This window comes from Phascolarctos cinereus, unplaced genomic scaffold (genome assembly GCF_003287225.1).
Source record: "Phascolarctos cinereus isolate Bilbo 61053 unplaced genomic scaffold, phaCin_HiC Scaffold_2;HRSCAF=192, whole genome shotgun sequence".
Taxonomy (NCBI): Eukaryota; Metazoa; Chordata; class Mammalia; order Diprotodontia; family Phascolarctidae; genus Phascolarctos; species Phascolarctos cinereus.
This window is the reverse complement of record NW_027555625.1, coordinates 3301856-3371718: the sequence shown is the minus strand read 5'-3', so window position 1 is coordinate 3371718 and position 69863 is coordinate 3301856. Positions and strand designations below refer to the sequence as shown.

General features: G+C 54.6%; 1 protein-coding gene across 3 annotated transcripts; it reads right to left on the bottom strand.

Moving 5' to 3' along the window:
• Positions 1 to 39317: 39317 nt before the first annotated feature.
• SDC1 (syndecan 1) lies at positions 39318 to 67373 on the bottom strand. 3 transcript variants are annotated; one of them, XM_020967462.2, is made up of 5 exons: positions 66936 to 67373; positions 44736 to 44814; positions 42952 to 43385; positions 41831 to 41969; positions 39318 to 41031 (listed from the first exon to the last, which is right to left on the bottom strand). In XM_020967462.2, exons 1-5 carry the CDS (start codon positions 67002 to 67004, stop codon positions 40865 to 40867), a joined length of 888 nt encoding a protein of 295 aa, XP_020823121.1. In that variant the 5' UTR covers positions 67005 to 67373; the 3' UTR covers positions 39318 to 40864. The 3 variants fall into 3 exon arrangements, with proteins under 3 accessions (XP_020823121.1, XP_020823120.1, XP_020823123.1); XM_020967461.2 differs by having other exon boundaries at positions 44736 to 44817; positions 66936 to 67372; XM_020967464.2 differs by lacking the exon at positions 66936 to 67373 and adding an exon at positions 50239 to 50347 and having other exon boundaries at positions 44736 to 44817.
• Between the last annotated feature and the right edge of the window lie 2490 nt (positions 67374 to 69863).

Genomic DNA, 69863 nt, shown 5'->3' with positions numbered 1-69863 from the left:
TATTGTTGTGGTTGGTAAAGAACTGGAAATTGAGAGGATGTCCATCAGCTGGGGATGAACAAGTTGTGGTATATGAATGTAATGGAATGGCATTGTGTTATAAGAAATGGTGGGAGCAGCTAGGTGGCACAGTGGATAAAGCACCAGCCATGGAATCAGGAGGACCTGAGTTCAAGTCTGGCCTCAGACACTTGATACTAGCTGTGTGACCCTGAGCAAGTCACTTAACCCCAATTGCCACACACACACACACACACATGAAATGATGAGCAAGCAGACTTCAGAAAAACCTGGAAAAACTTACATGAATTGATGCAGAGTGAAAGGAGCAGAACCAGGAGAACATTGTACACAGTAACAGCCACAATGTGTGATGACTAACTTTGATAGACTTAACTCTTCTTAGCAATGCAAGGATCCAAGACAACTCCAAGCGACTCATAATGGAAAGTGCTGTCCACATCCAGAAAAAGAACTATGGAATCTGAATGCAGATCAAAGCATATTGTTTGCTCTCTCTCTTTTTTTCTTTTTTTGGTTGTTTCTTCTTTCTTGTGATTTCTCCCATTGGTTCTAATTCTTTTATACAACATGACTAATGTGAAAATAGGGTCAGTATGAATGTATGCCTACAGCTTCTATCAGATTGCACACTGTCTTGGGATGGGGGGAGGGAAAAGATGGGGAGAAAATTTGGAACTCAAAAGCTTATGGAAGTGAATGTTGAAAACAAAACATAAATACATATTTTTTAAAAGAAAGAAAAGGCCACTGTTTGAGACAGATATAGATAAAGATAAGTAAAAGCTTCTCTGGAGGTGGCTCTTCTTTCCTAGGTCCTTTGTAGTTGATCTGAGTATTTATAATACTCAGAATTGCTCAGTCACTCACAGTTGTTCTTCAAAACATCTTGCTGTTACTGTGTGCAAGATTCTCTTGATCCTGCTTGTTTCATTCACTTATCTCACGCAAGTCTTTCCATGTTTTTTCTAAAATCAACCAGCTCATCATTTCTTACAGCACAGTAATATTCCATCACAACCGTACTCCACAACTTGTTCAGCCATTCCCCACTTGATGGGCATCCCCTCAATTTCCAGTTCTTGGCCATTATATACTTTTTCAAAAAAGTAATTGCTGTGAAACAGAGACGCACGGTTCTATTTAGAATCCCATTTAAGTTCTGCTATGTGTATAAAAATGTTATTTTTAATTTCTTAATTTAATTTTTTGTCATAATTTAAGTTTTTAAATTTTTAAATTTTTTAAATTTAAATTTTTGTTTGTGTTTAGAATTTTTAAAAAATTTCTAAAAAATAAAATGTACATAGCAAGGACACAAAAACAGGGAATGTATATATGAAGAAGCATGTGCCAGGAGGCTGTGAGTGGCCAGGATAACTCACACCTCTGATGCTACCTTCCTGTGATGATATCATTCTGTTCTCTGGCGGGCATCATTCTCTTCTGTAGGCTCACATTGTCTATCTTCTGGACATCTCTTCTGGTCTCAGGTGCTGAGCCGATCTCTGCTACCATTTCCTGGGCTTAAGGTCTTCAGGGCCTTGGTTGGACTTGGTTCCCATTAAGACACAGTGACTAGAAAGCCTCTTCCTGACAATAGTCATGCATGACCATGGTTATGAGCCATCATATTCAGCTGGAGTATTAATGAAAGGCAGCAGATTGCCCTTGGCTAAGGTGAAGTCCATTCTTTGACTGCCTTCGTTTGATGATAATTCAAGTTCCATGGCTCCAGACAACTACTGGACTTAGGGTTAAAAAAAAATCCCATCACTACTGTTTAATCCCTGTGTCCCCCAAACCCATTACAGAAACAGTACCATAGAAATATCTGCAAAAGCTATGTGGAGACGCCGGAAGTCCTCCAGGGTCTTGCCTTTAGGTATGGTCACCAGCAGCAAAATGCCTCATTCTTGTGTGACACTTTGGCCAGTGCGAAAACTTGTCAGCCTCCTTCCAGTGATACCTAACATTCCATTTTAGGGTGCAAGCAGAGAAAGGAGCAAGTTTACAGGCTCAGTTATGATGGAGCGAGACATCAGAGAGGACTTTCTGGAGGAGGTGGCACTTGGATAGGACTTTAAAAAATGGATAAGAATTCAATGTAGCAAAGACTAGAAACAAAAGGAAGCGATTGGGAGCGTTCACAATGCCTGCCGTTTTCTCAAACACTTCCCCGCACTCAGCGGCTCTCCAGCGCGGAAGGCCGGCCGCTCAACCCGGGGATGCTTCTAATTCTTAGGAAGTTTCCCCCACATCAAGTCTAGATTTACCGCTGTGCAGTTCTCTGTCTGTCTGTCTCTATCTGTCTCTCTGTCTCTCTCTCTGTGTCTCTGTCTGTGTCTCTCTCTCAGTCCCTCTCTGTTTCTCTCTCTCTGTCTCTCTGTGTCTGTTTCTCTCTCTCTGTCTCTCTGTGTCTCTCTCTCAGTCTCACTCTGTTTCTCTCTCTGTCTCTCTGTGTCTGTTTCTCTCTCTCTGTCTCTCTGTCTATCTCTGTCTCTGTTTCTCTCTCTGTGTGTCTCTGTCTATCTCTGTCTCTCTGTGTCTCTGTCTCTCAGTCTCTCTGTTTCTCTCTCTCTGTTTCTCTCTCTCTCTGTCTCTCTGTCTATATTTGTCTCTCTGTGTCTCTCTCTCAGTCTCTCTCTGTTTCTCTCTCTGTGTCTCTCTCTGTCTCTCTGTGTCTGTTTTTCTCTCTCTGTCTCTCTGTCTCTCTCTCTGTGTCTCTGTCTCTCAGTCTCTCTCTCTCTGTCTCTCTGTGTCTGTTTCTCGCTCTGTGTCTCTCTGTCGGTCTATCTCTGTCTGTCTCTCTGTGTCTCTGTGCCTGTCTGTCTCTCAGTCTCTCTCTATTTCTCTCTCTCTCTCTGTCTCTTCCCTTCTCCCTCCCTCTCCCCTCCCCCTTGCTCCCAGCTCTGTTCCCTGGGCCAAACCAAACAAACCTAGTCTCTCTTCCACAGGACACCCCTTCAGACACATAAGCCCACCTCTCCTATCCTTCCTGAGTCTTCTCTCCTCCAGATTAATTGTGGCCAGTTCCTTCGGCTGGTTCTCCTGTGGCAGGGTTCCCAGGCCATCACTCTGGTTGCCTCCTCTGCACAGCTCCAGATTGTGGATGGCCTCAGACCGTGATGCACAGATGAGACGTATTACTCCAGATGGACTCTGATAGGACTGAGGAGAGCAGCACCCTGTCCCAGAGCCGTAACTAGGGCAAGTCAGTCAGGCCTTTGCTCCAGGTGCCAACATCTGGGGGTAGGGCAGATTTCCTTCCCATCTCAACTGTGTTTTGGTCCTCACTGGCCTATGCCTCCCTCCATGCAGCACAACCAGCCTCCCTCCTGGTGTCTCTGCGCCCAGGTTCAAACTCTGTGTGACCCCGCAATCCCTGCCCACCCTAATTAGATTTGCCCCAGGCTCAGGAATTGCTAGCTACATCTCTGTGATTCCCTCCCTCCCTCTGTGCCCTCTCCCTCTTTCTGACCCCTGTCTGAAGGCTAGAACAGCAGCTCTTTTCAGATTGAAACCACCAACTAGCCAGGAATCCCCCCTCCTCTATCTACAACAGCTGAAAAGCAACACAGCCCCTCCCTCAATCAATGCCCTCCAAGGTAGTCATGGATGGTTTGAGCATCACAGGGCCAAAGACAGGACAGAAACGGGCAGCCTTCGAAAGCTTGTCCTCAGGATAGTTTGGCTTTCTTCGGATTGTGAGGCCCAAACCCAGAGACGTGGACTTACGGGGGTCCACTTCTGGGCCTTCTTCCTGTTCTGAGAGTAGGAGGAAATGTATGACTCCAAGGGCCAAAGGGAACAAGGTGAAGGAATGTGGGAGGGTTATCTCAGGGGAAAGGAAGTCTCTGTGAACTCAGGCACCAAAGGTCACCCCAAATGAAAGTGGGGAGCCTTCTGGGCTACAGAGAAATCAAAGCTGGAGACAGCTGCTCTTCCTGGACTTTCACCAGTCCAGATGTTACCTGTTAAAATTCCTTCAGAGCCAGGGAGTTGAAAAGTGAATAGACTGGAAATATTTACTGCTGCCCAGGGGCCTCTGCCCCCAGAACTGGGGGAAGGTGAAAAAGTTGGGGGAAGGGGCCAAGAGCTTCCCCGTGACAGGGAAGCTGGGTCCCAGCTCCGCTGATTCCTTCCCCACTCCATGGACCTGGACTGGGAGAGCCATGGGCTGAGCATCCCTAAATCCTCCTGCTTCAGGGTAGGGGGAAAATTCCTATTGGCCTAAAGAAGTCTTATTTTTCAGCTGAAACTGGAGCCCTGTGGCCAGGTTGGGGATACTGTGGAGGAAAGTCTTGGTCAGGTAGAGGATGGGCCAGGTGCCTCTGAGGTGCCTGGGCACCTCAGGTTGGTAGGAGGTTTTCCAACATCAAGTCTAAAAGCTTTCCTTGGTGGCTTCCACCAACTCTTCCTGGTTCCACCCTCCGGGGACGAGGAAAACAAGATTGATCCTCTTCCACAGGTCAGCCCTTCCAATGCTTCCAGCATAGACAGTCTGTTCCCCGGAGGTATCTTGCGTGCTTTGAACAATCCTCGAGTGGACAAGCCTGCGCTCAAGACCTTCTCCACCCTAGACACCTTCTGGTCTCTCCAGGCTAAACCATGGTACCCAGAACAGAACATGATACCCTAGGGACAGTCTGATGTGGGCAGAGAACAGCAGGATGGTCACCTCCCTGGCCCTGGAAGCCAAGCCCCTCAAGCTGCAGCCTGAGATCATGTCAGTTTTGTTAGATGCCAGTCTGGAAACACGTAATGCACAAGATCCCCCCTAACTAAGGAGAGCTTTTGGAAGAAGAGGAGGAGGAAAGGGAGGAGGGAGAGGAGGGGGAGGAGGAGGATATTGTCATAGTATGAATCAGGGGCTCTTTACTCCTTTTGTGTCATGGACCAGACTCTGGCAGGCTGGTGAAGCCTATGGACCCCTTCTCAGAGTAATGTGCTCAAATACACAAAATCAAACATAGAGGATTATAAAGGATTTCAAAATATTTTTAAAAACAAGTTCCCAGATCCTAGGTTAAGAACCTCTGCTCTATGGGCAGCTAGATGGCACAGTAGATGGAGTTCCAGCCTTGAAGTCAGAATGACCTGAGTTCAAATTTGGCCTCAGACACTTGACATTTACTAACTATGTGACCTTGGGCAAGTCACTTAACCCTGATTGCCTCACCAAAAAGGAAAAAAAAAAGAACCCCTACTCTAAATGATACTGTGAGAGATCAAGAAAGAACAGGTTAAGGAGAGATTGGTCCTTAAGACACCGATTCCAAGCCGGAAGGGACGTCAGAGACCATCTGGTCAAACACCCATATTTGACAAAGAAGGGAAAACTTGGGACCTAGCTTTGGGGCAAGTCCTTTATGGCTCTGGGTCTCAGTTTCCTCATCTGTAAAATGGGTATAAAATCCTCCCCACTGGTAAATGTAGGCTTGCTTTAGTTAACCCCTGATACATCCTCTCGATGCATTCCTGCTTAATGTCATGCATAGGTTCTGAAACACACACACACCCACACACCCCACACACACCAAGAGAAACAACATGGAGGGGGGCCACAGTTAATAGTCTATCAGTGCAGAAACTCTGCTTCTGAGCAATCAAAGGCATAGAACTGACTTTAAAGATGCTGAGGCTAGAAGGGGGCCGGGCTGGGCAACCTCAGCAGACTCACTGGGCACATTAGGTGACCAGAGGCATCTTGGAGCTGGGCTTTCAGGCTGGGCTGGCTGGCTGAATGGGTGTGAGCGTTGGAGGGAGCAGAAATGAGGGCTGCTTGAGTCAATCAGTCAGTCGATCAGCATTTATTAAGTATATACCATGTGCCGGGCACTGTGCTAGGAATACAAAGGCAAAAAGACAGACCCTGACCTCAAGGAGCTTATAATCTAATGAAAGAGAAAACACCCAAACAGCTTCCTACAAGACACTGGAATGAAGAGGGCTCAGGAGAGGCTGCCTGCAGGAGAGAGTGGGGGTGGGGTGTGAGAGGGGACTTGAAGGAAGCCACGGAAGCCAGAGGGAAGGGGTGGAGCATCCTGGGCAGGCGGCCAGTCCGAGAACGTGCTTGGAGCTGAGAAATGGAGGATTGGTCTGAGGAACCGCAAGGAGGCAGGTGGGGCAGGGCTATCTTGACCTCCCTCCATCAGCACATGCATAGGAGCAAAGGCTTCAGATGGTGGCAGTGATCCAAGGCTGAGGCGTCATTCACCCTGACCACTGCTGGCCACTCTCTCCTCCTGGATGGTTTCTTCTCTCCAGGTTTTAGTGACACCTCTGTCTCTCTCTCTCTCTCTCTCCTGGTTCTCCTCCCCCCCTCTCAGACTGCTCCTCCTCTATTTTCTTGGCTGGATTCTCCTCCAGACCACACCCTCTAACTCTAGCTGTCCCTCAGGGTTCTGTTTTGGGCCTTCTCCTCTTCTCCCTCTATCTTACTTCATTGGTGATCCCGTTGGTTCCCATGGATTCAGTTATCATCTTCATGCTGGTGATTCTCAAATCTACTTGACCCTGACCTACCCAGCCCTAACCTCAATGATGACTTCCAGTCTGGTATCTCCAACTGCTTATTAGACATCTCGACCTGGGTGCCCCATGAGCATCTTAAACTCCACATGTCCAAAGCCAAACTTGCTGTCTTTCCCCCTAAACCTCCTGCCCTCCTACATTCCCTTTCCCTGCAGAAGGCACCACCACCCTCCCAGACCTACAGGCTCCTGACCTGGCAGTCGTCTCACACACCGCCCCCCATATCTAAGCTGTTTCTAAGGCAAAACCAGAACCTGACCTAGGTTTTCTGCCTCCAGCGATGCTTCTAGGGCCTACCTTGGAGGCAATGGCTTTCCTCTCACTGAAGGGCTTCCAGTAAAAGTGGGATGGCCATTTGTCAGGTATGTTGTTGAACAGGGAAATCCTCTTTCAGGTGTAGGTTGGGGGAGCTCTGACCACATCCCTCCCATGCAAAAACACCTTCTCTGGTTCCTCATTACCAACAGGACAAAGTTCACATTATTTAGTACTCCCCTGCCCTTCCTTCCCCTCTCTTCCTTCCTCCCTCCCACACTGCCTTGCTTTGGGGTAGAGGGCACTGCTGGCTGACTTCTCAGCCTAGAGAAGTTTGGCCCTGCTGGGCCCAGGTGGGCCACTCTTGACCTCCTGCTCTCCTGTCTGCCTTTCTCTCATAGCCCACAGCTGCTGAGAGGGGCAAGTCTAGCATGTGGGGGGAGAATCCTGACTGAGAGTCCCAGGCCTGGTGAGGATCTGAGCTGCTAGCAGAAGACAGAGGGGGCCTCCCACACCTCCCAAGCTCACTGGCCCCTCCCCCACCCCCTTCTTTCCCCAGGCCTGGGTTCTGCCCGGTTGTGCTGCTAGAGTGGGCCCTCACCATGTGGTGCCCACTCTCAGCTAAGGAAAGGAGGCAAGGGGGGGACAATACAGGGGAGCTTTGAGCCTCAAGTGTCCCCCCTTCGTGGTTGAAAGCCAGTCCTGTGTCTTTCATGAAGACTATGGGGGCAAGGCTGCTCCTGATTAGTTCTCAGAGCCCTTTTAAGGCTTCAAAGACTCGGATGTTGGCGGCCACCATCTGCTGGGCTTCCATGTGCTCTCAGCAGCCACTGTTCACTCGGTTTTCATTCATCTCACTAAGTCACTTCCCTGTCGTGCCAACCTGGGAACCCAAAGGAAAATAAATAACCAGATATTTTACAAGGAAGGGGAAGGAAAAGGATAGGTCCCTTGAAGATAGGGCTCTTGCTAGAAGTAACCTCATTCCAACGGCAAGCTGACTCAGGCAGTATAATACTTACACATTGTCTACTTGTGGGATCAATATCACATGGGGGCTATACATGGATGCTTTGGGGAATGTTGTGGATTCTGGAATAGAATGAAAGTAGAATCTGCCTGGAATCCAGATCTTAGAGCCTACCAGTGTCTTCTCTGTGGTGATGCTAATGTTCAAATGTACCCAGAATCCATAGACTCCCAAAACATAACCAATGGGGCCAAGCAGCAGCAGACTTCAAACTACACTACAAAGCTGTAATCATCAAAACAATATGGTACTGGGTAAGAAAGAGAATGTTGGTCAATGGAACAGATTAGGTGCACAGAAGCAAATAAGCTCAGTCACCTAGTGTTTGATAAACCAAATGGTCCCAGTTATTGGGGAAGAACTCATTCTTTGACAAAAACTATTGGGAAAACTAGAAAGTGATCTAGCAAAAATTAAGCATAGACAAAAATCCCACATGGTCTACCAAGAGAAACTCAACATTGGCATGTGATTTAGATATAAAAGACATTAGAAGCAAATCAGTACAGCATGAAAGAAATTACCTGTCAAATCTATGGTTAGAGGAAGAGTTCATGACCAAATAAGAGATAGGGAGGTTCATAGGAAGTATAATGGATAATTCTGATTACACCAACTTTAAAAGGTTTTGCACAAATAAAACCTATGCAGCAAAAATTAAAAGAAAAACAAGAAACGGGCGGAAAATATCAGCGGCAGGCTTCTCTGATACAGGTCTCATTTCTTTTTGTTGTTGTTGTTGTTGTTTTCGTTAGGGTTTTTTTCCCTTTTTTTGGCTTTCCAGGGTCACACAGCTAGTGTTGTGTGTCTGAGGTGGGATTTAAACTCAGTTTCTCCTGAATTCAGGGCCCATGCTCTATCCACTGCACCACCTAGCTGCTCCTCGTTTCTAAGATATAAGGGGAACTGTCAGATTTTACAAGAAAAAAGAGCCATTTCCCCAACTGATAGTCAAAATGAACAGTCAGTTTTCAGAGGAAGAAATGCAAGCTATCAATAGCCACATGAAAAATGCTCTGAATCACTAATAATTAGAGAAATACAATTAAAACAGCTGTGAGGTACTACCTCACACCCACAAGATGATGAAAAAGAAAGATGACAAATGCCAGAAGGGATGTGTTTCCAGGGTCAACATAAGAATTTGATTTGTGCATAAAAAAAGAAAAGGACATCTAGCTCCTTTGCAAGCACTCAGGCTAACAAGACCTCAAATATGAGACCTTATAAGCAACAAAAAACCAAGAGACACGAATCACTCCCAAGCCCATAAACTGTCAAGATCATTATCTTCTCAGCTGTAGTGAGCTCCACCTCGTTTTTTAATTCCCTCTACAGCATATCTGATGCTCGATTGTCCAGGCTCTGATTGCAGTGAGGTAAGAGGAAGCGCATCTCTAGAAGCAGCAGTCCATCCCACTAACTCCTGGTTGGGAAGCCACTTCATACACCTGTTCGTTTTTCATATTTAAAAGTTTCTCTTAGTTTCATCGAGACTCTACTTGCTTCTTCGACAATTAAAACAACAATAATCCTGGGATGGTTGATACCTTCTTAAGTCCCTAACCCAAGGTGGAGGGAGGAAACCAATGCTCTTAGTTCTGTCCCAGGCTCCAGTGTTTGCTGGGCAACCTTCAGCAAATCACCCGATGGCTCCACCAGGGACAAGTCGTGCAGGACACACCTCACGTCCATTTTTGACTTTGCCAAACTGGGAGTGCAAAAGGCATTTTTATTTATGGAACATGATTGACTGTGGGCCCACTCTCACTGCCAGCCTTACCCCCCTCAGGCTTCTCTGGTACCTGGAGGGCTTGGCTCAGGCCCCCATCAGCTATATTCCCTCTACTGTGAGTGGCCCGATGACTAGTAGTCCAGTCAAAGCTAACCACTCACCATAGCTTAGTGCAGATGGGTTGGGGTGGAATCCTGGACTCTTGCTCCTCAGGGCAACCTTGCTGGGCTGACCAAACATTCAGCCTGAGAGCCCGATTCCTGGATCCTCATGGTTTGTGCTCCAGGGCCAGATCCGAAACTCTACTCCCTGCATCTAGAACAGGAAAAAGTGAGCAAAAGAACAAAGACCCAGGCCTGGTTTCTTGGGGCCAAATGACCTGGTTTGGGGGAGGAAGGAGACAGCCCCTAGGCCCTCACTTACCACATGAACAAAGACGTCTCCTTCCCCTTCAGACAGATGCGGCAAAAAGTCCCTGTAGGTGCTAAGACCGAAGATGTTGAAGATGCCAACCACAGCCAATGGGAAAAAGGTCTGCTCCCAACCACACCATAGGCCAATGCAGAGCGCCCATTCCTGCTCTGGTCTTCCAGTCTTCCAGAAGCAGATCTGCAGTGTCTTCCACAGAGATGATGCCATCTTAGGTGGTCTGGCCATGTACAAACTCTCATTCCACCTCTGGCAAAGTCAGTCTAAAGCGGAGTGGCTGCCTAGGGAGGTGGTAAGCTCCCCGTCACTGATGGTCTTCAAGCAGATGCTGGACAACCCCTTGTCGGGAATGTTGTTGAAGAGATTTTATTTCACATCCAGGTTGGGCTGGTGTCTGTCTCTGCGGTGCCTCTGAGCGCCAACATTCTGGGTGCCCATTACGTGAGGCCTGGTTCCTATTCCCAGGGAGCTCACCGTCTATTTGGATTGGTCCCAGAAATGGGGCGGGTGACAAGGTATTAAAATAATGTAGGAGGTGCAGTATGAATGATGGGATTTGGGGAAACATGGGAATGAGGCGGCATGGGGTCTGTCAAGCCTTGAATGTTGCAAAGGGAAGGCTGGACGGAATGCAGTAATTGTCTATTCTTCAGCCGGGGAAGAGTATGGAAAAAAACAAACTTTAAGTAGGTAAGGCAACCAGTGCAATGTGAAATGGAGACCCAGGCCAAGGAAAGGAGCATCTGGAAATTAATGGGGTCTGCCACCTGGCATTGCCACTTTCCAGGGAATAACAGTGGTGTTTACATGGCTCTTTAAGGTGTACAAAACACTTGACAAATATTATTCCATCTGATCCTCATAACAGCCTTGGAAGGCGGGTTATTATCCCCATTTTACAGTTGGGGTAACTGAGGAAGATGGAGGCTAAGTGAATTGCCCAGGGCCACTTAAGCAATTGTCTGAGGCTGGATTTGAACTCGGGCCTCCCGACTCCAGGCTCAGGCTCTATGCACTGCGGTGTCTAGGACTGAAGACGACCTTAGGGGTTCTCTAGAACTCATTCCACAGGGACAATAATGGTAACACCCCCTCTTTGTCTCATTGGTGATCCCCAAGGGGCTCCTCACAGCAGCCCTACGAGGTCACTACTGGCCCCATCTGCACAGAGTGCCAGCAGGATTTGCACCCACGACTCTGGGCTGTGGCTCTCCGCCTTTGTCTGCCAGGCTGCAGCTTACCCACACAGTGTCCTGACCTTGCACCTCGCAGTATCTCACGCTCTGCCCTCTTTGTTGGGGTAGCTTTCCATGCCACCACACCAAGGTGGATAACAGAAAAGGCTTTCTTCCTGTTAGGGAGAGAAGGTGCTGGGGGCAGGGGGGCAGGGGGCAGGGGACCCGCCTGCCTCTTACTCAGCGCGCTGCCTTCTTGCCCACCATGAACAAGAAATGCAGGTTGGGGATGGCCTCTGGGCGGGCACTGGCTCTGGGCACTGTCTGGCCTGGGGCAGTTTCCAGGCTGTCCTGGGGTTACTTTGGGGGTGAGGCACTCCTGAGGCATCTGTCCCTGCTGCGACTTGACTCCCTTGTTCTGGGACCAACCCAGGAGCCAGCTAATCTTTGACTTTCATCTCAAACACTTTGTCATTTGGGGGCCAGGTGGGATGGGGAGGAGGCCAGAGGAGAGGGGCCCAGCCTCCATTCCTTTATCCTTCTGAGTTGTGCTCTGCTCAGTTCAATTCGGTTTCACAAAATCGCGGCATCTCTGAGCCAGAAGGGGCATCAGAGGCCGTGGAGTTTGGCCCATGTCTGCACAAGCACCTCCCCCCACCCATACTAGGGATCGGGACCCCTGTGCCTCCCTGGGCAGCCCTCTCCCCTTCAGGATAACTGGGGGGCTTAGAGCATTCCTTACACTGAGCGAAGCTGGCTCGTGGGCTCTAGACTTCAGTGAAAGGCAGCCTGGTGTGGCTGGGGAAGAAGCAGGGCACGAGGAGGGTCCAGAAGAGCCGGGGTCAGGTTCGGCCACATAACCTAGGCAAATATCTTCCTGAGAGAGCCTGAGAGACTCAGAGAGAATCAAGGGACCGCCAAGTGAGTGCCTGCAGGGGCCGGGCCCTGTGCAGGCTCTGGGAACACAAGGGCCCTGGGAGAGGGACAAATCAGGAGCTGAGAGAGCTAGAGATGCTGTGGTGCCTGGGCTGGGCATCAAAGGAGGGCCAGAATCTGCACAGGAGGATGGAGAGGTCATTTCAGGGGAAGGAGGGCCCTAAGGTGAGTCCAGAAGAGTCTCCCTAGGAAGGAGCCCCTTGGTCCCTGGGAGAAGGATGAAAAGGCAAAGGGTAGACCTGGCAATATCAGCTTTGTGAGGCAGGGCAGCCTGCCTGATGACTGCAGAGGCTCCAGGACAAGACCCCAGCTGGTGTCCTGAGGAGATTTGGGACTGGGGGAAAGGGGAGCTCCCACTGAATTCCCAGCCCCCACAGATCTGCTCCTGGACCCTGGTGGGCAAAAGTCTCCGACTTCCAGAGACTTCTGTCCACTTAGGGCTTAGGGCATCCTGTCCCTGTCTCTTGTGGGTGCTGGCCTTTTCTGAGGAAACCCAGATGATCACCTTGTTCAGAAAAAGAGAAGAAAGGCAGTAGAGACCGGCAGAGGCAGGAAGAGACGATGCAGAGCCTCAAAGGCCAGCTCTGGACGTCCAGAGCTGGCAGTTGGCAAGCTGAGCAGAAAAATCTGAACTGGAGGGGATCCTTATGGGAGGCCTGCAGAGCAGGGAACTCAGAGGCATTGAAAAGCCTCCAGAAGACGGCTCACATTTCTAAAGCTCTTGTGGGCCCTTGGACGCTATGGACTAAGATCATGGGACCTTGTTGGCCACTGCAGTCAGACCACAGGTATGCTTGGGAAGTGGCTCATCTCAGGACCCCCTCAGTGCCCTTGGCAGTCATGCGTCTGGCTCCTGGCATGTAGATGTCTCAGCCAGAGAACCAGCGTGGGCCCACGTCCACGGCCCCATGCGGCCTTAGCCCAGCTGGGCTTCCCTCCCAGGGCAGAACCCCAGACCCTCAAGAGGCTGCTCAGAGGGGCCCTCACTCCTCTCTTCCATCCCGTCTTCCCCAACCTTTGCCCTCCCAACGTCAATGGCCATCGAGCCTGACTCTGAGTTACCTGGGACCCAGGGACTCTTCCCTTCATGGGGACACTAAAGAAACTAGTCCAGTGGAGAGAGAAGCTATCACCCAGCCCAATGCATCCTGGGGCAGGAAATCCTTCTGTAACCCAGCCAACAAACACCTGCCTCTGCTTGAGGCCCTCCAAGGGGAGGAGGCCAGGACCTCTTCAGTCAGTCCATCCCACTGTGGAAAAGACTCATCCAGAGTCACAAATCTTGTAACTGTCTAAAGCTGACCTTGAACTCAGGTCTTTCTGACCCCAGGTCTGGCGTGCTGTCCACCAAACCACCTAGTAGGCATGCTTTCCCACTTCTTGGGTCGGCCCGTTTGAGGCTGTGATTGTAAAACTAAGGGGCGATGGCTCTGCTGTCTTTGACAGAGAAAAGCATTCGTGTTGAAATCTTGCCAGGTCCTTTGCATTTCTCATCTGCTGGACGTTCTCCCCCGCCCCCGGCTTCATCCTTACATGCTCTGAGATGCTAGCTTCATCAGGTGTCTGTAAAACTGTGCCTGCCTCCGCTGATTCTCATGGCGTCATGAGTCAAGACTGCTCATCATTTTCCATCCGCCTCCTCCGGAAGACTCTGCGAACAAGCACGTATTATAAGCCACCGTTGCCTTTGGCTGGCGCATCTCTCTGCTTGGCAAAGAGATCAAGCACTTGCTGGCTGACTTGGTTTCTAGGTTCTTCTGGTCTTGCTGTGGCCATGGATTTACACCTGCTAAACTCCCTTGGGAAATGGAAGCAGTCTGTGTCCATGTCCATGCGTTTATCCATTTCCCATTTTTTACTTTATCAGCTCATTCAAATAAGTAGGTCAGGTTGGAGTTGTTTTTACTGGGTGCCTTTCCTCGTTTTTATTCTTTCTCCTAATTTGGTTCTGATCTTTGCTCCAACAAGTCAATGGTATGATGTATGCAGACAGCTGATTTGGAAATGACTCCCACGTTGGTAGCCAGTTTTTCCTGTCTGTAAACATAAAATGCTTTGGCTCTCACTGTGGCCAGCACCTCCCAATGCGCTACCTACGAGAACACTCACGGTGCGTGAGCGGGAAGCTTCTGTCTAGCCTTCCGGCTGTTGGCAGCTCCCATTTCTTTCTTCTGAACCACGTTTTCACATGGATTTTTCGCTGTTTCCCCTCCTCCTGTCTTTGCCTTGAAATTGCTGAGTATTCAAGAATATGTCGACTGACTTTGGAACTTCCCTGATTCCTCATCCTCTGCCACTGATGATGGAATAGAAACTGCCACCTCATCACGGTGGTCTTTTGACTCTGGCCCCTTCCTCAAGCTTCCAGAGGGTTATCTCCACTAAGAGTCCCATGTTGGGTGTGTGATAAAGCTCACTTGGGGCAGCCAGGTGGTACAGTGGATGCAGCACTGGCCCTGGAGTTCAAATCCAGCCTCAAACACTTACTAGCTGTGTGACCCTGGGCAAGTCACTTGACCTTGATTGCCTTAAAAAAAAAGGGCTCACTTATCTAGCTTCTCTATCTGACTCACCATGGAGGAGCTGGGAGCCTTCCTTTCACTCACTTCCATTGTAATCATTATACAAGCCTCTCTAGAGAGGCTCACTCACGGCTCTGTGTGAGGTCTGTGGAGAAAGGTTGTTAGCTCAGAGGTTGGAAGGTCAAAGAGAACTTCCTGAAGGAGGTGGCATTTGATCTGGGCTCTTAATGGGCAGGTAGGGGGCACCACAGTGCATAGAGCACCAGACCTGGAGTCGGGGAGGCTCATCTTCCTGAGTTCAAATCCAGCCTCAGACACATCTTAGCTGTGTGGCCCTGGGTAAGTCACTTCACCCTGTTTGCCTCAGTTTCCTCACCTGTAAGATGAGCCAGATTAGGACATGGCCAACCCCTCCAGTATCTCTGCCAAGAAAACCCCTAAAGGGGCCACAGAGACTCAGCCATGACTGCAGTGACTCCATAACTTAAAGATTAGGACAGATTCCCGAAGGAATACCCAGAAAGGCTAGCCCACCTCGAGGAGGATTCTCCGGCACAGCAGCTGTTGTGTGCTAGGTCTCCCTTGGCCTTGGTTGGACACTTTGCCCTTTCATTCTTGGCTCTTGCAGGCGAGTGAGTGGAGTCGGGCGCTAATAAGCCGGGATTTGTATAACTGATCCTCCCCAGTGCTGGCACTGAAGCAGGAAGCCAGAGCCACAGCTGGGGCCGGGGATGTGCAGGCGATGGAGAAAAGGACGTTATGGGGGGCCTCGGAGCAGGAGAAGAGAGGCTGTGTGCATGGGCACTCTGTTGTCTTTACTGGGTGGACTCAAACCTGAGCAGGGCTGAAAGCTTGTCTTCTCATCTGTAGAATGGGTCTAACGTTACCCGACCTCCCAGGCTGGCAAGCATAACCCTGTGAGGGCTCAGCACCATTCTGGGGAGCGGTCGTGACCTTCATTCTGCAGGGAAGGAAACTGAGGTCCAAAGCAGGGAGGGCCGGCCCGAGCTCACACAGCAGGCGAGCTGCAGAGGCAGTCCTCACACCCGGCTCCTCATTCAGCTTCATGCCACCTTCCAGGAAGCCAGTACATTGGCGAGCCAGCTGGGCACAAAAGGAGTTTCTGGGTGAAGACAGGGCTGATGCCAAGGCTTCCTTCCTCTCTGGGTCCCAGTAGGAGGGCTGGACTTTTCCTTCTCTGGAGGGGTTACCTGGAATGATCCCCTTCACCGCGCCTCCAGAGCTGGCCTGCCTTGGAGTCAGGGAGATCTCGGCAGGAAGTCGGGGCTCTGGGTGTGAGACCCTACCTGCTGTCTGGCTTTCAGCCCAACACCTGAGAAGGAGCTGACTCAACCATTCCCTGACCAGGAGACCACAGGCCTGAGCCCGCTCCTTGGCTGGCCCATGGGCAAGCAATGCTCATGTTCACCCCCCTCCCAAGCTCTGTGAGGCCCTGGCCGCCACCACCCCTTCAGCAGCGGGAGCCCCAGGATTAGGCCAGCAGCTGGACCAGGGAGCAGCAGAGCTTGCCAAGCTCCCTATCCATTCTCCCCCTCTTCCTGACTTATCCCTCGGCCTCTGTCCCCCCTTCCCTTCTCCTCCCCCTCCCCCCTAGCTCAGCAGTGTGTCCCACCACATGTGGGCTTCTTTGGCTGCCTGGCTCTCAGACCACCAGATCATCTTCCCTGTCAGGCCAGGCTGGAAGTTGGGCTGTGGTCCAGGGCAGCACAGACTCAGGTCAATGAGGAATGGACAAGGGAGCTCATTGCAGGCCGGGGGTCCCCTACCTGCCCCCATCTATCTGCCCCACAGGCTGCTCAGACCTCACCTCAGAGAATGCTGTGGAGCCCACCACCTTGCCCTAACAAGGGACTGGAGACACATGGTGGTGGTCATGAAGAATACAAAGGACTGGCTGACCTATGGAAGCAGATTCTGCTTGGCCCCAGGAAGCAGAGCAAAAAGCAACAGCTGCTGGTTGTGGAGAGGCCGGCTTAGCTTGAGTCAGAAAAACCTCAGAGCTCTGCTAGAGTGGAGGCTGCCTCCAGAGATGGGGAGGCCTTGGATCAGAGAATGGTGGGTGCTCCCTCATTGGAGGCCTTGGACCAGAGGCCACAGCAATCAATCCATCGATCCTTCATCAATCAACGAGTAACATTTATGAAGCAGACTCTCATCCAGGCACAGGATGGATTAGATTTGGAGCCAAAGCTTCATCCTCCTCTGTGATTCTCAGGTCAGAGGTGTGATATCTTGCCCCTAACCCCACCTCTACATTAGAAGGAGTTCAGAACTGCTGAGATCGACTGTGGTAAATCTGTGCAGAGAGTTGGACCCAGCACTGACACAGAGCTCAGGAGACTGGCCATTGGGGGAGCGTCTACCAGTCTTCACCTTGGACCCCCAAGCCCGTAGTTTATTCTACCCTCTCTAGACAGAGGCACAGACTTTTTTGGATCACAGACCTTTTTTTCTCACTTGGAAAACGAAGTCCCTGGGGCTTTGGGCAATGTAGGAATCCTTCCTGTTCTTTCATTTGTTTGGAAAAAAAAAAACATTTCTTTTCAACCAACAGGTGTTTTTTTAAATCTGTCTCTCCCCTATCCTCCCTCCCATTGAGCAATATTTTTTAAAAAGGGATCACAGGATCAATCAAAAGGCATTTATTTTATACTATGTGCCAGGCCCTGTGTGTGCTAGATGCTAGGAATACAGATACAAAAACAAAACTGTTCCTGCCCTCAAGGGGTTTGTGTTCCATGAAAAACATGTACATCTATGAATGAACAGGTAGATGGGATGGATGGATGGATGGATGGACGGACAGAGGGATGGATGGATGGATGGATGGATGGATGGATGGATGGATGAGTGGGTGGATGGATAGATGGATGGATGGATGGATGGATGGATGAGTGAGTGGGTGGAGGGATGGACGAAGAGTTGAATGGATGGATGAGTGAGTGGGTTGATCGATGGATGAAGGGATGGATGGATGGATGGATGGATGGGTGGGTGGAGGAATGGATGGATGGATGGATGGATGGATGGATGGATGGATAGAGGGATGCATGGGTGGGTGGGTGGATGGATGGATGGGTGGGTGGATGGATGGATGGATGGATGGATAGATGGACAGAGGGATGAATGGATGAATGAATGGATGGATGGATGGATGGATAGATAGAGGGATGGATGGATGCATGAATGGATAGATGGATGGATGGGTGGGTGGATGGATGGATGGATGGACAGAGGGATGAATGGATGAATGAATGGATGGATGGATGGATGGATAGATAGAGGGATGGATGGATGGATGAACTCAAAGAACTTAAGTACTTTGTCCCAGCTGATCCCCCAGGCCTTGGTCACCTCCTGACTCTGCTCCTGTGGGTTCCTTCTCCCATGGGTGAACTCTCTCTGGAAACTCCATTTTGGAGAAGGGCCCAAGACAAGCATGTGCCATGTCTAGAGAGGGTAGAATAGACTACGGGCCTGGGGGTCCAAGGTGAAGCCCGGCAGACGCTCCCACAAGGGCCAGTCTCCTGAGCTCTGTGTCCAGCCCAAGAAGGGCCCACAGTCTCTGGAAGCAGCCACCAGTGCCTGCCCTGCCATCTCCCTGTCTCACTTCCTCCACCTCAGCTTTTTGCTCCCCTTTTATGTATTGTTTCCCCTCCCCACAGACTGTAAGCTCCCTGAGGGCAGAGATCATCTTTCTTTTTGCTGTATTTGTTTCCTGGGTGCTTAGCAGAGTATCTGGCACATAGTACTTGTTGTTGAAGAGGACCAGTGACATCGTGGTGATGTCTTGACTTGCCGTGACTTGGATTTCCGTGAGGCAGAGCTGCATCAGCCTCACTCTCTCTTACAGTCACTGAAGCCCAGTGGCAGGACCAGGGTCAGGACTGGCCGGGGATGCAGTGGGTGACCGTGGTGTTTCCTATGTCTGAGCCAGTGCTAAGTGCGCCCACCGCCTGTTTCAGCTGCCTTCGTGGCTGTTGGGTAAAACACCATTCTCATCCACCCATTGTGCAGGGGGTCAGTCTTCCTAGGCTTGGTGTAGATACTCACCAACTCTGTGGTTACCCCAAGATGGCTTACTGGGATGTGGCCGCTGCACGTGCTACCGCTTCTTGGAGCCACAGGGGAGAGCTGGGTGGCAAGTGGGCACCAAAGGTGAGTGAGCAGGGCCTGATAGATCCTTGGTGATGGACTAAAGTCTGACCACGTGCCAAGCCCTGGGCTAAGCCCTGGGGTTACAGGCCCTGCCTTCCAGGAAAGGCCGTATAAAGAAGCTGAATGTGGAAGGCAGTGACGGCCAGGAAAAGGGCGTTTGGCCTGGGCAGCCACGGGGCTGGTGAAGAGGGGAGCCAAGGCGAGACAAGGCCAGAGTTGATTTGGTGACCGTTCCCAGAGCAGCAGAATATGGGACGGCAGAGATGCTCCGGCTGTAGGGCATGAAGTGTGACCTCTGGAAGAGACCCTCCCTCGCCCATGTGGATGGCCTGACCCCAGCGCCAGCGTCCCAAAGCTAGGAGGTACAGGAGCACAGGGCAGTTTTCTGAAGAGAGACCCAGAGATGTGGGGGGAAAAATCACTCACGGCTTTAAAGGGCTTTCAGTTTGACCAAGCACTTCACACGTCATCCTCGCAACAACCTAGTGAGGTCGATGCTGTTGCTGCTCCCATTGGACATATGGGAAAACTGAGGCAGGTTAAGGAAGTCACCTAGGACCACAGAACTGAGGCGGAATTCAAACTCAGGCCTTCCTGATTCTGAGTCCCAACACTGCCCCTCCTCCATCCCCCTCCCCAATTTTACAGATGCTCTCTGGTGCCAGACCCCTCCAGCTATGTGCCTCTGACCCAGGATCTGTGAACCAGGATGTTGAAGGGCTGGGCAGGGTATGGTCACCACTCTTTCCATTCCCCGCCCCTCCCTCCAGCTCCTGCTGACATTTAGTGGGTACTTAATAAATGCCTGCGTTGGATGGACTGAAATAGGGTCCTGAGTACAAGGCAGGGCAAACTCAGAGGAGGGAGGGGCCCTGACAGCTGGGTGCCAGCAGTGGAGACAGGTCAGTAGGGAAGCCCACGCTTCCTCTAGGCCTCCAGGGAAGACTGGAGGCAGATAGGAGAGGGGGCTCAGCCCCCTGGGGCAGGGAGCTGTCCAATGGGGCAGGGAGCTGTCCAATGGGGCAGGGAGCTATCCTATGGGCCAGAGAGCTGCCCACCCACATCTGAGGCAGTGGATGCGGCTTGCTGAGAGGAGGGGGGCGTGGCAGCTCCCCACCCCAGGTGTCATCCAGACCCCTGTCCCTTTGGCCTCTTCCTTCTTGGGGTTTCAGCTGCCAGCTTGTTCAGCTGTGGAGGCCTGAGCTAGATGGGAGAATGGCCAAGGCCAGCCCCTGACTTGGCCACAGGAAGCTTGGACTCTTGGATCCTGGGTCACTAGCCCGTACAGCCCAGCCTGAGCACCATCTGGTAGCGCCCAATTTGGCAGACCCAGAGGGCACTTAACCCAGCATCCGCATGTTACAGGAGAGGAACCCAGAGTCACAGGACCACAGAACTGGGGTGTTGTAAGGGCCCTGAGGAGCCGCCAGAGGCAGCTGGTGGCAAGATGGTTAGAGAGCACTGAGCCTGGAGCCAGGAAGCCTTGAGTTCAAATACAGCTTCAGATCGTTCCTAGCTGTGTGACCCTAGACAAGTCACTTAGCCTCTAAATGCCTTAGTTTCCTCCTCTGTAGAATGGGGATAATAGCATGTACCTCCCAGGGTTGTGGTGAGGATAAAATGAAACAATATTTGTAAAGCGTTTAGCACGGTGCCTGGGACACAACAGGTATTCCATAGTGCTTACTCCCTTCCACTTTCCTTCCCCTGCCCCTCCCCCAGTACAATCCACATCCGCGTAACATAAGTGGTCACCCAGCCTTTGCCCAAAGGCCTGGGTTTGAATTCTGACTCTGTTGTTACCTGGCTGTGACTCTGGGCAGGTCCTGGACGCTGAGGGCTTTGGCCTGGGTGATCTCCAAGGATCCTGCCTCCTCTCTCTCCAGGGCTGTGACTGAGTTTGTGGCTTGGCTTGGAAGTGAGGATTCCAGCCAGCCTGAGCAGAGAAAACAGTCAGAAACTCTTAAAAGGAGAGGCCACTTCCCAACAGCCACCTGGCTGAGGGAGCAAGCGTAGAACCATGGCTTCACGGTGCCAAAACGGTCAGCCTCCTGTTAGGAGAGAGTGAGCACGAGAGGGCCCTTTGCCCTTTCTTCGCCATCTCTGTGAATCAGGGAAGGCTGCACCAGTTTGAGTGTCAGCCTCCCCAGGATCCAGGGGTCCCCAGAGGGTGCCAGGCCCCCCACCTCCCCCCACCCCGGGGTCTCCTTGACCCAGAATATTACAGAGAAATGGCTTTATTTGTGGCTTCAAGCAGAAGATGTGTTTTGGGCCTTTTTATCTGGTGAATCCATAATCCAAAGACTGGAAAGGTTGAGGCGGTCAGTTCCAGGCTAAACAGGGGACTCCTGCCAACACTGTGCCAGTGACCCTTTCTTCCTCCTTCTTGCCCTTTCCCCCTCCTCTCCCAGCTCCTTTCTTCATTCTCTTCTTCACCCTCCCCTCCCCCCTTTCTTCTCCAGAAGACAAAGCAGGCAGAGCAGGAAGGCTCCTTACACATGGACCTATTAGGCCTTGTTCTGCAAGGGGGGAAAGGGAGGTCCAGGAATCAAAAGGGATGCAGCACACCCACCAGCACATGCCAAAGGCCCCTCTGGGGTTTCTGCCAGGCTCCCGACCCATCCTCAGAGGCTCTTCCCTCGACCTCTGGATCGGTCTGCATCTCCAGCACTCCCTCACAGCTGGCCAGCCCCCACTCCATCCCTCTGACCTCTCCCCTTCGTCCCTCACTTGCATCTACTTCATAAAGGTCACATACAAGGACAAGCGGCCCGCAGGGTCTTGGCCATTGCTAGCTGAGGCCCCTGCATCAAGCTCTCTGTGCGTCAGAAAGCTAAGAGGTTGTGCCTCATTCTCAGCCCACAGAGGACCTGGGAATCTCCTTCACGCTGATGCCACGGACTAGAGGGCTTACTAGAGGGTCTCTCCCAGAGGCTGGTGAGGAGGGGAGGATCAAGGAAGGCCAACACTCAGGTCTCCTTCTGGGCCTCTTCTTCCTGGACTCCAGCTTTCTTCCTCTTCTTGCCAGCAGCCGAGGCCGTTGACTCGCTCTGTCCTTTGGAGGCAGACACATTTAAGGTATTTTCCCACATGGGACAGAAGCTCCTTGGACACCCCCCCCCGGCAGAGGGTGAGGGGGTGCCCAAGTCCAGCGGGGCTCAGCCTCATGCCCTGCCCGGAGGGCACCAGAGCTCACATCCACACTTCTTCCCTGACATTCACAGCATCCCAGAACTGCAGAGATGAGAGGGACCTTGGTGAACCCTGGACCAACCTTCAGACCAAAGAGACTCTCCTTTGGTGACCTTTAACAAGGTGACCCCCACTTGTACCCCTGTGAGAGGATGTCCCTCGGGTACTCTTCAGCTCTCCAACCCATGCCCTGTGCTTTCTTTGCCTCCATCTCCTTGACAATCCCAGTCAGCCTGGGGGCTCCCATGCACCCACAATGCTGTTCCTCCTCTTCTGGTCATTTTTCCTTGTTTTCAGAATTCCACTTTCGGAATTTCCTCTCTCCAGACCTTTGCCTATAGGACTTTCCTCTTGAGTATCCTCCCACCTCTAATGTAAGGTCCAAGTCAGACTCAGCCTGGCTTTTTTTTTCTCTCATTGTAACAAGTTCTAGAATTGGGGGAGGGGGGGTCAGCCCCGGAGGCAGGCCGAGAGCTCTCCCTTCGTGGCTGGTGTCAGGCTAGATGGCCACGTGTCAGATATGGCCCGGTGGGGATTCCTTTGGGAAGGGTTGGGCCAGAGGGGCTGAAGTCCCTTCAGACTCGCACCTTTTGTCATTCTGTGATTCAGCCTCTCACAGGGACCCCCCTCCACAACAAAGCTGAGCAGTGGCCATCCAGCCTTAGCTCAATGACCCCTAGAGTGGGGAACTGCCCTCCCCCCCCAAGCTGGGATGTTTCTGCAAGGGGGAGAACCCCAGACCAAGGCAAATGTGAGGCCTCGGAGTGCTGGAGTATTGCTGTGGAGGGGAAGTGCAGAAGATTGCTCTCTGAGCTGATTTTGTTTTTCCCATACAGTGGTCTCCTGGAAAGAGGACAAGACAGGGAATAGAGAGCTCTGGGTTCCACTCCCGACTGCCACTAACTGGCTGTGTGACCCTGGATGGATTACTGCCTTTCCAAGGCTCCATTTCCTTGTTTCTATCTGTCAGACTGGGTCAGATTCCATCATGGCACCCCTGGTAGGAGGAGCCATTGTGGGACAAGTAGAGGCCCTGGCCCGGAGCTGGACGGGACCCCAGGGGCCAGCTAGTGCAGCCCAGACCTGAGGGAGTGTCCCCAAGGCTGGGGGACTCCCCTTGGGACCCCAAGCATCCCTGCTGAGTGGCACAGACCTCCTACAGCAGGGAGCGCCCCACGTACCCAGGCCACACGCCCTTCCACGTGGGGCAGCTTTCTTCGTTAGAGTCTGGTCTTGTCCTTGCCCTTCCCCATCGGTGCCCGGTTCTGGCCTCTGGGGCTGAGCAGAACAGGGCACAGACCTCTTCCATGTGGGACAGCCCTTCAGACGGTACAATGCAGAGCCCGTATCCCCTACCCTGCTCCAGGACAAGCTGGCCCTTTGGGTGATCCCAGGCCTTTCTGCATCTCGGATGACTGCCCCTGGACTCTGCAGGCTCCCTGAGCTGTGGAGCCTGGCACTGAGCAAGGTCCCCGAGGTGCAGCCTGACCAGGGCACCGGAGGCTGCTCCCACACCCCTCCCCTTTGAGATGTGCCTGGGCCAGGACAGCCCACAGCAAAGGCATCCCTTGGAGCTACTAAGGAAGCGTGGGAGGAGGAGAATGGAGACCCTCTCATTTTACACTTTGGGAAACCGAGGCCCAGAAAAAGTAAAGGCACTCCCCCAAGTCATGTGAGTAGTGAAGGGGCAGAGTTAAGGTTCAAACCCAGGTGTTCTAAATCCAGCTGTGGTCCAAGGGATTGCTCCCCTCACAGGCAGGCTTAGCTGGGCTCCAACAAAGTCTTTAAAAAACAAAACAAACCAAAGCCCTGAGGGCTCTTGGCGCCTGGGGGAGCTGGGACAGGCCCGGCCTGAGGCCGGAACTGAGACCTGGGTAGGCAGGCCTGAGGCCCCCAGCTGGGGCTGCCTCCTTCCTGGAGGGCCTGGCGTCCACAGCTGCTTCTGCTCTCCCCAGGCTCACAGCTCTCCCCACATGGTCCCAAAGTGAGTAGGGTGGGCACAGGGGAACGTCTCCTCCTGGAAGTAGTGACGGCTCCCCGACAGACACAGCTTAGTGACGCCAGCCTCCTGGAGCCCTGGAAGTCTCTTAAGATCCAGCCCTCGAACAGAAGTTCCCTGACCGTTCCCCTTTTGGTACACTTCCCTCCCCCCCCAGCTGTCTTTGAATAGGAGGGGGGAGGGGAAGGAGCAGTCCTAGCCAGGGATGCACAGGGAGCATCTTGGGGAAAGGACACAGGGAGCTGGAAGATGCTGGACAGATCCCAGCCCTGCCTCTTCCTAGCTGGGTGACCTTGGGCTGTTCTTGGGGCTCCCCTCTAAGGTTCCACCCAGCTCTGAAGGCACAGCCCCAGAGGCGTGGGGTCAAGCAGAAGAGGCTGGCGCCTGGGCCAGGTAACTCTGGTCAGTCAAGAAGGGACAGGCTGAAATATTCCTGGCTTGGGGCTGAGCTTCCCTGGCTTGCCTTGAGGCCCTCTTAACCTCCCCCAAAGTCTGCCGAGGGTCAGGGGATGGGGAGAGAAGAGAGCAGATGGGACATGGCCAATGCTGCCCCGCCCCAGGATCCCTTAGGGCCAAGCTCAGACCCTGGATGCCGCACAAGGAGGGCTCTGCTGGCTCCCATAGTAGCCCAGACCTCTGATTCTGGTCTGTGCCTGTCCCCACCTCATAGATTAGAGCCTCAGAGAGGGGAGGGGAAGAGAAAGGGGCCCAGACAAAATCTTGGGGGACGCCACAGCTAGGGAGCAGCAGACCAACCACGAACCAGCAGATTAGAGAGACGGCCTCCTGCTGTGGGAGCCAGAAGCCCCTGAGTCAGCCATGTCTGCTCCCTGGGCCTCAGTTTACCAATCTGTAAAATGAAGGGTCAGACTAGCAGGCCTCTAGGGGCCCTTCCAGCTCTAAGTATCTAATGCCAGGAAACTTGCCAATAAGTGCCTGCCCTGTGCCAGGCACTGGTGACACAAACAGCACCGTCTGACTGGATGAATGGGAAGGAAAAAACCCCATCGGATGTTGGGACCTGGAACAAAGCCTCAGTCGCCCCACCTTAGTTTCTTCTTTGGCCTTCCTCCTGCAGCTTTTCCCCACTGCATTTTGAGCTGTCTCTGAACAGACTGGAAGCATCCCAAGGACAGACCTGGGTCTTTGCCTGGATCTCCCACAGAGGGCTTTAGGAAAGGCTTGTTGAGTGAATACATGAAGGGGCCCAGCCCAGGACCTGCCCCTCAGATGAAGAGCAATCATCTGTACAGCACTGTACCCACTGCCCGAGAGAGAAACACGCCCCGCCCCCTGACCCTCGGACTGGCTTCCTTGTGAAGTCGTGGTTCCCTTTGAGAGTGAAGGACAAACCACCGCCAGAAAAGCTCCCCCTGCCTTCTTGTACCTCGTTCCCCCCACGGGCACTGCAGTCTAGGGACACCCGCCTCCTGACTGTTCCTCACACAAGACCCCCATTTGCTGATGCCAGGCCTTCTCCGTGGCTGTGCCCCACACCTGGAGTTCTCTCCCTTCTCACCTCCGCCTCCTGCCTTCCCTGGCTTCGTTCTCATCCCAGCTAATGAGGAAGTCCCTCTGAGATCACCCTAACACGTCCTGCATTTACTGCGTGGGTACGTGCTGCGGGCACATCGTCTCTGGCGATAGACCGTGCTCTTTGAAGGCAGGGCTGATCTGGGCTTATCACAAGAGGGAGCTCAGTGAGCAGTACGTAGTAGGTATTTTGTACGTGCTTCTTGACTGACTTACAAACCCACAAGTGTCTCCATTTTACAGATGGGAAAAATGAGGCTCAGAGAAAGGAGGGCATGTGCTTAAGGTCATCCTGTTAGGAAGCAGCAAAGCTAGCGCTTGAACTGCCTAAACCAGGGCTGCCCCCACTTGGCTCCAGCTCAGTCTAAGGAGCCTTGTGTCTGGAAAGAGGGAGGCCAGGGTCTCGCTGCAGAAGAGGAGGTCCAGGGGGGACCTCGTGGGAAAATGGCTCCAGTCAGTCAGTCAGTCAGTTAGTCAAAGAACATGTGTTAAGGACCTGCTATGTGCCAGGCACTGGGATTGTAAAGGGCACTTACAGAGAGCCCACCCCCTCAAAGACCTCATAGTCTGACTAGGGAGACAATGTGGAAACAGCTGTGTACAAACAAGATATGGACAGGAGAAGCTGTAGGTAATCAAAGTAGGATTAAGCAGGGTGAGGAAAGGCTTCCTACAGAGGGTGAGATTCTAGCTGGGACCAAAAGAAGCCAGGAGGGAGAGTGCTCCAGGCATGGGGTATAGCCAACGCAAAGGCCTGGACTCCAGAGATGGAGGGTGTCACTGGATGGCAGAGTGTGGGAAATGTCAGGTAGGAGAAGACTGGAAAGGCTCTGAATGCCAAACAGAGGATTTTCTGTTTGATCTCAGAGGTGACATCAGGGAGATGAAGCCATGACATGCAAGTGAACTGGGTTCCAGAGAGGCAGAGCTGTGCAGTCACCAGCCTCATTCCTCTGGAGCCCGGTGGGTCCCGTGGCCAGGTATCACACTCCCTAGCAGCCTTTAAAGGAAGGCTGAACGGACAGAGCCTGGCAGCGAGCAGGGCCCAGCAGTGTCTAATCCCCACTCAAACGTGGACTGCATGAGCTTCTGCCGGGAGACCTCTGGGGCTGAGCTCATTGCCTCTGGAGGCAGCCCATCCCCTCTTGCCTCTGGTTGGACCAGATGCCTCTGAGGGCCCTGGCAGCTGTGAGACGCGGCAGGTTTGGAACAGAGTACTGACGCACACTGCGGAGTCTTGGACTCCAATTCTGGGGACATCACCAGCTCCAGGCCGACCTTGGCCATGTTACTGCCCCGGAGTCTCTGAGCTCTGTGGGAGGGCAGGTGAAGTGGCTGGCAGGGCCAGGAGACCCTCCTGGGCTGCCGGGGATGCTCCAGGAGCAGTGTCCACCAGAGGACCCGGGGTACGCAGGAGGCGTAGCCCCGGCCTCAGGATGCTCCAGGAAGGCACTAGGTCGCCCCTGCCCCGGGAGGGGGTGGTGCGCCAGTGCCAGTCCTGCCTGGGGCAGGCCTGCACTTGCTCTGGCCCTGATTTCAGCTCCCTGCAAGGCCTGGGCCCCACCCAGCCCCTCCCCTCTGTATTTGTATACCCGGTGACCATGGCTCCCTGTGGGCTTTGCCAGGAAAAACATGGGTTTTATTGACTTTAGATCTGGTGTGTGTGTGTGTGTGTGTGTGTGTGTGAGTGTGTGTGTGTATGTGTGTGTGTGTGTGTGTTTGTGTGCGTGTGTGTGTGTGTGTGTGTGTGTGTGTGTGTGCACTTGGGGGGAGGGTGTGCATGGGTGGGGCCTTGGCAGACCCCCTCTCCCCCCAAGCCCCGGCCAGGCCTCGGGGCTGCTGGGGCCAGGTCCTCCGGGCCCAGGTCTGGAATCAGCCAGGGCAGGAGGCCTACCTGCCTGCCCCAGCCTGGCTCTCTGCCCGCCAGGGCCGGGATGCAGGCTTTTGTCAGCCTGTGTGTTTCCCCTGAGCCCTTTCACTCAAGGATAACCCCTCCCACTTCCAGAGCTGGCTGGAAGGCACTTTCACAGAAATCCTCAGGCTGAGCCTGGAGGGCTGGCTGGGCTGGGAGGGTTCGCTCCCTTTCACTGATGAGGAAGCAAAAGTTCCAGGCCAGGGAATCTCAGAGCTGGAAGGGACCTTGAGGGCCACACAGCCCAGCCCCCTCATTTGACAAATGGGGAAATGGAGGTCCAGAGAGGTGGGCGAACCGGTTTAGGGGCACTGAGCTTATAAGGAGCCGAGGCAAGATTCAAACCCAGGTCTCGCGGCTCTCAGGCCACTACAGGCATGAACTCCGTACCTGTTGAGGAAATATACACGATAGAAATAGAATCATCCGTGTGACCTGAGCCATCACGGTGCAACTCAAGGACTGCCACACATATGCTCAGATCTGAGACCAGAAAAGGTAGCTCACAATGCAGAAAGCTGACCATCCGGATCTAGAGCAGAACTGGGCAGGTGATGGAGGGACTTTCCCAAGGTCACCCAGCAGGTGTGAGCCAGAGCTGGGAAATCCGGTTCCCAGCCTCCCTCAGGCCAGGCCTCACCCAACATTCACTTTCTGGGAGCTAGGCCGGGCCCTGGATCTGGGTGCCTTGGGGCCTCCCTCTAGAAGCTTCTGGGGCCAGGTGGAGGCCAGGCCTTTGGGCACTCCCAGCCCCTTGGGGTTCTGCCATTCCACTCTGGGGAGAGGTTGGGGCAGGCGGCCCTGCAGGTAGCACTTTTGGCCGTCCTCAGACCAACAGCTAGCCTGGTTCGGGAGGGGGAACGCCCTCATACCACCCAGGGCTGGAGGACCGGGGAAGTGTCAGGAGGTCCCCAGGGTGGGTCTTCACTGCCCAGATACTAGGGAGGAATGGGCCAGGCCTGGGAATCAGGAGCTGTCAGTCCTGGGGCAGGTTGCTGCTTGCCCCACCAATAGGTAGGAGCCACAGGGAGGGGGATCCTGGTTCTACTACAAGGAAATGCTTCCTCACCACAATGACCTGCCCAAGGCGGCCTGTGTTGTCTCAGGAGGCCGAAGGCTCCATCGCTGGAGGGCTTCTAGCTTGGGCTGAGTGATGAAGCCCAGATGAGAAGGGAATTCTTGTTCAGATCAAGGTTGGACTCCATGATTTCCATGGGAGTCTGAAGACCTGAGTTCAAATCCTGCCTTGTGACACTTACTAGCTGTGTGACCTTGGGTAAGTCCTTTCCTCCTATGAGCCTGAGTCTTCTATGTAAAATGGAGGTGATCACACCTGCATTCCCTCCCCCCAGTGCCTACGGGGGAAGGCTTCGAAAGCCTGAAAGTCTTAGAGATGAGAGCCGCTGCTGGGGTGAGGCATTCTCCCTTGTTGAAATGAATTTAGTTGCACCAAAGCTGGAGGGAGCCACCAATGAGAGAGTGTTGGCAAGTATGCTGGGGTGGGGGGTGGCCCTCAGCCCGGGGGGAGGGACCCTGACCTAGGGAGGGGAGCCCTGCAGCTCCTGGATAGTCTGGCCCTTGTCGGGGCCCAGGAGCAGGGAGCAGGGCACCCAGAGGCTCCCTGGCTGGGGCAGACTCCTGTGCAGCCCACTCATGATTTTGTCCTGGAAATGTCACACTAGGATCTTAAATGCCCTTCTCTTTCCTCCTCTTTTCTCCACTTCTAGCCCTCAATTATCAAAGTAAGTGCCAGGATCACTCCAGGGTTGGGCTTTAGGGGAGACCCCTTGGAAAAGATTCAATTTAATTCAATTCAGTAAGGATTTGCTCTGGGTGCAGAGGATGCAAAAGTGAAAACTAAACTAGAGTCCCTGCCTGCCCTCAAGGAGCTTACCTTCTCTGTCCTATAACCCACATACAGGTGAATAAATAGGAAATAAAGTGATGGGAGTTGAGAGGAGGGAGGGCATCGGGGCAGGCCTGCAGGAAGGCTCCTGATGAGAACCTTGGAAGGAGCGAAGCAGAGATGAAGAAGGAGAGTGTTACAGGCATGGGGCAAAGCCCTGGATACAGGCAATGCCACCATAGAGTCGTCTTTAACCAGGAGGTTTAATTAACGTTATTCATTATCATCAGCCCTTTTTGTGTCTGGCCAAGCCTATGGACTCCTCCAAATCATGTTTTTTGATGCCTACAATGAAATACACAGGATTACAAAGGAAGCCAATTCGACTTGAAACACAATTATCAGAATGTTCTTCTAAAAACAAGTTCACAGACCAGGAAAGGCGCTCATGGCTACGTTCCATGACTTACGCTCACAACCGCAGAGGTTCTGCAGCCCCTGTGTGTCGACTTTGTGACCTTGGATAAGTCTTTCCCAGTCCCAGACTTCAGTTTCCCTTCTTTAAACAGGTTGATCTATTAAGTATCATAAGTATTGAAGACCAACGGGAACAACAGAGTCTGAATTCCTCAAGGGCCAAGGGAAAGAAGGTCCTTTGGAGTCGGACAGATTTGATAAATTCTACAGCCATGAAGCCTTGTGTCTTGTGTTGCCCTGACATTGGGAGATCTGGCCACCAGGTGGGGCTGCTAACCACATACCTGATCCAATTCAATAGGCCGTCTCCATTCCTGGAAGGGTCACATACTCATCCTGGTTGGGATGACACAGATCAAAATTGTTGGGAGCTGGAGAAAAACTGAAGAAATGCATCACCCTCTTTGCATTGGCTCTGGGTATGAAATACTATTTATACCGTCTGATGCAAGTAATACATTGTTTGGTTTGCTGAACTGTTTGTTTTTACTTCTTCCAAAGCCTGTTATAAACACAGGTTTGATGTATAGAAAAGATATTTCAAATGCATGTGATGTAGAAACAGAAGGCCTCAATAAAAAAAAAAAAACATGAAAGAAACAATTGAACTTTCATTTTTTAAAAAAATGCTAGAGGAGTCCCCAGAGTGGGTGACCTCCTATCCCTCAGCTCTGCCTGCCTCTCGGTAGCTATACCAAATCATCTGTCTAGAGAGCGTGATGAATGTGGATTTGCCAATTCAGAACTAGCTCCTGAGCCCCTATCCTACCGAGAGCCCCCTTCTCTTCTCCAAATTTGCTGTTTCCCTGTGCCCTAGTTATATGGCAGTAAGGAATCACCTCACCCCCACCTTGGCTTCCTTAGGAAAGTTGCTAATTATCGTTATTTTACTTTCATTCTATTCTAGGGTTTCCCCAGTGAAGAGCTGAAGGGAGTAAACAAAAAAAAAAACCCTTTGCAGACCTCACAGGACCTTTCATTGTTCACAAAATCAATGTCAGAGAAAGTAATCACAAAAAGAGAGACAGAGATAGTTGGGGCCTTTGGGACAAGCCTCGTCTTCTGGGTAGCTCCCTCTAAGAAGCCTTCTGTGGCTTCGGCTGTGGCTGCTTCTATACAGTGGGACACCCCTCGTGGGTAGCTTTTCCAACTTGGGGTCTGGGGGGACTCAATTCAGCCATGAGTGAGGGCAGCCAGAAGCAGGCAGAGGATAACTCCAAGCTCATTTCCACACCTCAGGCGCAGGCAGGTGGAAGGTTGGAGGAAGGGCAGGCTGGTGCATGTGCAAAATGACTTGAAAACCTTAAAGAAAAAAAAACTCATTCACTGATTTTCCGTCCCTCCCTTTTACATTCCTTGTATCTTCTACCAGAACTAGGAAGAATGGAGCGAGCTGGAAAATGGCTAATTTGGGCTGGATCTCGGAGGAAACTTCTTAACCACGAGAGTTGTTCCAAAGGAGAATGGGCTGCCTGGAGAGAGGGCGGCAGATCTCCCCTCCTTGGAGATCTTCAGGAAGAGGCCAGGTCACCTGTACGTCACGCCTACTCTGTGTAGAGAGAATTCTTGTCGCAGTAGGTAGGGGTTGGCTCTGAGGCTCTGTGTCACCCAACAGAGTGAGAACTGTCTACGGGTGTGTGTGTGTGTCTGTGTGTGTGTGTGTGATCTTTGCCACGCTGGACCATGCTCTTAAAGGGATGGTTCCTGAACATTTAGAAAGGGAAGCAGTGATGGCCCAAGCTCATCATGACTTCGTCCAGTACAGACTATACTGGACCAGCCTCATTTCCTTCTCTGGTGTGGGCACTAACGTAACAGGTGTTCAGAGATGGCTTGGACTAGCTGCCTTGTGAGGGGGTCCTAATCACTACAGACTGGGAAAGATGGGTTTTCCCTACCCAGGAAGAGACGAAGCTATTGTAGCCTGGGCGCTACGAGCACTGGAAGGGGGAGATTTTTCACTGCAGCGACAGTTTGAACATCTCTTTGGGAGAGGCAGGGCAGAGTCAGCCAGGGGGACAGAGAGCTGCAGCAGCAGCAGCAGCATGTAGGGGATGCTTTCAGGGAGCTGGCTCTTACCTGCTGGGAGCCTGAGTCCTTTCCTTTCCTTAACTCCGCTTAGCTGATTAAGAGAAAAAACCCAGCAGAGAGTGAGAGAGCCGTGCCTACACAGAGAAGCCGCCTCAATTGTGCTGAATCAGCTCTCTCACTAGGTCCCCTCTTTTTTCTTTATTGCCACATACAACTGGTTTGCCACTAAGTCATTTGATCTTTTAAATTTGCTTACTGGTTTTTTTTTTTGTAAATAATGGTTTTCTAGATAAAGATAAGATTATTTTTATTTGTCTTAAATTAGTACCTTTGACACAGAGAACATAGGTAAGGGGAAAGCCAGTGGATAATTGGATACAACAAATTTAACTGGCCAGAATGCCTCATTTCCAGCCTGTCCATCAAAGGATTGCCTGAGGGCTCAGAGCTTTTATGAATTGTATTAATAATCTGTACTTTTTAATCTTACTAGCTTTGCCAAGAAAAAATGTTGTGTGAGACCTGGACCCTTGCAGTAGACCAGAAATTCTTGGGGTCCACAGACACCTCCCCCCCCCCCATAGATGGATAGTAGGAGATCTGTGAATGGGGATTTTCTCTAATCTCTAACTAAAATTTAGTATTTCTTTCTATTGCGAATTTTTAAAAAATTATTCTGAGAAGGGGTCTATATACTGAAGCCAATTTTTATCAGACTGGCAAGGCTTCCCACCACATAAATAAGGTTAAGAATCCCTACTCCAGACTAAAACTGTCCTGAGCTAATCTTATTTCCTGGCCAACGAGCTGCTTTGAACAAGGGACCTTTGGGTTTTCTCTCCCCCCCCTCCACAGTAGAGAGAGGAGGGAGATGAAAGTGGGGACCTCAAAAAACCACTCACACCCTGAGCCAGCCCCAACGGGTGGAGGCAGGTGTGGTTGAGGAGAATCAGCGCTCCTCACTCCCCTGAAAGGAGTGGGGAAGGGCAGGGAGGAGAAGGGCTCTTCAAACTTCCATCCACAGCAAAACTGCTGGGTTTCATTAGATTAGTAAACAAGGGGGAACAGTGTAGACCAAGGCCCCTCAAGATCATGCCGTAGGAAGAAACTGGGATTATTAGAGTGTAAGCTCCGTTAGGCAGGGACCTTCCTTTAACTGTCTTCATAGCCCCAGCACTTAGCACAATGCCTGGTGGTAGTAGGCACTTACTAAGTGTTTATGGATTGACTGATAGAAGAGAAGGCCAATGGGGCAGAGCAGCTGTCCTCCTGGATCTGAGGTCTCTTACAGGGAATATAAGGCACTGGCCCCTTAGGGCAGAACCAGCAGCTATGGTGAAGGTGTAAAGAGGTAGATGTGACAAAGAAAGCCCGAATAGTGCTCACTCGCCACTATCCTAAAATGTGAGCCGTCCTCCAGCCACCTTCTCTCCAGCAAGGACTGTCCCCCCTCTCCCAGGGGCATCCCAGGGCTTCTTCTGCTGCCATTGACTCAAGCCCCCATGCCACATGTGTCCCACTGCCGTAAGGGGCCATTCCTTTGAACCACTTACTATCCATTAGCTTTTCCAAAGGGACACGCAATGGAACCAGTGCTCCCTCCCGGTCCCCTGGGGCGCACGCCACCGCGGCCTCTGGGGAGAGCAGGCCCAGGCTCAGTGCAGTGTCTCCAGAACATCGTTCCCAAGTTCACGTCCAGATGTGCAGGATTGCTGGGCGACTCTTTGACCCAAAAGTCACTTCTGAAGGCTCCTCCGTGCTCCTGCGTCTCCCACTCCCGGGCTCCAGGACTCTGACATTTCCAGCTCGCAGGGTCAGAGCCACCAGTTCAATCTTCTCCACCCAAGAAGAAAGAACAGCCAGTGAACCAAGGGCCCCAGGCCCCCTTTCCCAGGCCACAGGTTCCTTTTCTTCAGAGAGAAGAGGGTCCAAGGCCTCTTCCTGATAATGTGGTCTGTCCCCAAGAGGAGAAGGAGGGCTGACACCCCCATGTCCAGCTGTGCGGCCACCCCAGAGGCTTCTCCTGATGCCATGGTTACAGAATGTCTATACATGCTCCTTCGGAAGGCACTTCCATCTTGTCATCTCAGCTCTCCCAGAAGCAGGTTCCCCGCCTCTGCAGCATGTCCTGAACATGTACCAATGCCCCAACATGGGCTGCCTCGGGAGGGGAACCCTCTCCCATCTCCACTCACGTGGAGCATGTTTCCTTCTCTTCTTAGGCAGCTGAAAGCCTTCTCTTTCTTTATGTACTTCTTCCTCCATGAAGCCTTCCTTGATTCCCCCAGACTACAAGGACACCCAGTGTTCTGTTTCAATCTTTCCTTCACAGTACCTCTTATTTTACCCGTGCAGTCTCATCTACAAGCTGGTTATATCTCTCCAGTAGGTTGGAAGCCCTGGAGAGCACAAAGCTGTGTCTTTTTCATGTTGGATTGAACAGGGTACGTGCCTGCTTCTAGCCAACCACCTGTGCGTGCTCAGTGGGTGCTTTGGGGATTCTGAGGCTGCCCCTAAGGACCCACAGAGGCCTTGTCTCTTTCTGATCTGGGTCCAGAAAGGGGAAAGACGACTTCCTCATTCCCAAAGAGCCCACACCATGTATTAGGTAGGACTGGCCCATTCCACTCCAGTCACATTTGTCTCACCAGGGTTTGAGCCAAGGGACTGACACATAGTAGATACTTAACCCACAACCAACTCCAGAATTGGTTTGACTTGGTGAATCCCGATGAGGGAAGAGGCTCTCACAAATCTACAAACAGCACAAAATTCGGGAGGCTATGAAGCCTGACAAACCAGCTTTAATGAATGGATCAGGGTCATTAAAATTAGCTAGTCGTTGTGGGAACAAAAACTGTGCTGTTAAGATCAGGCAGCCTTTCACACACTAATATTTTCAGCTGGAAACAAGCCATTCACCCAACCCCTGGGTACTGCTGGGTAAAGTACAGCCCATTAAGGCCTTGAATTAATTACTGTTATGTGGTAAGAAGGAGAGGCTGTGCTGGGGAGAGAGAGCTAATCTCTGAGTCGGGGGATCCCAGTCATTGTCCTATGTCCGTCACAGACTGGCTGGGAGATAGTAACCCAAGCAAGTCCCTTCATCAATCAATCACCAAACCTCTCATTAGGTGTCTGTTGTGTGCTAGACAGGCTAAGTTCCAGCTGCGCCTCAGGCACTGTGTGGCCAGGAGCCTAAGTCACTGCCCCTCTTAGTCAATACCTTGGGCAATTCAATTTGTTGAGCTCACCACTGTATTGGAAGGAGTTTCCTCACAATGTGGAATGCCCTATGTGGAAAAAAATCACAGGTCTAGATTTTAAGAAAGGAAGGAAGGATGGAAGCAGGGAAGGAAGGAAGGAAAAAAGGAAGGGAGGAAGGAAGGGAGGGAGGAAGGAAGGGAGAGAGGGAGGGAGGGAGGAAGGAATGGAGGAAGGAAGGAAGGAAGGAAGGAAGGAAGGAAGGAAGGAAGGAAGGAAGGAGGGAAGGAGGGAAGGAGGGAAGGAAAGAGGGAAGGAAGGAAGGGAGGGAGGGAGGGAGGAAGGAGGGAAGGAAGGAGGGAAGGAAGGAAGGAAGGAAGGAAGGAAGGAGGGAAGGAAGGAGGGAAGGAGGGAGGGAGGAAGAGGGGGAGGGAGGGAGGGGGGAAGGAAGGAAGGAAGGAAAAAGAAGAAAGAAGGAGAGGAGGGAGAAAGAAGGAAAAGTCATAGAGGAGCTCAGATCTTCCACACACCCTCCAATAAAGATTTAGAAAGGTACCAGATTGAATAATGATCAAGAAATCCCAAGGGAAACCACAGGAAGTGACTACATCTGGGCCAGGACTGCACAAAGAACCAGCCAGAAACCTGCAGGCATTGGGAAGGATCCTGACAAGAAAGCCTATGTAAGTACAAGAACACAGGCCCTATGCCCACCAGCACCCTTGCGTATGGATGCTGTGTATATGAATGTCACTTAAATGTGTGGTTTCCCACATGTGTCCACTCTTCCTATTCAGAATGGGCTTAGTTGTGAAAAAAGACACCCCAGAATTAGGGAGGGGATGCTCTAACACCACTTTTCTTGCTATGTTATCTCATTAAATGCCTTTGCTATGAACTAATTATGACCTTGCACTGACTATTAGAAGCAAACCCACTGGTGGGGCTTGTAAGCTATTGTTTTGAATGCACACGTCACTTGAACCTGAGGTAGCTCTTCTGGGGCACGCCCTGTGCAATTTGGAGGGGTGGGGATCCCCACACTTGTACCACAGAACATGTAATGTCAGAGCTATAGGAGGCTGTAGTAGGGGGATGGGGGATGTCTTAGAAGAGAATGTCAAAATTCCAGGATACTCATGATGGAAAATGTTCTCCACATCCAGAGAATGAACTGATGGAGTCTGAATGCAGATCGAAGCAGATGCTTCTCACTTTTTAATTTTTTCATCTTTTTTTCTTTTGTTCTGTTTCTTCCTTCACAGCATGACTAATATGGAAATATGCTTTGTATGATTGCACATAAAGAACCTATTTCAAATTGCTTACCATCTTAGGGAGGGGGAGGGGAAGAAGAGAATTTGGAACTTAAAATCTTATAAAAATGAATGTGAAAGATTGTCTCTAAGTGTAATGGGAAAAAAATAAAATATTATTTCAAAATGAAAAATAAATAATTAAATGTCAGAGATGGGAGGGACCTAGAGATAATCTAGCCCACTCCATTCATTGGTCAGATAAGGAAAATGAGACGCATGGGAAGAAGGGATCTGCCCATTCACCCAGTGACTTGGTAGCAGAGCCGGGATCTGATCCCAGGGCTTCTGACTCCCTTCCCAGCGCTCTGAACCCCCGTGAGAAGCTATGCTCCTTGAGGACACCTCCCATGTCGTATGGATCTCCATGGCTCCAAGGCCAGCAGAGGGCCCCACACCCCCAAGGCTCCAATAAAGGTCGATAGATTTGAGGGCTCCCTGCCTGGTAGGGTGCTGACTCCAGTGAGGGGATGTTGGCTGCTCTGGTTCCGTCTCCCTGTTCCTCCGGCCCTCATGCCATGTCCCATCCATCCCCATGAAGCCTGAGGATAGCCGCACTTTGAACAACTTAGAAACAACTGAGCTTGGCATCTCCCTAGCTAACATTTGTGTCTGTCCAGACGATCATTGCAAACATGGTGACTCCTCCAAAACGGCTTTGGAGAGGGAGTTGCCAGGGTCACAAAGGCAGGATGCTTCAGAGGCAGGTCTCCTGGCCTCAGGGGGACTCTCCCCATCGCAGGAAGCTACCCCCAATGAGCTACCCCAGGAGGCAGCCCCCAGGAGCTAAGTTCTCCCCTCCCGGAGCTGGCCACGCCCCTCTACACTCTCCTGCATCCACTCCCCTTTGGGCCTTGGTGTACCAGGGTACCCTACCGGAGATAAAGGAGGAAGTTGTTTGTGCCCCGGCACCAGGCTAAACATTACTAGTGCAAGCTCAGCTCCCCAGGGGTTGTGTGAACCCTGGCCAAGGCTAGGAGAGGCAGAAGTACAGTCCTGGGGAAAGAGCACCACATTTGGGGTCAGGACACCTGAGCTAAGGTCCCAGCTCTCCTCTGCACCACCTGCATGACCTTGAACAATTTTCTCCCTCCCCTCTCTGGGCTTCAGTTTCTCCATCCCCAAAATGAAAGGTTTGGGTCCCTGAGACCCCTGCCAGCTCTGACAGCTTGGATTCCTGCTCTGGAAACAGACAAATCCAGGATGGTTTGAAGCCAGAACTATGAAGGGCTCTGAGGCTGCCTGCTGGCGAATGACTGGGTCTTAGCGAGGGCTGCATTCACCAGAAAACTTCAGAGCAGTTCGCCTCCCCAAGGGAAGGGCCCAAAAGCTTGCACCCTGGACATCGAGTGTACCAGCTCCCCAGAGGGAAGGGCAGTGGTCCATGGGTGAGGGGTGTCTAGCCATGGGGATCTTCCCCAAAGGGAGGATACTACTGTTCTTGTTATGCCATTTGATTAAATACATTTGCTAAGAGCTAATTAAGCCACTAGCTAACTGATAATAGGAAACACCAGCAGGGGTTCATGAGTGAAAGTGTTAGCTGTATGGATCCAGACTTATCCCTGGGACCACTGAGAGTGGGCACCTCCTGGGAACCCACCCCAGCAGTGCAAGTGAAAATGGGGAAATCCCCCAGAGAGGGGGATGTACCACGTTTGCCTTTCTCTCCTCCTCTCTTTTTCATGCTTTATTACAAAGGATGGCTGGAGGGAGAGATGCATTAGGAAACACAACTGATGTAAACCTAAAAGCCCGCAAAGCTGGACATAATTAAAAACAAAAAAACACTTAAATTCGTAAAGATGTGTCTACAGAGGAAACACTAAGTGAAAAAACAAAGAAAGGATGTGTCTCCCCAGCCTGTGGATGGTGGAAGTCGGGTGGGTCCCACAGCCCCTCCTGCCATCTCTCAGCTACTTTCCCTTCCTCCTCCCAGGTGCCAAGAAGCTGAACAAGTATTATTCCAGCCTTCCTGGAAGGGGCAGCCAGTGGAGTGGACTCGGTGCTGGGCCAGGAGGGAGCTGGGTGGGGTGTGGCTGGGGCAGCCTGCCGAGATGGGAGTCACCACAGCGGGGGCTGGGGTCTGCTGTAGGAGGTGGGTGGGTGGGTGCTACACACTGCCTAACCGCCCCTGCTGGAACCCTACCCCACCACCCTCCTCTATTCCTCCATCTTTCTGTAGCCATTTGTCTGCCCATCCAGCTCCCTGACCAGGATGGTCCTGCTCCCTGCAGACAGGGTCCCCCAGAACCGCCCCGGCAGGCATCTCAAAGGCTGCCCCAGGCCATGTCCCTCTACAGGAATATAAATGGGGGCCTGGGCATGGGGGACAGGTCTGGCTGATGGGAGATGGAGGCCCTGAACATCTCTACCCTAGCATCTTGAAAGGCTCCCTAGTGCCTCAGGAGGAAGGTTTCCGTGTCTGCCACAGCTGCTGCTCCTCCTTAACCTTCTCCTCTCTGCCCTCTCCTGCTCCATCCTTCATCCCTCTGCGGGCCAGGCTCTTCCAACCTGCCAAGGTGACAACTAGGCCAACCGAGGACCCTCCTCAGGGCTCTCCCTCCAGCGTAAAGGCCATGCACCTGTGTGACTTCAGGGCTCTGGGAAGAATTGGATGGCCTAGGACACTGTTTGTGCCTTTGAATTGGTGTCTTACTGGTAGAGAACGAGGTGGGGGAGCCCCAACTCTGAAGTCAGAGACCCAAGCTTCAGACCCCATCACTAATGCCTCCTGCACTGGGGGCCCAGACAAGAGGCTGCAGACCTCGTTTCCCATGTGAAATCTGTGGTCTCCAGTCCCATCAGCTCATCAGCTCAAGAAAGAGATCGCTCCTTAGGAAACCTTCCACGGTTCCCCATCATCTCCCCTCTCCGATGCAGCATGGAATGCTGGGAGCAAAGCGAGGCCAGCCGGGCCTGCTCAGACCCCAAAGCCCACCCGCCATCCCCAGCCAGAGTAGAGAGAGTCAGAGGCGGGAGCTCCCATTACTTTATATTAAAAGTTTATTACATTATGAAAATCTACTGTACACGGAAAAACCCATTGGATTCAGTACAGCTTTGCCGAAAGCCAGAGACGACCGCCACTCAGGGGAAGGAAGATTCCCGTCTCTGACCAGGCCTGAGGGATGGAGGCCAGCCAGAGGTCAGCCGCCACCACACCTGCCCAATTCCAAAGGAGAAGTGTACCGCCCGTGTGGCCTCCAGCGAAGGGGGCTGGAGGCCCAGGGATGGGTGAGCCCCGATCCCCCAGCCCAAGCACAGGCAGCGTGCGAGGCTCTCGAGACAGGCTAAGTGCCCTTGTTTTGGTACCGTAGGTCGGGGGAGGGGGTGGGAGAAGGTGGCAGAGCTCGGACCAGGGCTGAGCTATTGTCACTCCCTGGAACGAGTCCCAGATCATTCATACCCTGTTGTTAACGAAGCAAAGGGGCAGACACCACCAACGGAAACTGCGCTTTGGCTTCAAATGTCGGTACCTTTTAGGGAAAACGAATCAAGCCTCGTCCCCTTGACCCCTGGGGCCCTGCGGACTTCAGACGGGATCGGTGGGGGAGAAGTTAACTTATGTCCAAAGTAACAAAGCCCAGTCAATTATACGTGGGCCAAGAGGTGAGAGGAATGTGCAAAAGAGTCACTAGGCTTCTGGGGGAGACCAGCCCACGGCACAAAGGGAAAATTGGGCTGTTCGAACCTCTTCCCTCCTCGGAGCTGGCAGGGGCTGCTGAGGCCGCTCATTCACAGGGGCACCCGCTGGTGCCAACCAGAAGGTGGAACACCACCAGCTGCTGACCACAGCCTTAGCCAACTGAGGACCCTCTGAGAGAGGGGTGTGCTGGGTGGGGGGAAAAGCAAGGGGAGGGGCCAGAGGGAGGTGGGCCAGAGGAAGGGGAGGGGCGTTGGATGGAAGGGAGAGGGGCTGGAGAGAGGGGAGGGGGCCGGAGTGAGGGGTATGCTGAGGGGGGCAGAGCAAGGGGAGGGGGCTGGAAGGAGGAGAGGGGGTCCAGAGCAAGGGGTATGCTGGGGGGGGAAGAGTGAGGGGAGGGGGCCGGAGGAAGGGGAAGGGGGCTGGAGGAAGGGGAGGGGCACTGGATGGAGGGGAGAGGGACTGGAGGAAGGGGAGGGGGGCCAGAGCGAGGGGTATGCTGAGGGGGGCAGAGCAAGGGAAAGGGGCTGGAGGGAGGGGAGGGGGGCCAACTGGCAAGGCCAAGGTTGGAAGGACCAGGGAGTAAAGTCTCATTCTTTTTGAAAGGTCACATGTAAGTCTTCCCTCCTGCCCCCCACCCCACCCCAGCCCAAGGTGGCAATCAGAGACCCAGCCAGAAGCAACTGAGGCTGTACTCCAGCCTCTGAAGAGCTCGGGGCCAGAGTGGACCAGGCCAGAGCCAAAGCTGGAGAGAGAGCCAGGTGTGGGGAGAGACTCCAGGCTCCAAGTCCTGAGTGGAAGAGATGGTTTGGGGTCTGTGTGCGAGGGGGCAAGGCAGCCAGGGAAGGGGAGAAACACCCGCCACTCTCCAGGACCGGTGGCTGGGCCTTCAGGCGTAGAACTCTTCCTGCCGCTGAGGCTTCTGGTAGGCACCGTTGGCCTGCTTTGGCTCCTCCAGGGAGTAGCTGCCTTCATCCTTCTTCTTCATCCGGTAGAGCATGAATCCAACCAGGAAGACGGCAAAGAGCAGGCCCACGAGGCCTCCAGCAATGACCCCTGGGGGAGCAGGAAGAGGCACCCGTGAGCGCAAGCGAGCGCACACACACACACACACACACACACGCACGGTTAGCCCTTTGAGAAAGAACAAAACAGAACACTAGAAATCACCACCAGATTCTGGCTGGCCCTCACCAGAGGACAAGCCCTCCCGAACAGTTCAGAAACCCAAGCAGGCTGAACGCTGGGGCCGATAGCCGGCTCTGGGGCTTCCCACTTACTCTATTCCCACCGCTCCCAATCTGTAAAATGGGCTGACCCTTCTCACCCAGCTCTCATCCCCTGCGGCCCCCACCCCACTTCCAGCTGTCTGGTTGATGTCAGGAGCAAGCCGGCATCTTGCCGCCATTGGCACCAGGGCTTAGGACTTCCCTGTGCCCAACGGAAGTCTGAACGGCCCTGGAGCAGGTCTCGGGAAGTCACTCCCCTTCCCCCACCATGGCCAGACCCCTAGAAGTGTTCCAGGGGATGCTACAAACTGAGCAAGTCTACCAATCTTCATCCCAAACAAGACGGAGATTTGGAGGACAACCCTACTGAAAGCTTTCTTTGGCTTTGAAGGGGAGAAGGACCCCCAGGCAGGAGAAACAGCATGAACAAAGACTTGGAGGTGGGAAACTCAAGCCCCGCCCAAACAGATGATGCCTCAGATCTGCCCCCTGCTTCATTCAGGGCTGTCTTGTGATTGGGCCTCCACAGGCCACCCCCAGGGAGCTCGACTCCCAGCCTCCCCTGCTCCATCCGCACCCCCACCCCAGTGCACACAGTAGGCACTTCATAAAAGACTGAAAGGCACCTCCTAAAACCTCCTTCCGGTCCAGGATGCCCTGGGAGGCTCCTGTGGCTTCACCCTCGATCACTTCCTGGTCAGGTTTGTTCCTCTCCAGGGGGGAGGCAGGCTTCTCTCCAGAGGGGGCGAAGGTGAAGTCATCGCTCTGAGGGAAGGGACACAAAGCAGGGTCAGCTCTTGTGTGAGCCTCTGCCAGGACTGTGGCAGCCTCCGACGGGGGGGGGGGTTTCTACTCTGACTGCGCACCCTGGTCCCATTACTGGGAAACCCTCATCACTTCGCAGGATGCCACTCCCCTGGGCTCCCCACCTCATCAGCCCTCTACCCCTCTGGTTGGAGGGCAGAGCCAAGAACCTCATTCAAGGAGGGAGCTCTGCCTTCTTCCTGTCCGTGATCCGCTTTTCCCACCACCAGGCTTTTGTTCAGGCTGTGCCTCCCTCCTGAGAGCACTCACCTCTTCACCCATTCCTACTGGTCCTTCCCACCTGTCACCTTCCTTCAGCAGATGTGAAGCTGAAAGCCCACCCAAATCTGAGGCTCTGACTCCTCCTGTCTGCTGCCTCATCCTCTAGGTGTGGCCGCACAGGCAACCTCTCCCAGGAGGCTCCCATTGAAGAGCTCCCTCCTCACTGGAAGGGCCCTCAGAGGCCAGGAGTCCAACCTCAGCTCGAGACAAGAGCCTCTCTAGCGGTTGCAGCTGCTACACAGAGCCCTCCAGCGAGGGCCTTCTGGGACTGCCATTCCCTCTGGACAAAGTCGGATCATTCAGAAGCTTGTCCCAGCACCCACCTAATTCTCTCCTGCCGGTCTGGGGCTCAAGAAGGGGGTAAGAGGAGGACCAGAAGACTGGGGGAGAGGCTGTGCCTGCGTGCAAACTTCCCCACCCCTGCAGGCCTCCGTTCTGTCCTAAGGGAGGGCAGAGCACACAGCAAGGAGCTGGGGTGGCTTTCGGGGTCAGGGCCCCCCATGCCTGGGAGATCCCTGGGCAATCGCTGCCTGGCCAGGACCTCAGTGTCTCACTCAGTGCCTGGAAGGAGCTGGAGGGCCCTTCTTCGCTTCCGCACTGTCTCCGGGGTGCTCAGACCCCTAATGTCCCCCTACCCCGTGGCCACGGCGGGAATACTTGCCCCGCTTCCTGAGCTCTCCTCTCCTAGATGCTGAGTTGAGCCTCTGTCCGGCTGGCCGTCACTTTCTGGAGCGCCACTGGCCAAGGGGCCTTCACCTCCAGAGCTCGGGGGCTCGGGTGTAGACACCCTTGGTTCCACCACGCTGGGATCTGAGGCCGTGGTGGCTCCTACCGTCAAAGGACGGTGGGCGGTGGAAGGAAGCGTCACTGCAGGAGATGAGTGGGTGGGCTCGTGGCTGGGGGCAGACTCTGCCTCAGGCCCCCTTCCAGGCAGGCCCGCTGATCCCTCTCCCGAGGCTTCTCGTTCGACTGCGGATGCTTGCCCTGGGCTGGCGTGCGTGGGCTCGGCCGGAGCAGCCGTCAAGGTGGTGGTGAGCACAGCCGTCTTCCTGGACAGGAGGCGCAGGTCCAACAGCGGCGTCTCCAGAGAGGCCCCTGCAGAACAAGGGGCCAGTCAGCCGCCAGCGCAAGTATGACGCGGAAGGGACAGAGCACTACGCCGCAGCCCCGGTAAGTAAGCCAGAGCAGGCAGCGGGTGCGTGGCTGCGGCTGCGCATGGCCCGGCTGACTCGGAAAAGACAACCTGGGGGAAAGTCACTCCCAGGCCGCGGGGGATAAAATGCCTGCCCGAATAAGAGGGGGGAAAGGTTGGCAAACCCTAATACCCTACAGAAAAGGGCCTTCAAATAAGTCAGTGTAGGGGCAGCTAGGTGGGGCAGTGGATAGAGCACCGGCCCTGGAGTCAGGAAGACCTGAGTTCAAATCCCGCTGCGGACACCTAACGCTCGCTAGCTGTGTGACCCTGGGCAAGTCACTTAACCCCATTGCCTAGCCAAAAAACAAACAAACAAATACGTCAGTGCAAATGGCTTTAAAAAAGGTTCAGCCAAGCCCTCAGTGGAAAGCAGGGTTCCAGTCTGGGTCCAGGCACTTCCTAGCCGTGGAACTCTGGCCACGCCATTTCCCTCTTCTGAGACTCTCTTTCTTCCTCTGTACAACAGGAAGAACAATCCTCAAACTACCCACCCCCAAGTTGTGGCCCCGAAAATGCTTTGTGAGTCTCCCAATGCTCTAGAAACAGGAGGTGTTGTCAGGAATAATAATTATTATTATTGTTGTTGTCATTATTATTGCTGATGGACCACAAGCAGCATGGGGGCAGGGCGTGGGTCTTTGGATGCAGACCTGAACGAGGGGGAGCTCACTACCTTCCAAAGGCAGCCCAGCCAGTTGTTGGAGAGGAATGAGCATGAGAAAAGTGCATCTTACTTAGTGAAAGTCTGCAGCCCCAGACCTGGCTGCCATTCTGGCTTCTGGGTTCCAAACGCCCTCCTAACTCTGACATCGCCCGCTCCCTGTTCAAAGGGCCCTCCCAGGACATGCACGCTGTCTTTCTGCTGCCGATTATGTTTCCTCGGTCCACACAGCCTCTCCAGAGTGTAAGCTTCTGGAGGACAAGCCGGGCCATGCCTCCCTGCTCACAGACACCCCCAGCCTGGCCCACAGCAGATGCCCACCCCTCCCTGGCCTCCCTGTCTAAAGGACAGGAGATGGCCTCACTCTGGGATCTTCTCTGGTGGGTCTCACAGTCTATGGAGCTCAGAGGCTCTGGGCTTCCGGCTTTGCTACCTAAGACTAGCCCCTTCCCACTCTCTGGATCTGGAATGAGAAGCCCCCTACAAGGACCCTTGGTGAGCCTGTGACTAAGGGAGGACGTCAGACACCCCAACTTTGGAAGGGGGGCGAGGAGAGATGTACCGGCTCCTGGGGCAATGAGAAACTCACCCGCCCCAGAGCCGGAGAAGGCATCGTCATCATCACCAGACCCGTCAAGATCCTCTGGAGGGGTGTTTGTCCCCATGATCTGCTGTAAAAAGATTTCAGAGAAGGGGATGTAAGTTGGGAAGTTATGCTGCCCCGGTCAAAGCCCCCTCCTCCCAGGCAGCCCCAGGGGGAGGGGGCCAGAGACATGGGCAAAGGCTGAGGAGGAGCCCCCAGGCCCCAGAGGCTGAACTGCCTCTCCCTCAAGCCCAGCCCCTGGGGCTGCTGGGGGCACTTGGGGCCTCCTCAGACCCAGGCCCTGGCCAGCACCTTCAGCACCATAGCTTGGGGCTGCTCTCACAGAACAGATAGCCATGACCCATAAAAACCCACTCCCAAGGGGATGAGAAAAGAGGTCCCGGGCGTGGGGCCTCCTCCCCAACGTGGAGTCCCATCAGCCCCTCTGAACACGCCTTGGCTTCCTCTGCTGGCCCAGGAGAGAGCAGCCCGGGGAGCCCCGGGGTTCCATCCTACCAGGACCCACAAGCCCCGGAGGGGAGGGCTCTGGGCCGCTTGGCCACACCCAATAACTAAAGCCTGTGAGAGCCAAGCCGGGGGCTCCTTACCAAGGACACCCCCAGTCAAGGAAGAGGAAAACCACCCCCAACGAGGTGAGCTGAAGGAACATTAGCCACACCCCTTCCACCAGGCTGGTGACTGAGCAGAGCCGAGCTGGACCTCCCTTATCCTCAGTACCTCAGTTTTCTCATCTGCAAAATGGGTATGAGTCTGAACACTGACTACCCCAGGGCTCTGGGTGAAAGCGCTTCAGACCCTGAAGGTGCCAGAGACACAGAATCTGGCTCTTCCTCCTGTTTGCCCATTGCTACCACTGGATTTCAGCGGCTACAAACATCAGCCATAGGCTTCTCCCTCAGTCCGAGCCAAGACCCCCCCCCATAGAGCTGGGAGAGTCCCCAGAGGCCATCCAGTTCAACCCATCCATTTTAAAGATTAGGCAAATGAGGCTTAGCCTTCCCAGGGCTCACCCAGGCACAGCTGGGATTTGAATCCGGGTCCTTTGATGGCCAGAGCACTCATGACCCTCCTACCAGGCCTCTTGCCAGCCAGAGGCAGAATGGGGGTCCAGGGTCTGGGAGTCCCAACCAGGCCATTCCCAGGTCAGCTTCCTGGGGGCCCCCCTGCCCTGGGATGGGGGGAGCCCAACCCAACCTCCCCCCTTCCCCCAAGAAGGCCGAGGGCCAGGAAAAGCCACATGGGAACCACAATGAAGTGAGGCTGCCAAATCCCAGCTCTGCCCTTCAAGCTGAGTGACCCTGGACAAGTCCTTTCCCCTTCGTTTTCTTCCCCACCTCAAACTCTTTGCTCCCATTGCTTTACAGAAGAGGAGGTCTCAAGAGAGCACGAGGCCAGAGACTTGGCTCTGGAAGGGGGTCTGGAGGCCACCTAGCCAAACCCTCTCAGAGCAAACTGCCTTGCTGAGGTAGATGGAAGTCAGCAGCAGTCAGAATCCCCACGAGGGGCCTTTCTGCTACAGCCCAGACCCCTCGGGGAGGCTGGCGGAGACCCTGCTGGAACCCCCTCCTTCGGCTCTGGTATTCCCACTCTGGGAGGGTCAGAGCTGGGGCCGGCCTGGCACAGATTCCCAGAGAGGGGCCCTTGGCAGCCCAGGCTGGGAGCTGTAGGCTGAGGTGGGGCTGGGAAAGAGAAGCCTGCTAGGGCTTGGAGTTGGGAGCCCAGATCAGATGGGCCAGGCCATAAGTAGGTCAGGGAGAGCTCCCTGGGAGCTGGGGCCGGCCTCTTCTCTGGCATTCTGTTCCCCAGCGCAGTGTGTCAGGACAGGGCACCCAGTTCCCTGCTGGGCATCTCCCACAGGCAGGGAGAGGCAGAGGCTGGTACCCAGGAGCATGGCCCGGGCTCTGACCCTGGCTCAGCCACATCTCTTCCCTGCAGAGGCCTGAGCTTCCTACTGTCAAATGTGGGGGGCGGGGCAGGGAAGGTCGGATGGCTCAGACAAGCTAGAGCTAGGCCCTGAAGGCTGGAAAGGACAGGGAGAGGCCTTGGGACCCCAGGCCGAGCCAAAGTTGGTGCCATGCTCTGCTTAACCAAGAGCATGATGGAGGTGGGAGGCGCTTTCTAAAATCGTGAGCCCAGGATCTTCATTTTACAGAAGGGAAAACTGAGGCTCAGAGAGAAAAGACTTGCTCAAGGAGGAAGAGATGGGCAGGGGGATTCTTTAGGCAGAAGAAGATGAACCCCACCCAACTGGGTGACTTGCCCAAGGTCACTGGGATTCTAAGGGGAAGAGGTGGGAAGAGCACAATTAACCACCCCTGAGAGAGGGTCAGTGACCAGTCCAGGACCACACAGCAGAGGCCAGATTAGACTCCAGGCTGCTGACTCTGCCGGCGTTTGTCAGCTGGACCGAGCAGCGTCCCGACTCTCCAAGGCAGCCTTTGGCCACTGCAGAGAGCACTGGTCAGTCCTGGCAGGGCTGACCCCCTCGGCTTCTCGGAGCCTCCAGGATGTACTGGGACCCCCAGGGGTCAGGGAGGCCAGAAACAAACATCTCCCCCAGCACTGGCCCATGAGAGGCATCTGATAAATGCCAGAGTCCTGACAGAGGGGACCTTCCAAAGATGGGCCGGAGAAGAAAGCACAGACCCTGAGAAGGGAAGTCATCGAATCTAGTGTAAATGGACAACGGAGGAAGGGAAGGTGAGCACCATGAGCTAGGGCAGGGTGGCGAAAGGCTTTGGAAAGTAGCCCTGAGCCTAAGCTTGATCTGCTGGGCAATGGGGAGCCATTGACTGTTTCTGAGGGAGGAACCTATGGGGTCATGGGGATGCCTCTGGGAGAGTCTGGCAGTGAGGGGCTGCATGAGGACAAGCAGAAACCCACCCCCTGAGCCCACCCAAGCTCTGCTCCTTGGCGGTCAATCCTTCACACATGCCCAATGAAGCCATGTGATTGGCATCGCCATGGAGGGAGTCAGAGAAGCTAGCTAGAGGGGACAGAGTGCTGGGCTTGGAGTCAGTAAGACCTGGGTTCAGATCCTGCCTCAGACGCTTGCTAGCTGTGTGACCTTGGACAAGTCACTTGACCATTCTCAGCCTCAGTTTCCTTCTTTGTAAAATGAGGCAGGTGGAGTCCATGGCCTAATATCCCTGCCCTGGAGGAGTCCCTGCTCTAGCCAACAGATGCCCTTCTCCCCCCCCACCCCGCCCCGGCTAGGGCTTCCTGGAGGAGGGGAGCCCAGGAAGGAGCCGGGAGTGGGAACCTAACTGAGCATGGAGGCAGGGATGGGTGGCGTAATGGGACCCCTGGCTCTTGTGGGTGGAAGTCATCTGAGAAATGCATCTGGTGAGTCAAGACACTGGAGGGGCAGGGCTGGGGTGAATGAGTTGCCTGTGGAGAGCAAACAGGTTAGGCAAGAGTCTTTCATAACCCTCTCAAGGCCAGGGAATTGACCCACATGGGAGCAGCAGCTACACCAAACCCGTCCGCCTGGCAGCTGGGGGCAGAGCGGGCACAGGCAGCTGGCGCCCTTGGCCGAGAAGACGGCCCCACTGACCAGCCATGTCACTGGCTGCTGAGATGCTGACTTTCCTTCCAGGCCCAGCTCAGGGCCCCTCCCCAAGAGGACAGCCTTCCTTGACACCCCCCACCCCCCAAAAGTTCCTTGAGCCTTCTGCCTTCCCTTTGCCCCTGCCATGGCCCACCTTGATGGATTCATCTGGGCACATGTTGTAATTGACCCTTTCTCCACCGGGCTGGCAACAGGGCCCAGGCCAGGGTGAGGGGTAGCATCCCCAAGGTCTAGGCTGATCATCCCCATGGAATGAGCAGGGGCGGCTGGTTTCACCTCCTTGGACTAACTGTCAGATCGTCCGCATGGCGAGAACACCCAGAGCCCAGTGCTTGTCCACAAGCCTCAGTTTACAAAGAAGGAAGCAGAGGCAGAGAGGGCGGTGGGATTGCCTAAAGTCACCCAGCTCGGCTGGCAGCCCCAGCCCAAGCATCTCTGCCCAGACGTGGGGTCTGCAAAGCAGAGGAGCCTGGACAGCAAGCAGCCCTGCTTGGCAGGCTGTGATGGAAGCACGTCATTGCATGAGCTGGGGAAGGAAGGCACTTAGCCACAGTCACCCAGGGGGTGAAGCCAAGAAGCCAGCCCTAGAGCAGGACCACATGTGCCCACGCAGGCATGCTCACGGCCTGCTGAGGGAGGATTCCAGGGGGCACCCAGAGAGTGCTAGTGGAAAGCTCCAGCCCCAGGCACAGAGGGCACATGTGGACCCCAGGGAGAAGCCCGGGATGGCAGGAGCTCTCTGCTCCTTCCTCTCCCCCTCCATCTCAGCGAAGAAGGCGGTGCCACGAATGTGCGTGCCCTGCCCGTCGCCCTTCGGACCCAAAGCCAGAGGGAACCTCCATCACTCGGCTGTCATTCCCTGTCCCCAAATCTTTCTGAAGAACCTTGGAACGCGAGCATTCTGAGCAACAGCGAGGGCAAGGCCCTTGATCTGGGCTGAGAGGTTCTGAGTTCAAACAGGGCCCATTCGGCGGCCCCTGCGCCTCAGGGGCTCCAAAGCTGCTGGCTCTCAGGAGTCAGGCTTCAGTTCTGGCCAGAGACGCAGGCTGAGCTTTGGAGAGGGCTTTTTCTAACTGAGCAGTCCAAGGTCCACTGCTCACTATGGGAAAGAAGGGCAGCGATCACCAGGGGAGGGGCAGGTAAACCAAGAGGCCCGACTTTACCAGACTCTCAGAGCCTGCAAGAAGCAGCCAAGAGCAGGACTTCTGAGCCACGGCCACTGTTAGAACAGAGCCGAAGCGTGCTCCCCAACTTTCAGAGGCGAGCGGGGGAGGACAGGGGCAGAGTGCTGCACACACAGGCTTCGGGGGTCACTCTGCTGGCTGATTTGGCTTCACCTTTTTGTAGCTACAAAGGTGGATTCAGTAGGAGGAGGGGAAGAGAGAAGGCACAGACCAAGGGTCTTAAAGGATCATGGGAAGTGCGTTCTGAGCCCCTCTTCCTGGCCAGAAGCTTCTAGCAAAACTTTGCCTTTTAAAATGGACCTAATTATCACTCACACTCCCACGTCAGAGTTTACAAGACATTCCTGGCACTATGGCCCACTCTGGGCTATGTTTCCCTATGCCTAAGTTCTATGCTGTGGAAGGATGAAACAAGCGAAGAGCCCCCATCGGCGGCGACAGGAATCTGGAATAAGGACAGAGCTGCACTGTTCCTGAATGTACTCCAGGGTCCTGACAATAGTTCAGTCTGTTCAAGCCTGGAATTCTCCCGATCCAAACTGGCCTGACAGCCAACAAGTATTCATTGTGCACCACTGTGTACCCAGCCCTGTGCTAAGCACCTTTGGCTTTAGGTCTCAGACCCCTGCAACCTCAGGCAAGTCTCCTCCACTCTCAGGGCCTCAGTTTCCTCCCTAAAATAGGGGGCTGAATTTGAGGGCCACCCTGAGCCCTCCCAGCTCCAAGTTCTTACATGCTATGCACTCTCTTCACACGTCTGACCACTGCATTCCTAGGCAGCCTTTTCCTTCCCATTCTTTCTCCTTTTCCGACTGTCCTTCGGGAAGAACATGGTGTGGCCCGAGCGCACATGAGACTTGCTGAGCATACTTCTCCCTATCAGGGAAACGTGGCTGCCCCTGCCCTGCCTGAAGCAGGAATGCCCACTAAGTGGCCCTTTGAGGCCAAGCCCTGAGGACACCATTGCGACACTCCCTGATGGAGTGAGCACGGGGTGTCCTCCCACAGCTGGCTGTCAGCAGCCCCAGCTCGCCCTCCCCCAGCTGCGCCCTGGGCAGCTTTCTGCAGGTGTTCTGGGGGGACATCCGGGGGGCGGGGCAAGCCAGGTGTTCCCCTCTAGGACCTACTTGCAAATCAACCCTAACACTAGTGAGGAGAGAAGCAGAGGCTCCAGGGAAAGAGACACCCTTAGCGAGTCTGGGGTGGGGCTGACAAACCCAAGCAGAATTCAGAGGGGGCAGAGCTGAGAGGGAGCTGGGGCCCCCTCTCCTTTTGGTTTAAAGATGAGGAAGTCAAGGCCCAGACAGGGAATGGAGTTTGCCCGGGGTCACACAGCCAGGACTAGGGCCCAGGCCTCCAGACTCCTCGTCCTGCATGCCCCACTGTCAAGAGGATGGGCTGCACCCTGAAAGGGGTATGAACCAGAAAACAGAGCTGCCTTCTGCAGTCTCACAGGGCGCTGGCCAGGCCAGCTCTGGAGGCCCATCGGGGTCAGCGATCCAGAAATCTGAGCCCTAGAATGGCCACCCTTCCCTGTCGGTCAATGCCCTGGCCTCTCAGAGTCACTGAGGACCAATTGAGACCCTCTCTGAGAACTCGGGGCCCACCACCCCAAAGCTTTGTCAAGGAGGGGCAGGAGCTTCCAGAAGGGGCCACCGCCCAGCCAGCCATCCCTGCACCCACCCGCCTGCCAGTGGCCAGCAGGCATCACCATCTTCTGTCCTGGCAGACCCAATCTTTTATCAGCTTCCTTTCCTCCCACCGAGAATCTAAGACAAGCCATAGCGTGCCCAGGCCGGGTGCGGCTGCAGCAAAGAAAGACAGGGCAAAGCAGAGGGGGCAGGGACCCAGCCGTAAAGAGCGGGGGAGCCGAGGAGCGAGCCTGAGTCATCTCAGAAGGGCCTTTCTGAAGGGAGCGAGACTGGGGCGACTGGGAACAAAATGCATCTGCCCAGGGCCGTGTGGACATGAGGGGGAGGGCAGAGCTCTGGCTGCCTAGGGCAAGGGGGGCGCCAGGAGAGCAGGGAGAGGCCTGGCTCTGGCCTGGATCACGCCTTGGCATACGCCCCCTGCCAACAAGCCAGCGTTGCCCAGCTGACTTAGCTCATTTTCCCAGCCGGCTGGGAGAGAGCACCTTCTAGGGTCCTGAGTAAGGAATGAAGGTGACTGGGGGGCAGGAAGCTTGCTCTGCCTTCATAGATCTTTCCTCCTGAGATGCTGGGTGTGGGGGGCTGCCCTCTCAACTTTGGAACGCACTAGCTGTGAGACCCCAGGCAAAATGCCTCTGTTTCCTCCACTGTAAATGGAGGCAATAATCCTCAATCTTCTCTCTCTCTCTCTCTCTCTCACACACACACACACACACAACACACACGCACACACATACCCACATACTCAACACACACAAACACATACTTTCTCTCACACTCACACACATACACTTTCTCTCACACACACTCTCTCACACATTCAACACACACATTCTCTCACACTCACTCACACACACTCACACACTCAACACATATACTTTCTCTCACACACACTCTCTCACACACACATACACACTCACACACACTCAACACACACAAATACTTTCACACTCACACACTTTCTCACACTCACTCTCTCACATTCTTACATACTCAACACACACACTTTCACACACGCACACATACACTCTCTCACACTCACACGCACACTCTCACACTCACACTCACACATTTTCTCTTAGTCACACACACTCACACACTCTCACTCACATACACACACACTCACACTCATACTCTCTCTCACACTTACACTCATACACACACACAGGGATATCCATGAGTCCCACCTTCAGAGCTGGGGGAGGTCAGATCCAGGGGGATCCTCTGAGGCTGCCAGTCCCCCCCCTTCTACAGATGGGAAAGTCAAGAACCACAAATAAGCCCTTTCCAAGGAGCCCCCAGCTTCCTGGCTAGGGCTGGGGGAACATGGAGGGAGCCCCGGGGAGCCTCTCCCCGGCCCCTGACTTAGTCACAGGAGCTCAAACTTCATCTTCCTTGTCAGCACAGCCAGGGAGGAGCTGGGGCACAGTGGCCCATCTAGGACTCAGAACTTCAGCCTTTCAGACCCAGTCTGTAAAATGGAGATCCCATCACAGGGAGTCAGAACTTAGAGATGCCATCGGGGCGTGGTAGATGGAGAGAGCCAGGCTGGGATGCAGAATAACCTCCAGAGATCTGGGTTCAAGCGTTACCTCTGACGCACTGGCTGTGGGACCCTGGGCAAGTCACTTAACCTCTAGGCAATTCTGTTCGAATCTCAGCAGCCGGTCTGCACTGGTGAAAGGAGGGACCCTCCCTCACCAGGGAACCGCCGGCCCAGAGGAAACCCACCAGCCCACCTACCACGCAGAAGCTCCAAGGGGGGCGAGCTGAGGGGCCAACCAATGCCAACAGCCCCGAGATGAAGCCAAGCCCCCCAACTCCCAGGAGCTCTCATTCCCACACCCACCTCAGGAGGGGCCAGGGACCCCTCCCCCAGCCCTGGATCTCACTGGAGAGTTCGGGGACATATAGCCACCCCTGTGGCTTCTCTGGCCCCTTGCACCCCTCTGGACAGAGGATGACAATAAGGGAGGCCCGCCGCCCTGACCCTCTCCCACCTGTGGACAAGATCCAGCTGGGGGATGGGTGGGGAGGAAATCTGCCCGCCTCATCCTGGGCCTCCCAGGGGCTGAAGCGAGGTGGGGTCTCTGACCCCCTCAGAGGTCCAGAGGAGGATTCTGTACAGAACCTGGCTCTCTAGTGTTCCTGATTCTGCCCAGGCCTGCTCTCCCACCCACCTCCCCCACCCAGCCCTGCCCGGCAATTATCATGGGGAAGGAGGGGAGGGGAGACAAAACCCGGAGAGCCTAATTCATACTGAGGTGTTAATGACCAGCTAGAGCTTCAGGACCCTCCCGGGTAGGGGGGGGTCCACCAAGCTCCCCGCACCCAGCAGCACAGAGAAGACAGGCTCCCAGCAGCCAGGTCCCAGGCCCAGGGAGAGAACCCAGCCTTGGGAGGAGAGCAGAAGATGGAGAAAGCAGAGAGCCAACACAAGCCAGGACTTGCCCGTGCACCAGGCAATGGGGAGCCGGGCTCCAGGATAACGGCGGCCAGAAGGCAGAGGACCAGTTCCTCGGCTTGCCTTTCACCCGGGCGTGGGTGGGCACACTGGCCCAGCCCAGACTCCTGCTCTTCCACCCAAGCCCGCCCAGGCCATCCTTGGGGCAGGGGAAAGTGAGACAGCCCTGCCCCCTGCCTCCTGCAAGCCTTTCCTGATCTCTGCCGCCTGGCTTCATGGAAGAGATCTAGACTGGAAGCCAGGCAGCCCTCAGGCCTCCAATCCTGCTTCTCCTCCCTTGGGCGAGGCTGTCCTCCTGCGGAGCCATCAGCTTCCTCCTTTGTGAAATAGGGGAGGCGGACTGCCCTCCTAGACACCCCAGAGCCCGGTTCCTCTTGTCTCCTGGGGAGAGCGACGCACCCAAGATGAAGAACACTGCTTTTGCTGTTCAGCTGACTCTCTGAGACCCTGTTTGGGTTCTTTTGGCAGAGATACTGCTAGGCTTCCAGTCTAGATCTCTTCCATGAAGCCAGGCGGCAGAGATCAGGAAAGGCTTGCAGGAGGCAGGGGGCAGGGCTGTCTCACTTTCTCCAGCCCATTTTACAGATGAGGAAACTGAGGCAAACCAGGTGAAGTGACTTGCCCAGGGTCACACAGCTAGGAAGTGGCAGAGGATGATTTGAACTCAGGAAGATGAACGTGCCTCTATCCATTGTAGCACCACCTAGCTGCCCACCTTCTAGGCCTCAGGTAAAAGGAGTTCATGACAGACTTTTGTAAACTGCTCCAGGTCCTCCTCCAGGGACACCCTGGAGGCTGGGGGAGGGGGAGCAGCCTCTCTGAGAACTTTCAAGCACTAGCAATGTTTTCCACTCTAAAAAAAAATCAAGTATGACTCCCCTCCTTTCTTCAGAGAGGCGGAGGACTATGGGTGTGGAATGCTGCATACACCAGGGACATGTAGCCTTCAGTGTTGGTTACCTGGTTTTTTCCTTTGTAACAAAGGAAGGCTTCCCAGGCAGCAGGGCAGAGCCGGCTCAACCCACCAGCCATCCTGAAACCACCTTCCACCCCAGACTGAGCCACTCAAGATTTCCGGGGATGCCCTGCCCCCGGTTTCTTAATGACCACAGGATATTTTGAGCCTGAAACACGACCTGGTGGCAGGCCCAGGAAACAGCACAGGTGTGGACACTCACCCACTAGGCCTCTGCACGCTTGCCTGAGCCTCAGTGTGAAGCAGGGATCACTGACCCCTTGTCTCCCTCATAAGGTTGCTGGGGGGAGGTGCTCTCAAACCTGAACTGGGATTTTCAGCCTCCCTCTGAACTCCTAGGACACAGTCCTCGCCTCTTCCCAGAGGACACCCAGGCGAAATGCCCCTGCCTCCAAGCAGCCTTCCTGGAGCTCAAGGGGGCCCTGGCTGGAAAGTTCAGTGAACCCAATCCCTCCCCCCTTATTTTACAGATGGGGAAACTGAGGCCAAGTGAGGAGGCCATCCTTGGCTCCCTCCACGTCACCAGCCATGTCTGCAGGCCCAGAGACCAGAGTTAGAACGGCCCCAAGTTCTTCCTCTGGCCAGGCTCGTTCTCAGAAAGGATCTGCTCACATTTCCCTCTGGCTCACAGGCCTACAAGCCTCTCTGCCCACAATGGCCTTATTCTGCAGATAAGGAAGCAACGTTCAGAGGTAAAGCCACTCATCCAAGGTGATGTCAGCCAGAGGCAGGATCTGAACCCAGTCCTCCCAATACAGAATCCCATGCTGTGCTCACTCAGCTACCACATAGTCCTGGTGGCCCAAAGCCAGGTGTAGCACAAGACTGCCCTCTCTCTAGTCTGCACGTCTGCCCTGTCCCGGGCAAGCAGGAGGGACCTGTGGTAGGTCCTCAGCCCCCCCTCAGAGAGCAGCAAAGCCTGGCTCGTGGAGAAGGTGGGCGCCTCAAGCAAGACATCTGAGCTGGGATACATACTGGGCACGGGTGACCGGGGATAGGTCATTTCTCTTATTTCAAGGATGAATGTTTCATCAATGTGCAACAGCCTTCACTGAAAAGATCGCAGCTCCTAAGACCAGGGATTTCCTAGCAGAGTCTCTGATGCCCCTCTCAGCATCACTAAAGGGCATTTGCCCCATCTATAAAAAGGCACAGGTAATTGGGAGCGGGGGGGTGGTGGACACCAGCCAGGCCCCAAAGCCCTTCTGACTCAGCCTGGGATTCTTAGAGGGCTCCTGGCTGGGGCAAGCTGGCACGAGGACAGCCTGGCCCTAGCTCTGGGAATGTCAGGCGGATGGAAGCCTGGCAGGGCAGAGCCGACCCACTGTGGAGCATTGTCACGGCCCCAGATGGGAGGAGAATCCTGGGATCGGCCACTGAGGAGCTGAGGGATCCCCATGAGAGCTGGCCTTGATTCAGATCTCAGATGAGCAAGGTACACCAGAAGTGTCTTGAGTCCCTCCTAGCTCTGACATGCAGAAAGTTTGGAGCCCCTTCCTCGGCCCTGTCCCACCCGCCCATCAACCAGCCATGACATCAGACAGTCAGTCAACAAGCGTGGTGAAGCTCTCACTATGGGTCAGACGTTCCTTGGGAATACAAAGAGGGGGCAGAACCACGGTCCCTGCCCTCAGGAAGCTCACATTGGAGGCTCTGAGATGGCCCAGTCCCCAGCACCCCCTAGGCATACCAGCCCAGCCTGCCTGCCCACCCACTCATGGCTGCTGGACTTTGCCTCTGCCCGCCCACCTGGCTTGGCAGAAAACAGGGCAAAGTGAATGACCAGCAGCCAGCCCTGGGGAGAGGCGGGCAAAGCAAACAGGAGCACCACCCTCAGCCTGCCCGGTGGTGCCCAGAGCCAGAGCCCCCGCAAGGCCTCGGGGCAGCTCGTGCTGGGGACACACACACCACTCTTCAGACCGGCCAGAGCCCACAGAGCAGGGTTGGCACCAGGGCACAGGCTCCTCCCAAGCCCCTTCACTCAATGCCCACGTTGGTAGGTGCCAGTTCCACCCACTGCCCCATGAAAACAGAGACCGGCTGCAGCCTCCCCCCAAGGCTCGGGATGACCATGCTGCTCACTGCTCACAGCTGGCCAAGGGAGCTGGGTGAGCCCCCTCTCCCCTGTGGGCCCAGCTTCCTCCTAGGTCTAGCAAAGACAGCACTTCATGATGATTTCCAGCTCTGGAGCCTGGAATTACAAACAACCCAAGCTCCAGTCTGGCTCCATCGCTTGGAGAGGGACAAGGACCCAGGAGACAGAGAACAGCAGACCCGGCTTTCGTCATGCTGGCACCAGGCTGGCCTGGCCTGTAGACCCACTGGAGACCCGCTGTCCCCTGAAGCCATCAGTGATGTGGGCGCACACACACACACATACACATGAATGCATGTGCACATGCACACATGTGTACACACATGTACATGCATATACCCCTCTTTGCTCCTACTGGGCCCTCTAGCTCCCCTTTGGAGACCCCACCTATCCTCCCAAGGGGTTCACACATCTAGGGGTTTATATAGCACAGGCAGAAAGCTGGCAGATCAGTCTCTCAGTCCAATGACTACATTTTACAAAAGAGGAAAGTGAGGCCTAGACAGGGTAGGGCCTGGCTGGAGGCTACACAGCTAACCCAGAGCCATCAGGATTCGAACCCAGGCGGCCCCACAGCCAACACTCCTGGGATATCTGTGTTGTCCTCCACCCTCTCCTCCCTCCCTGAGGCCAGCTGGCAGATGGGGCTGCCATCTGGACGTCAGCACAGAGCAGAGGCAGGACCTCGGCTCAGCTTTAGCCCTGGACACTTCCCAAGTGCCTAGGGACCTGCATCGTGCCCGGCACCCAGCCTAGGGCCCTGTGGGCACCTGAGGGCCACATCTCTCCCCACCCCACCCCAGTCAAGCTTCCTTGGAGGATGGGGCTAGAGAGCCATTGGCTGCCCCAAAGAGAGGCTGGGCGAAGTCTCGGCCCAGGCTGGCCCTGTGGGAGCCCCCCCCCCCACCCCAGGCCCTGTGTCCTGGGAGGGGCCCTCCCTTAGTCACCGCCGGCACACCTAGAGCGAGTTCTCTCCCTACAATGAAAACTCAGGGTGACGTCAGCCCCCAAAGCAGCCTCAAAGAGGGGCTGGGCTGGCTCTAGGCACCAGCTCCAGAGCCCCAGAAGCATGGGCTAAGACTCGGCCCCGCGTCCACTCAGCGCTGCCCCCCCCCGGGTCTTGGCGTGAATGCCCACCCCCCAGTGCCTGGCACACACTAAACTCTGCTGGACAAATGAGGTCCAACCCAAAGAGTGGGAGCTGAAGGGGCCAGTGCCCCCATTTTACAGGGGAGGAAACTGAGGCCTGGAGAGGGGAAGGGGCTCTTCCAGCTCCCCCATGAGGTAATGGGGAGAGCCAGATCCTAATCCAGGCCGGGGGCTCTGCTGTCACTGTCCCCTTACTTTATAGATGGAGGGGCCCCGGCACCCGGGGCCACTCCCTCCCAGTAGGCCCATGGCCAGCAACATCCACTGACCCCTCTCTTTTCTCAGACATCATCCAGTCCGTGCCTCTCATCTACACTAGGGGAAACAGAGTGAGAAGGGCTCTGGCCAGCCAAATGGTAGAGGCAGGATTCAAACCCGGACCTTCCTTCAGGGCCTTCTCACCAGCCTGGGATGGAAGGCTGGCTGCATTAAGGCCCTGAGCCTTGGTTTCCTGTTCGGTAAAATGGGGTCTCTCCCTCCTCCCTGGCCATGGCTGTGCGTGGGGGAGGCGGCGAGTTACAGAGCCAGAGCCCAGATACCTGTGAAAGGAATAAATGGATGGAGAGGAAGAGGAGGAGGGGGAAAGGAAGGGGAGGAGGGAGAGGGAGGGGGAGGAGGAGGGAGAAAGGGGGAGGGGTAGAGGGGAGGGGAAGAAGGAAGAAGAGGAGGAGGAAGGGGGGGAGGAAGAGGAAGGAGAAAAGGAGGAGGAGGGTGGGAGGAGGAAGGCTCACTGACCCACTCATGAGCAGAAGATGTAAGCCGCAGCCCTGGCTCCTCCCCTACTGCCTGATAACCTTGCAGACCAGGACTGGTCCCATGCCCAGTGGGGGGTGGGCCACGTAGGCCAGCGGGGGTCGGGGGACATCAGTGAGGTCAGCCTCCAGCAGGCAGGATGAGCACCTACGGCCACCGGGGTCACTGTGGACATTCCCTCTCTTCCTCCATTTACATTTTTCATCTCAAAAACCTCAGGAATTAATGTGGCTAATTTGCAATGGGGCCTTGGGCAGGTGTTCACCGTTCTCTTGGGCCTCTGTAAAGTGAGAGGGTTTGAAGGCCCAGAATCCAGGGTCAGCTGTACCCGTCAAACCACGAGAGTGACCCAGAACTCAGGGGCATCGAGTGGGACCTCATCATTTTATGTCACGGGTCCCACAGGGAGTGACAGAGACAGGCTAGGATCGGCTCTTGCACTGGCCGGAATGTGGCCCACAGCCACGGGCAGAGCCCCCAGGGCAGGCTGGCCCAGAACAAGCCCCAGGAGCATCTCTAGGAAATCTCATCCTGCCCTGGGCTAAAGCCCCTAAATCAATGGACCTTATCTCTTACCCTCACCAGCCCCAAACCCAGAGCCACATCACCTTTGCCCTCAAAGGGTCGAGGGCCTGGGGTTTGGCTGCCAGCAATTGGGGGACAGACTGGAGCCCAATCGAGGAACTGAACGATTACTCAATCAACAAAGATTTACTGAGCTCCTGGGGCAGGGCATGGGAGGAGGCGGAGACTTGGAGACCCCTGAGCCCGGGCCCCTTGATGGCCCGGGGAGGGGCAGGATGGGACAGAACAGAGCCCCAGAAAAGGGAAGCGACTTTGCCAAGGTCATCGAGGCAGGGCCTGGATTCAATCCCTGCTCATGCCTCTGACGGCCATGCAAGTCTCAGAGAAGTTTGGGAGGCAGCCCCCACCGCCAGGCAGAGCCGGGCAGGGGTGTGTACCAGCCCAGTCCAGCCCAGAACTGAACAGGAGGACCTGTTTGTCCCTGGGGCATCGGCCTAGCAGCCTGCCTTCAGCTTCCCTCATGGCTCAGGGCCAGTGGAGACCAGATCCCAGTCCCATCCTCCATCCTGGGCCAAGTGGACCTCGGCTACCACCGACCTTGTCCTGCCCTACCCTTCCCCACCACCTTGAATTTGCTCACTCATTGTCCCATGCTAGGGAGGCTCCCTTCTTTCAGGCCCAGGTCAGGGACTACCCTCCTCAGAGCCCTCACCCTCAACCCCTTAATTCCTTCCTCTCAAACTGAAAACTTCCTGAAGAAGGGTCTCCTGTCCCCACGGACTCTAGACTGAGCTCTGGAAGAAACGCAGGCCAAGCGTCCCAGTAAAGGATGCGGAGCCAGGGGATGCAGGGGCTGGAAAGGCCAACCTCTTTGCTGGGCAGGTGGGGAGCCCGAGAACCAGGGAGCAGAAGGGATCTGCTTCACGTCACACCCAGTCTCCTCCCACTGTACCAGCCGGCCATACCCCTGCTCTCACTGGGGTCAGGGTTCCAGAAGTCAGAAGCCTCCGTGTTTCCACAGGAAAGCCGCACCTGGGGATTTAAAGATGGGAATCTCCCCCAGATCTCTCCCAGCACACACAGCCCCACTTCCTTCCCCAGGGCCCACACCTGGGTGAGTCACCCCCAGGGTGGAGGAAGGGCCAATCACCTAGAATTAGGCAGCCAGTGAGGCCCTAACAGAGAGGTCTGAGCAGGGCAGGGGACGGGAATGGAAGAAGAAGCAGATGTGCCACAGCTGGACTGCGTCAACAGCGGAGAGATGGTCAAGCTGCCCTCAGCCCTTAAACTGGTGGGGGGGATGGGGCCTCCAGACTTCCTGGGCAGGGCTCTCCATTTCATCTGAGGCCCCCGGAGGGAGAAGGAGCCTCGATTTTGCCTGCATTCGAACCCAGGCCTGAACTCCAAATCCACAGAACCTCTCTGTTGTCCAGAGGGTCCCTCCCCATTCTCCACTCCCCATACACCTGATCCTAGCTTTGAGCGGCCCCCAGGGTGGGTGCTGGGCCTGCCTCCAGGGAGATTCTAGCTCTCTCTGTCCCCTCCCCATTGCTCTCCACCTCATCTGGTTGTCCCAGCCAGGAGACCTCATCCTTCCTCGAAGGGCGGGGACACATCCTCACACCCCAGTCCTGCTACCTTCCACGTTGGCTGAGGGTGGAATGAGCTCTGGAGAGCAGGGGCTTCGGCTCCTCCCCCCAGCCCCAGTGTCTGGCACATACAGGTACTCAGATTCCAGAAACCTCCTCCAGGGGCAGCAGTCTAGACCTATAGCCATCAAGATCTAGGTTCAAATCCCGTCTCAGACTCTCACTGAGTGACCCTGGGCCAGTCATAGGATCAGAGGAGGACTTCAAAGAAATACCCTCATTTTACAGGTGAGAAAACTGAGGCCTAGAGCCTCCAGGTGCACAGAGTTAGGTGGGCTTCCCCCTCCTTGGCAGGCCTCAAGCAAAGTCCAGGTGACCATTTGTCAAGTGTGTAAGAGGATTTGAACCCAGGCCTTCTAATTCCAAAGTCAAAACCCCTTTGACTGCAGCACAGGGCCTCCAAAGTCCCTTCCCTAATCTGAGCCTCAGTTTTCCCATCTGTAAGATGGGGAGAATAATAGCATCCCTTCAGAATGGTCGTCCAGTGCTTTGTAAACGTGGGAGGTCACAGAACATAATTATCATCATCATCAACGTGATGTTAGAGGCAAGAGGCTTATATGCAGACCCCAACCCCGTTCTTTCCCAGCTGAGTAACCCTGGGCACTCAGTTTCCTTTTCTGGACAAAGGCAGTAAGGCCACTGTCTGCTCTCCTTCCCATGCCAGCAGAGATTTTTGTGTGAGGGCCTGTCGGCCAGTCTGCATTATCCCTCTAACTCCAGGGGGCTCCCCGCCCCAGCCCTCCATCTTCCAGTCAATCAATCCATAAACATTTATTAATCCCCTACTATATGCCAGGGTAGGAAAGGAGTGTAAATCATTTGTAGTCTTGTTAGTGGGGAAGAAAGAAGGGGCTGGAATGAGGAGGGGGATATCACACTGAGCCACAGAACACATCTACCCTGCCCCCCACTCCCACCCCCATCTAGCCTGGCTCAGGAACCCAGCAGAGCTGACAGGCACTTGGGTTACCCTCGGCTGGCCTCAAGTGCCAGCTCAGTGTAAACTAGGACTCTCGTGCCCAGCACCCCTTTGTGCTCAATCTCAGCTTGAGCCGGTCAGGCACCTGTCCTGCCCTCCAACCTCCCCATTCCAGGCCCAACTCCGACTCCTGTGAACAAGGCCCAAGCAGACATGACCAGGAAGCTAGCACACGTGAGATCCAGGTTCCCTGCCTCTGTTTATAGAGCTTTCCCCAAGATCCCCCCATGGACCACGAAAAGTTAAGACAGGAAGCAGGAAATCATTATTGGGGAGAGAAACCAAGACTTTCCCTTTCAATGGTCAAGTGGTCCAGAGGCCAGTCCAGCAGGCCTCCCCATGGCAGAGCAGGCTGTCTTACCCCAGGAAGGAGCCCCTGCCCCCACCTCCCTGGCTTCCACAGCAGCTCATGCATGGTTTCTATCCATCTGTAGAAAACGGCGGGGAGCATGGCCCCAAAGGATACCCTTCATCCCCAGCCCCCAGACCCAGGCAGGAAGGAGAAGAACAGGAAGGTGGGCACAGCACAAGAGTCACCCCCGCTGTCAACACCTGTCGGAAATTACTTGAAATTCCGTGCATGCTTTGGGTTTGCTTGTCTGTGGATATGCTGTTTCCTCGGGAGAGTGTAAGCTTCAGGAGGACAGCTGGGCACGTAGTCAGCATTAAATCAATGATTGTTGGACCGATTTGAATTTTCTTGTGAGCGAGAGAAGAAAGGGGAACATAACCACCCCAGGGCTGGCAAGCTACCGCTTTTTTTTTTTTTACTTTGTATCTCTGTGACTGACATTCAAGGGAGTGAGCCCGGTAGAAAACAAAAACAAAAAACCCTCGATTGGTTCCAAGGACATGGGTTTGAATCCTGGGGACCTTGGGGAGCTCCTTTTCCTGCCCTCCCCTCCCCCTGGGCTGGGGGGGAGGGCGCAGATCCCTCCCTCCAGTTCCAAATCCCAGATTTCACCATAGCCGCTGGCCCTCCGGCTACCCAAGTGTGGATCTTCTAACACCTCCCAGACTTGCCAGCGGAAGCCGTATCTCCTCTTGAGATTAGATCTCATCTGACCTGGTAGCCTAACTGGAGTTGCTTTGCTGAGCCGGGGTGTCAGAGCAAGGCAAGAAATGGCCCCAAGCAACCCAAGATCAGGCTTCAAGATAGCAAGGGTCTCGTTGGCTCTCACTTCAAGGCTCTTTACCCTTATTTTACATACATTTCTAACAAACTTGCTCTAGTTTTCTAAGTCCCTGGTGTTCTGTGCCTAGCAAACATCGCCGGTCTGAGCCTTACACAGTCTCACATGCTGGCAGCCCATTCAGGGAAAAGCCTGGCCCAAGGCTCAGCATTCTGGGGCTAAAACTAAAAACTGGACTCCTTCCTGGGCAGCCAGAAGACTTGGCTTCGAAATCTGCCCGTCACTCACCACCTAGCTATGTGACTCTCGGCAAGTCACTGTCTCTCTAAGCTGACTCAGTTGCCTCACCTGTAAAATGAGGAGGTGAGACCGGATGGGCTCTTCATGCTCTCAATCTGGGAGCCTCCCTCTGAGTCAGAGTGGCGCCCCCTCCCCCAACCACAGGTAACAACCAGAGAATGGCCAACCCAGTGTGGCTTCCCAGTAAAACCAGAAGCCCGAGCCAAGAGTGACATCATCTCTGGAAAGCAGCGGAAGGCCAAGGGAGCCAGCTCCCTCCCCTCCTTCCCCAGGAGCCTCTCCAACCACGCAGGGAAATGTCTCTACTAGTCCCCTATCATTAAGGGAGCTGTTTTTATGCCGGAAAAGGGAAAAGTTATTCCAGAGCAAGAGTTTGTACCCAGAAGAAAGGAAGGCAAATCCAGAAAGGGGGCCGGGCAGCCCTCAAACCTGGCCCCAGAGAGAGCTATTCAGACAAACCTGCTTGAGTCTCTTGGGGCTGGCTCCAGAAACCATTCAGTGGCCCCTAGTCCTTGCTCTGGGCAGCGTTCCCAGCACATTGGGAGGGGAGGGGAGCCGAGTCACCAGCAACCTTGGCCCTCTCTGTGTTGGCTGCGGGGCTCCCATCCCTAGGTCCAACCTTTGGGGCTCCACAGGTACCAGGGCAGGGGGCTAAGTACTCCGCCTCCCTCCACACAGTCACTTAGGACTGGGAAGTACCGTCCCTTAAGCAGAGGGAGACAAACGCTGACCATGGTAACAGAAAGGAGCCCTGGCTGCCCAAAGTGTTGGGGTCTGAAAGACTCAAGTTCAAATCCTGCTTCAGACACTGTGTGACCCTAAGCAAGTCACTTCACTCTGTTTGCCTCAGTTTCCTCATCTATAAAATGAGCTGCAGAAGGAAATGGCAAACCACTTCAGCATCTTTGCTGAGAAAATTCCAAATGGAGTCACGAAGAGCCGGACGTGGCTGAACTACTCTTTAAAACCTAATCAGTAGGGGGCAGCTAGGGGGCGCAGTGGATAGAGCACTGGTTGTGGAGTCAGGAGGACCTGAGTGCAAATCCTGATTCAGACACTTAACACTTACTAGCTGGGTGATCGTAGGCAAGTCACTTAACCCCAATTGCCTCAGCAAAAAGGAAAAAAATTTAAAAAACCCTAAGCGGCAGAGAGCCATAACACCCAGGTCTTCTCTTCCTTCCTTCCTCCTTCCCTCCCTAGACAATGCACCAGCATGAGAAGAACTAGAAAAGGCCATCATGTCTGAACCCGACATTTTCCAGAGGAAGAAACTACCTCCCATTTCAGGCCAGGTCTGAGCAAGAACCAGCCAAGATTCGAACCCTGGTCATCTGGCTCCTAACCAATGTTTTTTCCATATTGCTGAGAGGCAGTGAGGTATTGCAGACAGAAGGTTGGACTCAGAGTCCAAGAGATATGAGTTCAAATCCATCCTTGGACACTGCTCACAGACCCCCAAGTTCCCTGGCCACTTGGCTTCAGCGTGAAAACCACGCTCATGGACCTCCCTCTGACATGACACACATACATGCACACACGTTTTCGAGGAGATCAGCCACCTCCAGCTGGGAGAGCCATTCACCACAGAGAGGCGGGGGGGGGGTCTCAAAGCTAACCCATCACACCATGTTTGGCATGAAACCAGGTCGTCCTCAAGCCAAGGTGCTACGTCTGCCCCACATCCAAGACAGACAGAGGTGCCAAGAGGACCCAGGTGCCCAACTAGGGTGACACATGGCACTGAGGAAGCCCCAGGTGGGGAGAGGCTCAGAGAAGGCATCAGTCACTACACGAAGGCAGGGCAGGGCAGGGCAAGCCAGGCCATTCGCTGTAGCCAGCAGCCTGGGCCAGCTTAGACAAACTGGCCCCCAGCCGAGCTCCAAGGGCTGGAAGGGAACCCAGACACTTTCTCCCTGTTGGCAGAGATTATTAAAATCTTACTCCTGCTCCAAGATCAGCTAAGCCTCCACCACAGTGAACTCCTAGAAGCTGAAACAGATATGGAGTATGTAGGGCTGGAGGGGCCACAGGACACCAAGCCCTCATGGAGCAGACTTGGCAAAGGTCACCCAGAAAAGTGGCCTTCAGGTGTGGGGGGGCCTCTGCACCAGGCTGCTCACTGACAATCCCCCTCCTCATTCCCCACCCTGATATACACATACACCTGCCCCCTGAGGTGCCAGCATGTCTTCTCTCTGCCATCTGCAAGGTGAGCAGCATCTAGCAAAGGCTGGGGCTCATATTTTCCCTTCCTGCTTACTAGGCCAGCTGAGTCAGGGAGAAGTAGTTAGAGACCCTTAATTTGGATGGTGTGACACCCTGGGCACCTAGCCTACAGAGAAAGCTGGAGACCCTTCTGGGAAACCTGCTGCCCACCTGACACCCACTTCTCTTCCTGTGGGGCCCCTCTAGGCCTCAGTTTCCCCTCTTTGGAAGAGGAGTTGTCTTTAAGGCCCCTTTTCAAAACTCGATGGGCCTCAGTTCCTCCCATAGCAAGAGGAGGGGTCAAACTGGGTTCTTCTAGTTCTCATGCTAGAACCTGGGGGAGGCCTGACTCCAGTTGTGTGTGGCAGGGAGAGAAGGTTCCTGATTTGCTCTATGCCCAATGGGTCCACCTGGCGGCCATGCTTGCAGGTCCTGCTCAGGGGATTCCAAAGGGCCCCCATCCTGGCCCCGGGGCCTGATGGACTGGTTGGAGGTGGGGAGAGGAATTTGTTTTGCTTTTCGTTGTTAGAAGAACAAAGCCAGGGGAGCCCTCCACCCAGAGATCTCCAACCGCTGAAGAGGCAGCTCAGAACTCAGTTCTCTGAAAGCCCAGTTGAGAAGTTTTTAGCTTTTGGGGGAGCAAAGCCAGGGAGACAGCAGTCACGCTGGGAGATCCAGATGGAAAGCGGCTGACGGCAGAAACGACCCGAAGGTACCCGGAATGGAGCTGGGGATCCCAAAGCTCACCCGGCAGCTTACAGAGAAAGGCCCTCCTCCTCCTCCTCGGCTCTCCCTGGCAATGGGGGGGGGGGGGCGCGGGGGCGCCCCTAGTGCCTGGTCCTGCCTCAAAGCCTGGTGCTTCAGTGCATGGGAGGGGGTCACCGTGCAAACTGGGCCCAGAGGGAGACGAGCAAAGCTGCACCCCCATGCCAAGAGCCGGCTCTTTCACTCTATGGGACAAAGTTAAGGCCTTGGGGGTGCTCCACCCCCCTCCCCCCACCCCCTACCCCCATCGGTCCTCTCCCTCAAGGGTGACCACCCTACCAAGCGCCCCCCAGCCACAGTGGGGGAGGGGGGTCCCAGAGGCAAGGAGGGGGCCCGCGGGCCGCCTCCTGGAAAACTTCCTGCTGCAGGAAGCAAAGGGAAAGGACGGCCGGGGACTGGACGGTGTGTGGGGGGGGGTGGTACTGGCGCGCAAGGAATCCGATCTGCTCTGGAGGAGGCGAGCTCCAAGCCGGGATCTGGTTTGAATTAGGGCCGGCGCAGGGAAGGGGCGGGGGTGAGGGAAGCGGGATGAGGGAAGCGGGATGAGGGCGGGAGGGGCCCCGCGGCTGAGGTGCCCACGGGGGCCCGGGCTGTCCCCATCCCAACAGCGGCGGAGGGGCGCACATGTGCGGCCGTTTAAAATAATTGAATGGGGGGTCGGGGGCGGAGGCAAGCCAGGCAGCGGCCGGAAAAGCCCCGGCCGACCGGGGGTGGGGGGAGCAGAGAAAGGGGGGGCCCACGTGTCCCGGGGCACGCGCACACATACACTCACACACACTCACCGAGAGAGCCGGCTGCCCACAGAGCGCCAGGGCGCACAGCCCCAGCAGCGCCACCGCCACGCCGGGCATGATGCTGGTGCTGCTGCCGCCGCCGGGCTCCGGACTGGGCTCAGGACTGAGCGGGGCCGCCGCTGCCGCTGCCGCTGCTGGTGCCGCTGCCTCCGCTGGGCTGTGGCGGGATGGGGCGCCGCTGCTGGGTGCCCGAGCTGGGCTGGGGCTGCTCTGGCCGCTTCGCTGGGCGGGCTCCGGCTGCTGCACCCCTTGGCCAGGAAGGAGATGACCAAGACGAGGCGGGGTGCGGCTGGGCTGGCAGGGCCGGGGGCTCGCTCGCTTGTCTGGGCGCCTCGGCGGGGCTGGCTCGCCTCCTAGCGCTCCTAATAAACCCAAGGCGGAGTCTTAACTGCCCTCGGAGCTTCTGGCGCCGCAGCGGCCGCCCGGCCTACCTCCCTGCCCTCCCGGGCCACTCCCCTGCCCGCCCCCTCCCCTGACAGGGTCCGCCCCCCCCCCCCCCGAGCTTGGGCCCAGCCCCTCCTCCCCCGTGCTTCCGAGGCTGGGCCGCGGCAGCCTCACCTGGCGGCCATCCCTCCGGCCTGGGCGCCCTGAGTCTTGGCTTGCTCTGGGGCAGAGAGCCGAGAGGTGTCGGCCGGGGCAAGTCAGGGTACCGTCGGATGGGGGCATGGACTCCTAGCAGGGAGCTTTCCATTCCTTCCTATCCAGTTCTCCCACCCGCATTCCTAGTGTATTTACTGAGCACCTAATATATGCACGCAGGCCCTCCGCCAGTGTGGGCCAGCCCGTGCCCAGACTCCGGACACGGACTGTGCGCAGGAGCCTTGGCTCAGGACCACAGCTCAGCCGGACAAACCAAGGACCGGCGGGACCGAGTGCTGCCCTCGGCTGTTGACTTTTGTACTGTCTGCCCTGCCCCCAAGCGAACCCGGTCCGGACCACTAAAGCGAGCCTGGGCTGGCGGCTCTAAGGGACGCTACCTGAAACTGACACTCGGAGGCTGGGAAGGACCTCTCCCCCCACCCCTAAGCTGCTCAGAGACCTCCTTCTGGAGGGGTTCCCCCAGCTCCCCCAGAACCCAGGTGCACCCAGACCTTCGGGCCTCAAGGCCAGGCTCTCTCTGGGGCACAATAGCCTCGGCCTTCTACAAAGCTGAAAAGAGGAGCAGCTACTTTGTCTCCGGGTGGTGCCCTAGGTCCAGCCTCCCCTTCTGCCCCCTCACCCCACCCCTTTCTGACCCAGTTCTAAATACAAGTTTGAAAGGCTTCTCCCCTCTACAGCTGTCAGTCAATCAGCTAATCTTTATTAAGATTAACCCCCTAAGTGTAGGGGCTATAAGTAAAAGGCCCTGCCCACCCTCCAGAGCTAACAAAGTGCAAACCGCTAGATAGAAGCTTGAGGCGGACAACAGGGTCAGTTGGAGCTAATCAACACAGGAAAGGCAGGGTCTGAAGGGTTAGGAAAGGCTTCTTGTAGAAAATGGGATTTCAGTTAGTCAGTCAGTACACATTTAGTAAGAGTCTACTGTGTGCCAGATGCCTAAGCTCTGGGGGTGCAAAGAAAGGCACAGAAAGGCCCTGATCTTAAAGCACTCACAATCCATGGGGGAGACAAAAATGAGAAAAAATAAAGTAAATAGGGGCAGCTAGGTGGCACCGTTGCTGGTCCTGGAGTCAGGAGGACATGAGTTCAAATAGGACCTCAGACACATAACACTTACTAGCTGTGTGACTCTGGGCAAGTCACTTAACTCCAATTGCCTCACCCCCCCCCAAAAAAAAGTATAAAGTGAAGAAAAGGCTCCAGAAGGAAAGACACTAAGCTTGGAGAGGCCTTGGAGAGGCATCTTCTAGAAAGGGAGCCTTTGGCTGGGCCTGGAGGATGCTGGAAATGAGAGAGACAAAAAGATGGAGGGAGAGAGAGAGGAGGAGGAGAAGGAGAAGGAGAGGGAGAGAGAGAGAGAGAGAGAGAGAGAACGAGAGAGAGAGAACGAGAGAATGCAGAACATCCAAGGACTAGGGGCTAGTCAGTGCAAATGCTCTGAGCCAGAAGTGGCCAGCAACCCTGGAGAGCAGAGTAAGCTGGGGATGTGGGGACAGAGTTTAAGATGGGAGAACGAAGAGGAGCTTTGAATTTCAGAGGATTTTCTCTTAGATCCTGAAGGCCATAGGGAGCCACAGGAATTTAGTGGGGTAGGGGTGAGTGGTTAGACCTGGGCTGGAAGATCCTTTTGACCAAGGGGAAGGGACATGTAGCAGGCAGACCAAGAAGCAGGCTACTGCAGGGGTTGGCAGCCTTTGCCTGTAAAGGGCTGGGTGGTACATTTTAGGCTTTTCAGGCCAAGAGGAAAAATCAAAGATATTATATAGGTACTTATATAACAAGAGAGAAAACAAATTTCCACAAATTTTATATTGATAAAATTCAAAACAGTAATAAAAGTAATTGAGTACATTTGGGGTTTTTTTTTTGGTAATTCAGGTCTCCTAATGTTATCATTGTTCAGTCATTCAGCTGTCTGATTCTTCACGACTCCATGGACCCCAGCATGCCAGGCCCTTCTATCCTCCACTGTCTCCCAAAGTCTGCCCAAGCTCATGTTCACTGTTTCCACGACACCATCCGTCCATCCTTCTCATCCTCTGCCAGCCCTTTCTCCTTTTTCCTTCAATCTTCCCCAACATCAGGGTCTTTTCCAAGGAGTCCCATCTTCTCATTATGTGGCCAAAGGATTTAAGCTTCTGCTTCAATATTTGCCCTTCCAGTGAATAGCCTGAATTAACTTTTTTAAGTATTGACTGATTTGACCTCCTTGCTGCCCAAGAGACTCTCAAGGGGAACTCTCTCTGCTCATCTACTACAGGTAACCGCATGGTTATGATTAAAATTTTGAGCAGACTTCAAAGGCTGAGGCTTTTG

Coding starts and splice junctions, on each gene's coding strand:
- SDC1 (XM_020967461.2), bottom strand. CDS start 67,004: ATGCCCGGCGTGGCGGTGGCGCTGCTGGGGCTGTGCGCCCTGGCGCTC. Junction 44,818..66,935: donor GTGGGCAGCCGGCTCTCTCG/GTGAGTGTGTGT, acceptor ATCTTTTTACAG/CAGATCATGGGGACAAACAC. Junction 41,032..41,830: donor CCGGAAGGAGGTTTTAGGAG/GTGCCTTTCAGT, acceptor CTGCTCCCCCAG/GGGTCATTGCTGGAGGCCTC.